The sequence below is a fragment of the Bidens hawaiensis genome, unplaced genomic scaffold, assembly GCF_021521415.1.
Source record: "Bidens hawaiensis isolate Kalapana, Puna unplaced genomic scaffold, B.hawaiensis_p1.1 tig00000780_1, whole genome shotgun sequence".
Taxonomy (NCBI): domain Eukaryota; kingdom Viridiplantae; phylum Streptophyta; class Magnoliopsida; order Asterales; family Asteraceae; genus Bidens; species Bidens hawaiensis.
Genome location: NW_027491045.1, coordinates 3373370 through 3445458, shown reverse-complemented (window position 1 = coordinate 3445458; position 72089 = coordinate 3373370). Strand labels below are relative to the sequence as shown.

The 72089-nt window shown below is 36.6% G+C and overlaps 4 protein-coding genes and 1 pseudogene across 9 annotated transcripts in view; 4 read left to right on the top strand and 1 right to left on the bottom strand.

Moving 5' to 3' along the window:
- Positions 1-1578, top strand: part of LOC143538443 (uncharacterized) — a 2835-nt pseudogene extending 1257 nt beyond the window's left edge. Inside the window, exons 2-3 of one of the 3 annotated variants that reach the window (XR_013136248.1) lie at positions 40-111; positions 163-1578. The product of XR_013136248.1 is annotated as an uncharacterized LOC143538443, transcript variant X3 (transcript). The remainder of the gene's footprint in view (positions 1-39; positions 112-162) is intronic. The other 2 variants (XR_013136247.1, XR_013136246.1) reach the window with 2 other exon arrangements.
- A 3909-nt stretch (positions 1579-5487) lies between these two features.
- LOC143538427 (transmembrane 9 superfamily member 7-like) lies at positions 5488-10504 on the top strand. Its single transcript, XM_077031995.1, has 7 exons — positions 5488-5647; positions 7525-7689; positions 7775-7884; positions 7989-8097; positions 8183-8295; positions 8376-8526; positions 9114-10504. Exons 1-7 carry the CDS (start codon positions 5537-5539, stop codon positions 10269-10271), a joined length of 1917 nt encoding a protein of 638 aa, XP_076888110.1. The 5' UTR covers positions 5488-5536; the 3' UTR covers positions 10272-10504.
- Positions 10505-11323: 819 nt separating this feature from the next.
- Positions 11324-19688, bottom strand: LOC143538436 (beta-galactosidase 1-like). The gene is made up of 19 exons (XM_077032003.1): positions 19323-19688; positions 18667-18762; positions 18262-18374; positions 18092-18158; positions 17434-17526; positions 17216-17359; positions 16862-16950; positions 16656-16761; positions 16492-16579; positions 15658-15776; positions 15383-15547; positions 15131-15303; positions 14738-14847; positions 14458-14567; positions 13660-13770; positions 13349-13459; positions 13001-13206; positions 11878-12214; positions 11324-11790 (listed from the first exon to the last, which is right to left on the bottom strand). The coding sequence occupies exons 1-19, from the start codon at positions 19518-19520 to the stop codon at positions 11680-11682; spliced, it is 2547 nt and encodes an 848-aa protein (XP_076888118.1). The 5' UTR covers positions 19521-19688; the 3' UTR covers positions 11324-11679.
- Positions 19689-53849: 34161 nt separating this feature from the next.
- LOC143538390 (3-epi-6-deoxocathasterone 23-monooxygenase CYP90D1-like) lies at positions 53850-59409 on the top strand. The gene is made up of 7 exons (XM_077031965.1): positions 53850-54328; positions 54527-54851; positions 56227-56628; positions 57217-57306; positions 57400-57585; positions 58177-58307; positions 58961-59409. The coding sequence occupies exons 1-7, from the start codon at positions 54078-54080 to the stop codon at positions 59046-59048; spliced, it is 1473 nt and encodes a 490-aa protein (XP_076888080.1). The 5' UTR covers positions 53850-54077; the 3' UTR covers positions 59049-59409.
- Positions 59410-70100: 10691 nt separating this feature from the next.
- The window catches only part of LOC143538401 (protein FLX-like 3), a 9188-nt gene continuing 7199 nt past the window's right edge, over positions 70101-72089 (top strand). For 2 of the 3 annotated variants that reach the window (XR_013136241.1, XM_077031977.1), the window contains exons 1-3: positions 70101-70255; positions 71331-71871; positions 71964-72089. The exon at positions 71964-72089 is cut by the window's right edge and continues 20 nt beyond it. Coding sequence is in view for 1 of the 3 variants with exons in the window: in XM_077031977.1 (XP_076888092.1) it covers positions 71342-71871; positions 71964-72089 (656 nt within the window). In the remaining 2 variants the exon portion in view is untranslated. The remainder of the gene's footprint in view (positions 70256-71330; positions 71872-71963) is intronic. The other variant, XR_013136242.1, reaches the window with a different exon arrangement.

The following is a 72089-nucleotide window of genomic DNA, read 5'->3' as shown; positions in this document are numbered from 1 at the left end:
AACTTTTTTAGCTAGAATATTAGTTTGATTTGAATTTAGTTTGTTTTTAATTTTAGGGAATTTGGATTATCTTTCATGCGATCGGTGAAAAACCGATTTCCCTTTAATAACGTGAGTTTGTGTAACGTTGAAGATTGACAATAATTTATTACTCTTTTGCAGATTTGACCGGTCAATTTTTGTTCTTTGCAAACACAATGAAGGAAGAAGAAGTAAACAGATGCCAAATTCAAGAATGGTACCCAAAGTGCAAATCCACATCCATTAAAACCGTGATTCACGAGCTTCCGGAACCCTTCATTAACTACCTTCTCGACGATTCTGGTCCGTTCGTACTTCCACTTTCTATATCTGACACCGACGCGTTACCCAACCGAATCCACCGACCCGAAGAAGAAGACTACACAATATTATCATCCGATGACGAATCCGAACTACAACCCCCACCCCCACCGCCGTCTTTCCCAGACCTCGAGTCAAAAGTCAACGAGTCAATCCAAACCCTAGGCGGGGCGGTATTCCCAAAACTCAACTGGAGCTCACCTAAAGACTCCGCGTGGATCAGCCCGAACGCGAGCCTCAAATGCACCTCGTTTAGTGAAATCACACTTTTGCTTAAATCATCCGACTCGTTAGTTCACGACCTCTGTCATGCGTATGATTCGTGTACCGATTGTGATACCCGCCGACCCGCTCGTTTCTTCCTCGCCCTTCGGAAATGGTACCCGACCCTACACCCAGAAATGGAGTTTCGTGTCTTTATACGTAACCGTGTTTTAGTCGGGATATCGCAACGAGAAGTCACCGGGTTTTACCCGGTATTGATGGAGAAAAAGCCCGTTCTTGAACTGTTAATCAAAGGTTTTTATACTAAAAAGGTGAGTGATGCATTCGAGTCAGAGAGTTATACGTTCGATGTTTATGTGAGGACGGACGATGAAGTGAAGCTTATTGATTTTAATCCGTGGTGTGAGGTTACATTACCGTTGTTGTTTACATGGGCGGAACTGGAATCCGAGGAGTTGGGCGAACCGGAGTTGAGGATTGTGGAGAGTCAGTGTGGGGTTAGACCGGGTTTGAAAACTGCGGTTCCTTATGATTATTTGGATACGAGTGAAGGAAGCGGGTGGGATCAGTTTTTGAGAAATGCTGATGAGGAGTTGAGGCGGCAGACACGCTCAGCCGGTGCTTGACCACTCGACCATCGTGTTTGTTTTTACTAAACTAAGGTATGCTTTGATTTGTTATTTTCATGTCGGTAATGGTTGCATTGGGAGCGGTTGTTAGTTACTTGAATATTTGTTTCAGTTGAATTGTTAAAAATAATGGGATTATTGTAATACATGATTTAAATGTTACACGCATTGAATACATAACTTGTTTAAAATTGTTAGGTGCAGCTTAAACTATTCTGTGGTTTTCTATCTGTTAAAACGGACCGGTTTATTTGTGAGTTGTAGCTCATAAACGAATCGATTTCGATTCTCGATTTAAGAGAACATTGTGTTATTATTTATCCTGCTTGAACACCTTACTAGTAAGTAGTATTTAAGGATGTTTTTATCTGCATAATTATTGTTTCGAGTATTTCACTATTGACAACAACAGCAAACTGAAAGTATGAAATTTTTAACTAGGGGTGCAAACGAGGCTAGCCGCTTGCGAGCTACTAGAGTTTGGATCGTAAAAAGCTCGAAACGAGCCGAGTTTTTTCAAGCTCAAGCCGAGCTCGAGTCTCAAATAAAGCCCATTTAGTTATCGAGCTCGAACTTTGTATGGGAAGCTCGTTTAGGCCCGTTGAGCCTAACAAGTCTTGTGTGTTTTTAACCTTTACCTCTTTTGGACTTCATGCATTAATCTCACATTGCACAACCGAACTTGAGCATAGCTTTGGCTAATTTAAGGTACTACACGAGGTCGAGTCGAGCTTAGACTCGTTTTAGTTTTTACTCCATATATATAAAAAACATGTATAGAAATTAAAAATAAACGAGTTGAGCGCAAGCTTGAAAAAACTACGAGCCCTTGTAAGTCAAAACGAGCAAGGTGTCTTTAAGTGACAGTAATCACTGTATTATGACTACTTAGAAAACTATGTTGTTTTTAAAGCTTCAAATAATATGAAAATGTTTTATTTTTTAATTTTTAATTTTTAATATAAAGAGGGAATTTTCAAATGTAGAGTGGAATAGTGGATGGTTTATTGTAAAGTTGGATTTATCGTTGGTTTTATTTTTTAGTTTTTTCTTGTGGAAATTTGATTACAAGATAATAATTTACAGGATATAATATTGATATTGGTTGGAGAAGATTACACACTATGGAGACCCCTTATCTGTGCTCCAAAAAAAATAAAAATAAATGGAGACCCCTTATCTAACTCGACAGGCTAACGGTTAACCACTAGAATAAAACAATTTTTTTATTTAGGATGCGTTTGATATCCAACTACTTTAAATTATAAAATTATAGTGAGCAATTGTGCGTTGTGCATGAAAGATAATTACTTATAGTTGTTGAGAGAAAAACGGTAAAAAAAACCTTTTAAAGATTGTGTTTAGAACAGTGTATGTTGACTAACTGACGATTGTGTTCTTTAAAATGTTGATGGTCAAGATGATAACGGTAAGTGTAGCGATCCAGTTATCGATGACGGTGAAAATGACAATGATATTAATGGTGAAGTTGATAGGATTGAAGAACAATCATGTTATTTTGAAATCATTTCTTTTTGTGATTTGTCATCTATCTTTGATAGTACTATAGAGTGAGATAACCACACACATAAATCAATATTGAATGGACTTTCATAGCTCTAAAAAACAATGAGTAATGATGTAACAGGCAAAATATCCCGTCACTTGACGTACATCATCTAGCAAACAACTCTATAACATTGAATAAGTATGCATTCACTACCAAAATAATCTCGTCCCAAAATGTTGAAACTTAACACCCAATATTAACAATGATATGATTACGATTATGCTACGGACATTTAATAACTATCATGCACGAGTAAAAACTTTTTAACGGAAAATATCCAATACAATAATGCCTTAACGCACATTACGTACGCAAATCCATTATTTCATGAATCGATCCATGAAATCACATCCAAACATCTCGGAATCGTCAATACACACCCAATCAATCATTGGTTCAACGAAAAAACAGTTTTGGATGGTGAATCGATCAATTTTTCACTTTTTTCACGAAGACCGTTTTTGAGCGTTTAATGAGCATTTAAGTTTTGTGAGCGTTTTCTGAACGTTTTAGGTTTTTGCCTTTGAGCGTCTCGCGTACCTACCGTATGTTAAGGCATTAGTGTATAGTAACTGCACCTAACTCTTTAATATATAAATTGTCAACCCGACTAATTATAAAACTACTCGTCCACCCCATTTTGAAAAGAGAAAACACGTCGTTACATTACGTCTGGATCCTTACATATTTTTACAATTCTATTTGATTCACTCATAATACCCATAATGTGATGTGATGCAATCTAATACAGTATAATATAATAGTGCAAATCATCATACTGTTTACAATGTAATTAACACATTTTCAGCTTCATACATGACCTATCCAATCGATTTACAAGTTGATCATAATTCACTTACAACTCCCAACTCATGTTTACTAGTTAACCTTTGTACCTTAGATTTATTAGTTATATAACTTAACGGTGTTATATATTTTGACTTTGATTCAACCCTGACTATATACCTCGAGATGGTAACTCCATGTCGGTGTTCTAAATAGGCAGATAGCAAAAAGAGTATTGACAAATGTCCCTCTCTCTGGGAGATTCGAACCCGGGTCCTTTGGGTGTTAGTAGGAGTGCATTGCCAGCGAGCCAAACTGTTCAAAAAAAAATAAAGAGTATTGACAAATGGATAAGTTTCAAAAGTGATCCTTCAACTATTTATGAACATGTAATATTAGTCAAATTTTGTTAAATCTTCAGTTTTCCTTTATCGTTTACGTCTTATCTCGTCCTTATTTATATACAAACCGAAACAAAAAAAATAAACTTCTAAGCATTTTAGGATGCTGAAAATGACGCGTTCGAAAAAGATGATTTATATTCATATGCATATACGACAATATGATGGGTCAAAGATGGTATTTTAGTAAAGGTGAACTGACAGCGATGTTGAATGATGAGGTTTTAAGAGGCATGATGTCAAATACATTAAATCAAGTCGGTTTAGCCCGTGGTATCCTGTCCATATGGTGCATGATTGTGTCTGGTTTATCCCACGGTCTTTCACCTACGTGAGACCACCCATTACTTTTCTAACTATTACCGTAATCATGATGAATTAACGGTTATACCTATAATCATGAACCACATAGTATTCCATTGCACTATGACAAAACAAATATTGCAAAGTCCGGTATAAAACTTGACAACGATAGAAATATATTATAATTTCAATTCTTTCTAACATATACTTATCTCGTGTCAAGGGTGGTCACATAAAGAAATCCCTTTTCACTAACGAATGATGATGTTATAAGTGGTTTGTATGTAGTGATTCGGCTTGTTAACAGTCCCCATAGTATATACTTGTGAAATATCTACCATGATTTAACTCGTGATGAAAACTTTAATAACTCACCAACCCGATATACAACTTCAATTCCACATGTCAATCCAACAATCCACTTGGCATGTTTAGACAACCAAGTTAAACAATCATATCCATGCTACACACCTTTAAGTTTGTTATAGGTTAGGGTTGATATTTTTACATAAATAAAAATACGAGTCATTTCGTGTAGAATAAATCAACCCGCGAACCTAAAACCCGCCAACCTGACACGAAAACACAATAAAACAAACCAGGTGGCAAATGTGACCCACTGGGTTGAATGAGTTGTATTAAAATGTATATAATGGGTCAGAATGAGTCAAACTAAAAAAAAATGATTGAAACGGGTCAAAACGAGTTGTCATTTCTTGAAGGTTTTTTTTAATGGAACGAGAAAACGGAGGAAACTTTTTAGTACTTTTACTTTTTTACTTTATATTTCGAGTTATAGTTTTTTAATTATTTTTTTTGAATTTTTTAACAAGGGGTTTTTGAAATGAGTCTCATTGAGATTTCAGAAACCTCTCACTAAAAAATAAAAAAATTATTAAAAAATTATAACTGGAAATATAAAGCAAAAAATAAAAAAGAAAAATACTAAAAAGTTTCCTCCGTTTTTCTTGTTCCATAAAAAAATAATAAAAAAAACTCAAGAAATGCCAACCTGTTTTAACCTGTTTCAATCATTTTATTTTTCTAGTTTAACTCATTCTGATCTATTATATACATTTACCACCCCTAAAACAAATTATTGAACCAAAATCGCAAATTATAAATACTCCAAGCTCAATTATCACAACTTACTAAAACTGGCCATAGCAAAAAAACGAGTGAAGTTAGAATAATAATCACCTCTATAATAATATTATTCACAACACACGAAACACGAACTCGTTCTGCCTCTCATCACTCGATCCATCGAGATCTCAAAAATGGAACAACAGAGGTCCAATTGGTTACTGACGGTTATCACAATCGTCTTCTTCATCGCATCAGCTGAATCATTCTATCTTCCCGGTGTTGCTCCGCGTGATTTTTCACGAGTACGTACATTATTATTTAGATCTAGCAGTAAGCGTTTGCTTAATGATTTAGTACGGATTAATATTGTTCAAATTGGAGGTTATTTGTGTGTTTAGTGTGTAGGATTTGTTGATTTAAGTTTAGTGTTTGATTAGTATAAATTGAGCTTGAATCTAGGGTTTTAGGTTTAAATTGAAGTGCATATGTAGTTTCGAAGTTGTTTAGATTGTGGATCTGTAGTGTACAGTGAGTTTGTGCCTGTAGATCTAATTAGTTGACTCTAGTTTGTGTAATGTAAGACCGTGCTAGATTTATGTTATTGTTAGAATAATTAAGAACTTGTAGATGTTACTGTATATTTTGTAACATGTTTATTTTATAATCAGTAGAGTGTTTATTATTATTATTATTATTAGCATTATTATTTGGGATTTATTATGGTTCATGTTGCTCAAATCGGTGGTTATTTGTGTGTAGGATTTGTTGATATAAGTTTAGTGTTAGATTTGTACAAACTGAGCTTGAATCTAGGGTTTTAGGTTTAAATTGAAGTTCTTACGCGATTTGGAAGTTGCTTACGTTATGGATCTGTAGTGTACGGTGAGTTTGTACCTTTTCTAATTATTTGACTTTAGTTTGTGTAATGTTGAAGAATGATTAGATTTATGTTATTGATAGATGAGTTAAAGACTTGAAGATGTTTATTATGTAGCAGTAGCGTTTGTTTTCTGATTTATTATGGATTATGTAGCTCAAATCGGCGGTTATTTATGTGTTTAATGTGTATGATTCGTTGATTTTAGTTTAGTTTTTGATTTGTACTAATTGAGCTTGAATCTAGGGTTTTAGGTTTAAATTGAAGTTCATGTATGGTTTGTGAATTGTTTACATTTCGGATCTGTAGCGTACGATGAGTTTGTGCTTGTAGATCTGATTTGCTGACTCTAGTTTGTGTAAAATGTGAGCATGTGCTAGTCGCTTGCATGATGCCAGATTTATGTTATTGACAGAAGAATTAAGAACTAGTAGACGTTTATTATATATAATATGTAACATGTTGATTATATAGTAGTGGCGTTTGTTCCTGATGTAGTATGGTTTATGTATGCGTTTAACCCCTACCGTTTGATGATTTACTTCAGAATCTCATTTTACATATGATTTGTTCAAATCGAGCTTAAATATAGGGTTTTAGGTTTAAATTGAAGTGCGTAATCAGTTGTAAATTGTTTACATTGTGGATCTGTATCGTACGGTGAGTTTCTGCCTTTAGATCTGATTAGTTGACTCTAGTCTGCGTAATGTTGAATAATGATTTTGTTAATGTGCTAGTTGCATGCCTGATGCCATATTCATGTTATTGATGGAAGAATTAAGAACTTGTAGATGTTCATTATATAGTTTGTAACATGCTTGAAGTGATACTTTTGTTTTTTAGGATTGTAGGGTCGTTGCATTTGTACTGTGGCTTGTTTTAGTCACTTATAGTGAAGCACAGATCAGTGAACTGGTAATTGATGGCGTTTAGTGAGTCCTGGTATAGTCAACACAGATTTTTAATTCACCATCTCATTTCCAGATTTGATTGGAACTTGATGGCGTTAGGGATTACAAATAGGGGTAAATATATTAGGTTGTTAACAGTCTAGCATGTTTTTTGTTTGCATTGTATAAACGATCATAACTTTTGATTCTAAGCTCCAGTTATCTTGGTTACCTGCATTGGAACTTTTGTGACCTGGCGTTTAACCAGCTAGGTGCTTGAATTATATGCATTTTAGTATTTCTAAACTTGTTTTTCTATTATCTTAACTGTCATTTGTCTTGTTTTTTTTTCTCCAGTAAGATTGATAATCTGTGGCTACTAATTAAACAAAATTGCTAATCTTTTGACTAGGGTGATCCTCTTCAAGTCAAAGTCAACAAGCTCTCTTCCACAAAAACACAACTTCCTTATGAGTTCTATTACTTGAACTATTGTAAGCCTAAGCAGATTCAAAATAGTGCTGAAAATTTGGGGGAGGTGCTAAGAGGTGACCGCATTGAGAATTCAGTCTACACGGTGAGATCAAAGTGACCACTGTTATTATCCAACATTACTCTTACTCGTTTATGTTATTATTATAAGTTTCTGGTATCTGTTTTAGTTCACTATGGGAGAGGAACAACCATGCAAAGCCGGTTGTCGGGTAAAACTTGATGCTGGATCTGCAAAAAAGTTTAAAGAAAGCATTGATGATGAGTATCGAGTTAACATGTATATAACTCTATTATCCCCTGTAAACCTTTTCATCACACAAAAACTCAATGTTTTTCTCTTTGGAGGCCCGGTTAACATTGTTTGATTTAAAATTGATGCAGGATTTTGGATAATCTCCCAGTTGCAGTTCGCAGACAAAGACGAGATGGTGTTCAGTCAACCACTTACGAGCACGGTTTTCGTGTCGGTTTTAAAGGAAATTATGCCGGGGTAAGTTTAATAATAAAAAATATATAATTGTTTTTTTTTGTTTGTTCAGGAGTACCAAGAATTAATATCTCATTAACTTCTTTAGAGCAAAGAGGAAAAATACTTCATCAACAATCATCTCAGCTTTAGAGTCATGTATCATAGGGATCCTGAGACCGATGCTGCTCGAATTGTTGGGTTTGAAGTTACTCCGAACAGGTAATTTTGTAAATTTCTTTTCATTTCTGATTTTTCCTATCTTAAAATGTTAATATTATTTTAACTGTCTTTATAAACAGTATCAATCACGAGTATAAAGACTGGGATGAAAAGAACCCACAACTCACGACTTGCAACCAAAATACCAGAAACATAGTTCAAGGAAGCACTGTACCTCAAGAAGTCGATACAGATAAAGAGGTGGTTTTCTCATATGATGTTACTTTCAAGGTAAATTTCAATAAACTCTCACCACTTGTTCTCACATAGGCCTGTAAACGAACCAAACAAACATGAACAGAGCATGTTCATGTTCGTTCATTTGTTTAACATCAACCGAACGAACGATTGAACACGATTATAAGAACAATTTAGCGAGCGTGGTTTTCTCGTATGAGTTTGTTCTTGAGAATTTGAATGTGTCCGTATTTGTTTATGTTCGTTCCTCTACAGTATAAACAAACAGTCCATGAGCGTAAACGAACGAACGTATACACATAGATGAATGAGTATAACTGAGCTAAAACATTTAAAACAAACGAAATGAATGAACGTAAGCGAATGTTCACAAACATAAATGAATGTACGAGACATGTGTTCATGTTCGTTCGTTTAACTGTATCTATAGGAGAACTTAACCGCCTTGAATGACCGCTTGCTTATTAAATAAATGAACATAAACGAACTTCCTGTTGAAAGGTTCATGAACAATTCACTAGACGATTGGTTCATTTACAGGCCTATACTTAGCTCTACAATTATAACTACAATTTACAAATGCCCGTAACCATATTTCACATCTTTTTAAACTTTTACAGGAGAGTGAAATCAAATGGGCATCACGCTGGGACACCTATCTTCTCATGAACGATGATCAAATCCATTGGTTTTCAATTATAAACTCGTTAATGATAGTCCTATTTCTGTCAGGAATGGTAGCTATGATCATGATGAGAACACTTTACAGAGATATTGCAAACTATAATCAGTTAGACACACAAGATGAAGCTCAAGAAGAAACAGGTTGGAAACTTGTTCATGGAGACGTCTTCCGAGCTCCAGAATATTTCGGATTACTCTCGGTTTATGTCGGGACAGGTGTACAGCTTTTCGGAATGACACTTGTGACCATGATATTCGCATCTCTAGGGTTCTTATCACCATCCAACCGTGGAGGCCTTATGACCGCCATGGTTCTGTTATGGGTGTTCATGGGACTATTCGGCGGTTATGCTTCTGCACGGATATACAAAATGTTCAAAGGCACCGAGTGGAAAAAGAACACGTTGAAAACATCATTTATGTTTCCCGGTATTTTATTTGCAATTTTCTTCGTTTTGAATGCGTTAATTTGGGGAGAAAAGTCATCTGGCGCAGTCCCGTTTGGAACCATGATTGCTCTTGTTTGTTTATGGTTCGGGATATCCGTCCCGTTAGTCTTCGTGGGCAGTTACTTGGGTTTCAAGAAACCCGCAATCGAAGATCCCGTGAAAACCAACAAAATCCCGAGACAAGTACCCGAGCAAGCTTGGTACATGAAACCCGTGTTCTCGATTCTGATCGGTGGAATCCTTCCTTTCGGGGCGGTTTTCATTGAGTTGTTCTTCATCTTAACCTCCATATGGCTGAACCAGTTTTATTACATCTTCGGGTTTCTTTTCATCGTGTTTGTGATCTTGATCATCACGTGCGCAGAGATAACGGTCGTGCTCTGTTACTTCCAGTTATGTAGTGAGGACTACCATTGGTGGTGGCGGGCTTATTTGACAGCTGGCTTATCCGCGCTGTATCTTTTCCTCTACTCGATTTTCTACTATTTCACAAAACTGGAAATCACAAAGTTCGTTTCGGGTGTTCTGTACTTCGGGTACATGTTGATTGCTTCCTATGCTTTCTTTGTGTTGACGGGTACCATCGGGTTCTATGCGTGTTTGTGGTTTGTCCGCAAGATATACTCGTCTGTGAAGATAGACTGATAAAAGAAGATAGAAGGAAACAGTGTAGAGGTGAGTTCGGACAAGTTCGTCGCGTATCTTTCGTTACGAGAATATGAAGAAGACGGTAAAACGACTTTGTATGATTGGCTAGTTTTTTAGAATATGTTTCTTTTTAACTAATATTGAATTTTTGTATGTTATATGAACTGCATTTATATCTCATACCATTATTGTTGTGTTGTTGGTTAATCAAATTCCATTCATATCCAGAATTAGATGTCTTTGATATGTCTTCTGTTATATGAGTCTGATACATTATTCATAAAACTTTTATTACATATTTTTTTCACATGATATACTACAAATTATGTTGTCGAGGTGAGTTTCTGTAACTCCATCTAGTTACTAAGAATTGATCAAAGTTGGTCAACTTCAGTCAGAATTACATCTAGTCGGTGAACTTTGGTCGATTTTGTCCTTAAAAATTGAACATTATTCGTATTTCTATAATATTGAACAAATATCATTGGAATAATTTATTATTTAAAAATGCATTTTTCTTAATTATATTGATATTCACCTATTTTGTTATAAATATTAGTAAACTTTATGATATTCGATAGATATATAATATCCAAAAATTAATTTCGTTATATTTATCATGTCAGAGTACACCCAACTCCACAGTCGACCGCCTAGCGACTTTTGCAACCTTGCTATTTATATAATGCAAGATAAAAGGCTATCTTTTAAAAGAGTTTGATTTGATTGTTTGTACAAGATTATGCTTTTTAGATGGTTATGGTTTGTTTATTTGTACACAACATATGTAGTGTTTAGATGTGCATTTTAGTTAGGTTAGGATTTAATAATTTGATTAGTTGGTTCGTTTATCGTTCTAGTTCGGTTTTTCTGTACAATGTTAAATTAGGGATAAATTTATATCATATTTGAGAAACAAGATCAAATATGAATCATAAACAAGATGAAATGTTACAATCTGTTAAAAGTGTTTTTACAATGACAAAAAAGTAGCAAATTGCCTCTATAGAGAAAACACAGATAACAAAAGCCAGAAACTGAAATAAATCATACAAGGCCCTTCGGCCGACTAAATTTTCTATTAATGAATGTATCCAATGCCGTTATTTTCTTGCAGTCTGACCCTCAAATCGTGGCTCGTGAAGCCAAATTTAGAATAATAATACGTTCGCAGCGTGCGAGCTTTATGTACACCAATCTTCAAATTCTGTATGTATGATGATACTTTTAAACCAAATGAATGTGTTGCATATCTGTACAACTTTACCTTTGGCCAAAGCCCTTCGTATTGCGTCATACTGGTAACCCGAACATCTATAATATACTATAATTATAAAAAAATGAAACTAAATCAAACTATAATACTTTACTTGAAGCTTTCCTTTATTTTGCTTATAAATAATTATCAGCTGCAAATGGCTTCAACCGAAAGTTTCTTCATTACTTTCGGGCAAGGATCACCACCAAAAATCTCGGGTGTTACAGGTACGGTACATGCTTGTTGTCCAATGCAGTACTGCAAAAATATTCAATATCAAGATATTAACATTTTTATTTTTCGTTCCTATTTGTCGGTCACATTAGGATAAATAAAAACTAATACCTTGTTGAATGCATCATATGAGTTATGAGCGTGACAGTTACCCTCACGATAACTACCACAACCGCCTAGCGGGGTGCCAAAACTAGCAAATTTAATCGAAGATATTTTCTGACCCAGGCTGCATGAAAGGTGTGCTTTGGGCCTCAACGGTTTACTCGCTTTACCAGAAGCTTGCATTTGATAATTCATTAATGTAGGCTGCCACTCATATATATCAGCACATACACTGTAAATAGATCTTTTCACCATTGATATTCCGTATGGGATTCCTCCTAGCTCTTCGAAAACAACCAACAAGTTGCCTCTCGGTTTTAACCATGACCGAGGCACGTGGTACCTTAAACAAACCAAACCAAACTCAGTTACCGTCTATTTATGGTTTGAAAGTTTTAACTGTCTAATAATTTGATATTTAAAGAATGAGTAAACTGCGGTTTTCGTCCTTGTGGTTTGTTCAAATCTGCAGTTTTAGTCCAATAATATCAAATTGATGATTTTCGTCCCTGTGTTTTCATTTCACTTGCAATTAAACCCGAATTCATTAACTCCGTTAAGTCTGGTCGTTAAACCCATCAGCGTGCCCCTCACGTGAGGTGCAGTTTTGTCCTTTTTTCCCCAAATAAACCCCAGTTCTAATCCGCAAGCCCCTCACGTGAGGGGCTAGGGTGTATTTGGGGGGGAAAAAGGACAAAATCGCCCCTCACGTGAAGGGCACGCTGATGGGTTTAATGACCAGACTTATCGGGATTAGTGAATTCGGGTTTAATTGCAAGTGAAATTAAACCACAGGGACGAAAATCACAAATTTAAAACTGTTGGACTAAAACCGCAAATTTGGATAAACCATAAGGACGCAAACCGCAGTTTACTCTTAAAGAATTGTTGGAAAAACTTGCTAAAAAGGATATTATTGTGAAACAATGTGATGTTATTTGAAATGTGAGTATAAGTCTTTCAAATTAGATTCGAAGAAAGGGTAAAAAGGTAATTTTGACCCTTGCATAATCTGGTTATCAGAAGCTTACAAGTTGTGATAATCAGTTAAAAACATATATCAAATTAGAAGAGTGTGATTGTCTAAGAAAGCTTCAAGAGTTTACGAAAAAGATAGAATCTTTATTACCATTTTTGGGAAGATTCACCACATTTACTTAAGCATTTATTCTCATCAAAATAGCCAGCATAACTGCAACTGCTACAAGATCCATGCGCCTTGTATGCAGGCCAATAACGTCCGATGCTTTGACCATTTATCCATATTTGACCTTTGCCCATACTGCTCATGTCTAAAGCCAAAGGTTCATTCCCACCCGGAGCATTGAAAATAGTCTTCAAAAGTAAAAAAAAGAAGTATATAAATAAATCCGAGTTAATTTCTTATTTTCACTCTAATCATGCAAAAATGTCAAACATTGACTATTTCAAGAAAGTATATAACATAATATAGGAATTTCCTGTTTAGTCATTATACCTTGTACCATGTTAATGGTTGTCTTTGAGCTACAAGTGAACCTTGAATCCACTCAACAGACGAACTACCCCTGACTGAATGAAGACTTAGAGTTTCGCCTCTAAGACCGACCTGGTCAAAAAGTCAAAATTAAGTCAAAACTCAAGTTAAAAAACATCTGGTCTATTCATCTTTGCCAATTTGGCATTCAACATCTTTATGTTGTTTTATAATGTTAAATGAAGATGCGAATGTGGGTCCCGGTTTATACGATTCGACAACTAGGATGACTGGATGAGGCCTGGTGAACAGAAAGTTTGTAAAAGTCAAACCTTGTAAGACCACTTTTTCCAAGTCAAATCTCTTTTTCCTTCATTAAGACCGTAGAGTATGACCGGACCAAGAGCACCTGCATTCCATGTCTCGAAATGTGGACCGATATTCTACAAAATCAAATAAGAGAAACATAAGATTAACGTACAAATGAAATTAACGTACAAATTATAGATACAAGTAGAAATGAAATTAACGTACAAATGAAATTAACGTGCTAAATGTGAGAATCAAGTAGAGTAATTATAGATACAAGTAGAGTAATTATGTAATTATATCATAGAGTAATTATCATAGAGTAATTACATAATTACTCTACTTGTATTTATAATTACTCTACTTGATTCTCACGTTTAGCACGTTAATTTCATTTATATTTGATCCAAACCCTATATATATATATATATACATATACATGGTGATTGGTGAGATTACAAAAGACTAGATTATTGTGAGAACAAAAAGAACATACCGAAATCATGTATGTTTTTATTTTTTTTGTTAATGATTCATATTTCTTATAATTTTTCTTATTATACACAAATGCATATTTGATGTACAAATAAACAAACAAAATCATATAGTTTTTTTTTGAATTTCAGGAAAGTTGAATATACCAATATTGCATTTCAACCATTTTCTTATATTTTGAAAAATTTTAAGATTAAATAAATGAATTACTTATTTTGTTTTTCCTGTTCTCGCAAAAAACTCTACGCTGTTTAGAATACTTATACGCCTATATGGGTATATGTATGCATATATATATGAGAGACAGAGTGAGGGAGAAAGCATACCGGAAGACCAACAGCAATGCTAAGTAGAGAAATCTTGTTTACACCAGGTCTAAGATTTACTGGTTTATTAAAACTCAACTTATGATTATCTTTACTTCCATAGACAGTTCCTGTAATAAACAAAGTGTGTCATAATATGAACTATGCATATTTTCATATATAAATCATGTTGTACAACAATTGTTACCTGTTTTAAAAAACTAAACTCATAATACCTATATGAAACTAATGACCAAAGTGAATAAATAAAACATCTTGCTACTTGTTTTAATCTCGTTACCTGATAACTGACCGTTGATGAAAACATGCAAAGCATGACCCGCAGATGAGACTACAAGCGTGGGCCACTTTCCGCTTCTCAAGAACCCCTCATTGGAGCCAACCCTGACACTGAGAATCAAACCTTGTCATTTTCTAGTATGGGTCGGGTCAGGTTGTTTAACGGGTTAAAATGAACTCATGTTGAAACGGGCCATTTTTAATATTCCCGAGTCAGTTGGGTTGACCCACAAGCATTTTCTTTGTCCGTTTACATGTTTAACAAATTAATGTCATAACTATGATTACAAAAACAATATTATAATTTACAGTTCAAATTTCTAACGGTTTTATAAGAAAACGCTACATTTTAGTATCTAATGCGAAATGATACATAAAAAAAAGTTGCACTTACTCTGTCATATACCACAAATAATCCGAAGAATCTCTAGTGACATTAAGTTGCTCTAACAATCCAACGTTTGTAAATGAGTTGTCATTATACGATTCGGTTACATCATTGTATGACTGCCAAGTAAACCCTCCACCCGCAGAAGTCATCTGCATCAATGCCGTTTGCGCACCTACCTATTAATCACATTCACACTTTCAGCCATAAATTTTTTTTTACTAAAATAAGAAATAATAAAAATTTATAAACTCTCACTCTTGCTGTATTATAAACAGTGTTCTTGCAGTCCGGTAAGATACTTATAGACCAAGGCGGGATATTATACCGCTGGTTTCTAAAGTTTACGGTTGCATACGTGTTTCTGTCGTTATTTGAAAGGAAAGCAGCACATCCTCCGGTCTTGTAGTTGTAAACATATGCCTGCAGTTATAAAGATTAACCGAATGTAAGAGGCGGGGTCCACTGCTGATGTGGATATTAATATATTAATAATATTATGATTATGAATAAAAAGAACATAAAAATGCAACCTTTTGATTGTTTCCAAGACTGATAATAGAAGGATCACCATTTACTAACGCGGGCTCGCATAGTTTTATGGCTCTATGCAGATCTTTCAGATGTCCCCACTTAGCTTCGCGTTTTAGTCCTATAATAAAAATCCAATGAACCTCAAGTTTTTTAAATTTAGTAACAAAGATTCAAATATTAAAATTTTTAGTCTTGGAAACATAATTATCTTAAATATCTTATAGCTTTATGCTAAGAAAGTTTGTAAGGATTAAATGTTTGATTGCTTGTCAAATAACAGTATAATACCATCAAACTTACCAATTCCAAATTACAAGTTTACCCTTAGGATGAAATAAGCTGTTTTCAGTATGTTGATTATATGTTTCTACTTATAGGGTAGAGATACTGTACAATAATGCCTTAACGTACGATAGGTACACGAGACGCTCAAAGGCAAAAATACTAAAACACTCAACCAAAAACCTAAAACGCTCAGAAAACGCTCAAAAACGGATTTTGTGAAAAAAAATATAAAAATGATCAATTAACGATCCAAAACTGTTTTTTTCCGTGAACCAATGATTAATTGGATATGTATTGACGATTCCGAGATGTTGGGATGTGATTTCGTGGATTGATTCGTGAAAAAAAGGGATTCGCATATTGGATCTTTTGCCTCTACTTATAAGCATAAGTTTTTTAAACAAGTGATCCCAAGCACCCCTTAATTTTATTAATATTTTTTATTTTTTTTGTAAGTTGTGATCAGGTTGATGGTATTATTGTTTGTAAAATGCCCAAAATACCCTTTTTATCAAGAGTAACAGAAAGAATCTTAGCCAATAACATACCATATTCATCAAGTGGAGCATCATAATCATAGCTTGTAGCAATAAACGGGCCACCCGCGGTCCGCCCAAAATTAGTTCCTCCATGATACTGTCAAAATACAAAACAAGATTAACTTTCATGCAACATTATCATATATTATATAAACATAAAATGTTTAACTTACCATATAGTAGTTCACAAAAGATCCACCACTCTGAATAAACTTAGAGATTGAATATGCCAAGTCTTCAGCCGGTCTATATGGAACCGCACCACCAAACTCAGTGAACCTAATTCATTAATGATTTTTTTTAACATAAATCAACCAAATGAAACAAAGAAAAACAAAAGAGTATCGTGCATTCGGGCTCATGAATTAAATAAAATTACCATCCTGTCCATGCTTCGGTCCACATCTTCGGTTTGTAATTTTTATTGGGAGAGAAATAGTCACAGTAAAAACCATTGCAGGTATTAATCTATCAAACAAAAAACCAGCATCTAATTATTATTACAATTATAAATTATCAAGATTTGATCTTTCTTAATAGTATGCATTATATATTATGTAATATTATTCTTAATAATAATTTCATGTATGCATAAAGAAAAACTGCCCATGTGCACTTCATAAAGGATCCCACTTGAAACATATAACATGCAAAAACAGCCATGTGGGAAATTGATTGACAAGAATAAAGTCAACATATTCATAAAACTTGCATAACTAAATGGTGAACTTACAACAGGATCAGGGGCATCATCTTGTTTGCACATGACCCACGGTACACCGGTTCCTAGACCGACAGCCATTTTAGCTGCCCAGTTTGTATAAGCCCGACCAGGCGCTCCAAGTAAATACTCCACCGGGCCATATTCGTTTTCAATCTGTCACATTAACTTTTGTTAAAAATTCATTTATACAAATTTTGGTAATTTTTTTAAAAATGATTTTTGACTACCTGAGATAATATTATTGGACCACCATGACTTTCATATAATCTTTCTGCTTTCATCATATTCACTATGTGCCTTGTGAATTTTTCCATTGCTGCCTATACATATATAATAAGCAAAACATGCTAAATTTAACATACCCAAAAAATATTTTTTTTTAAATAATTTTTTTTGACAAAATGGCAAAAGACGTCATTTATGTTTAATCATTTTTTCAGTGGACGTCCTTTAGCAAAAGAAATGACATAAAACATTCTTTACATTTAAAAACTCTATCACATTATATCCTTTGACCCTAACCCAGTTAACTTTTTCCGTTAAATATGGTCATGTGCCCTGCACATGGGGGTATTTTGGTCATTTTACTATTGCAAATTAAAAAAAATATTAACTCTGAATCATTCACTGACATAAAGATGATTAATTTTCAAGAGTAAAATGACCAAAATACCCTCATGTGTCTGCACATGACCAGATTTAACGAGAAAAGTTAACTGGGTTAGGATCAAAGGACATAATGTGATAGAATTTCTAAATGTAAATGATGTTTTCTGCCATTTCTTTTGCTAAAGGACGTCCACTGAAAAAACGATTAAACATAAAGGACGTCTTTTGCCATTTTGTCTTAATTTTTTATAAGTTTTAAAAGAAAGTGAAGCAGACCTTGAAAGGACCATTATCTGTTCTGAAACTAATTCCTGGAACATATTTCAACCAAACAGGAAACCCCCTGAAATTAAAACAAGTATAATTTAAAAAAATATATTTATAAACTTGTCAAATTACATGAATATTAATATATTATTACTATTTATGGAATTAAAAATATTTACCCAAAGTTCCATTCAGCACAAGCATAAGGTCCAACTCTGAGATGAACATAGAGTCCAGCTTGCTTAATTAGCTTAATGAACTTCACCAAATCATACCTGTCTTGAAAATAATACTGAAAGAAATAAAAAAAAAATCATCAATATTTTTTGCACAACCGGTTGGACCGGATTTATAAAAAAAAAATATTTATCTTGCAAAATTTCACATTTTGATTCTTCAGACTTCATATTTTGTTAACATTATATGAACACGACTCTTTTATAATTTTTAAAACATTAGATAATTCATAAATAGTTTTTATTTATTTTTTACTTCTCAAACAAGGTAACATGCAAAAGGTGCAACTATTTTAAAAACCGGGCCCACCAATAAGACGACCGATTCGATAAAAACACTGCACTTACTTGACCAGGTTGCGGTTCATGCCCATTCCAAAAAACATAAGTTTGAATCACATCCAACCCTCCTTCTTTCGCCTTCTGAATAAGATCCGGCCACATCTAATACATCAAAATAAATTCCCATAAATTAGTTCTTGATTGCCAAAAAAAAACAAGAATGAACTGCGGTTTTCTTCTCTGTGGTTTGTCCAAATCTGCGGTTTCAGTCCAGTAGTTTCAAATTTGCGATTTTAGTCCCTGTGGTTTCATTTCACTTGCAATGAAATCCAAATTCATTAACCGCGTTAAGTCTGGTCGTTAAACCCATCAACGTGGCCCTCACATGAGGGACATTTTTGTCCTTTTTCTCCCCAAATAAACACCAGTCGTAATTCGCAAGCCCCCTCACGTGAGGGGCTGGGGTGTATTTGGGAAAAAAAGAGACAAAACTGCCTCTCACGTGAAGGGTACGCTGATGAGTTTAACGACCAGACTTAACGAGGTTAATGAATTCGTGTTTCATTGCAGGTGAACTGAAGCCACATGGACGAAAATCGCAAATTTGAAACTATTGGACTAAAACCACGGATTTGAACAAAACACAGGGATGAAAACCGCAGTTTACCAAAAAACAAAAACAAGAAAATTTGAATGAGCATATTGACATATGACAAGTTTACCTCAGGAGTGCTTCTTGGGTAATGAATGGATCCAGAAATAAGAATCTTTTTTTGACCATTAATGGAAATTGCCTTATGATCATATGAAACAGAAGCAGCACATAAAGAAACACATGAACATAACAAAGCCACCAATATTAATATTGTATCAAGCTTCTGCATTATGATAAGCCCATGTTTCTTGATCACAAAATCCATCACAAACAGAGCAAAAATCTTTATTATTCTTTGATCTTTCTTGTTTTTTGTAACTTAAGTTAAAGAAAGATATAAATATGGTAACTTTTGGTTTTATATTATCAATATGAGAATGTTGAGTGTTATGAAGCTGCATTTAAGCAAGGAAGATTGGGTGTGTATGCAGTGTGAGGGTCCTACATATATAAATACCATTCAGCTTCTTTACATTTTTCATTTAAGTATAAAATATATATGTATAAATATTATTAAATAAGAATTAATAATTAGAGTGAACTGCGGTTTTCTGTTTTCGTCCTTATGGTTTGTCGAAATATGCGGTTTTAGTCCATTAGTTTTAAATTTCCGATTTTCGTCTATGTGGTTTCATTTCATTTGCAATTAAACCCGACTCCACTAACCCCGTTAAGTCTGGTCGTTAAACCTGTCAGCGTGCCCCTCACGTGAAGGGGCAGTTTTGTCCTTTTTTCAAATACACCCCAACCGTAGGGTTGGGGTATATGGGGGTGAAAAAGGACAAAATTGCCCCTCACGTGAGGGGCACGCTGATGGGTTTTAACGACCAGACTTAACGGGGTTAGTGGAGTCGGGTTTAATTGCAAATGAAATGAAAGCACATGAACGAAAATTATAAATTTAAAACTATTTGACTAAAACCGCAGAGTTAAGCAAATAACATGGACAAAACCGTAATTAATAATATGTAAGAATGTAGACTATATACATGGGCACATGCATAAGTTCCCAATATTAAATTACAAAAACTCATATTTTTTTTGTAATATATTAACTACATTAAATTTGTTATTTTTTATAAAAATACAAGTGTGATATGGGACTATTTTGTGTAGACAACGATGTGTCACGTCCTATTTTAATTATTATTAAATTATGGTTTATATGATAAGGATCCAATACACCATCTTTACTTATCACATATTCACATTATAAATTTATATGTTATTTGAGCATATCAATTTAAAATACAAACGTATAGACCTGGTATTTGAGCGTATGATTTTTAAATATCAATGGTATACGGGCTTGTATAACATTTTTCTCACATCATCATACGTGACGTGTAAGGTTGCACATACCATATGATATGTGAAAAATCTTATACAAGCAATATGATTTGTCAATAAGGTTATACGTGTCGTACAATGTATCAGTAATCTTCTTATAAAATTACAAATGTGACATGTTACTAGTTTATTAGAGCTACGTGTCATGTCCTGTTTTAACTATAAATAATACAACAATAAGTGTTTTTAGAGGCAATGACAAAAGGGTGAAGTTATAAATTTTTTGACTAATAAATCTTAATTATGACATTAATAATTGACTTTGTTTTTATTGATCTCATAATAAGTTGGAATTAATATTATTTTTTTTTTCAAAATATAATTCTTTGAAATTTTGAATATGTCTAAAATCAATTATATAAGCTATTTCTAATATTAAGTAGATCTGGGATATTTTTGAATTTTTAATATTTCGATTTAATTAACAATGTAATTAAATTTAATTTAATTTAAAATAATATTAATATATTTTATCATGCTTGACGTACCTTATTTTTAAATGCTCATTACTTGAATTTTAAATTGTGTTTATTACCATTATTAAATAGATCAATAAAATAATCACGAGAACCACGAGAACAAAAACCCATCAATATCGAATTGTGTTTTACAAATATTTAGTATATTGTTTCCTTACACATAAATTACGAGCCTGAATTTATTTAACCCTACTTAGGATATTTGTTGTGTCTTTGGACGATTGTTAGTCTGTTACGAACGTTGGTCTTAGGTGAGGATTTTCTCCGGATCGGAATGCGAGTGTATTCCGATGTAGTAAATTTAACCAATAGCCCATTTGAAGGATTTGTTGATTGATAAAAAAAAAGAGGATATTTGTTGTTGGGCTTCAACAGGGGTGGCTAAATCTGGCATGGTAATGGGACCTAAACATTGTGCCCGAGCATTAATGCCCATGCGGTAAACAACGAAATAGTAACGTGATAACGAGGCTTTAACAAGGAAATGGTGGGGCTCTAATGCTTTAACAGGGAAATAGTGGGGCTTTAACGTGTTATCGGAGCTTTAAACCACAACGCGGTGTTAAAGAGATGTGTTAATTAAAGCCTCATGTCTATGTGGCAGTAACGTATCGCTTTAACTTGACGTTTAAAGCCCACCGCAACAAGTGATTTATACATTAGTTGAACTTTTGTATGTTAGAAATTTTGTAAACTAATAAGAATAGAAAATTATGTGTCTAAATCAGTGTTGTAAAACTCGGATTCTAAGGTCCTCGGACATCGACCTTGCTGCATTTTCCCAACTCGCTCATCATTACTCGCGCAAGGCCCAACTCGGTCAAAAGTCAGAGTACTCGGGATTACTCGGCCACCATTTTTTTTAGTAAAAGTTAAAATACAACAAAACATGAATTTTTTTAATTATGTTTTTTTTTTTTCGTATGAATTATACTTATTTTGACATGAATTATGTTTGTCTTAACGTATATATAATATCCAATAATTATTTTATGTTATAACTATCATGTTCGAGTACAAGCCGAGTACTCCCTTCCCTACAAGGGTGTCAGCCGCCTAGGAACCACCTAGCAAGTTTTACAACACTGGTCTAAATGATAGTAACCATTTGGCGTTCAAGGTTAGATTGTAAGGCTATATGTAATGTGGCGAGAGTTTGGGCGACAATGGGCTAGAAGGGGCGCGACCCCCCCCCCCCCCCCCCCGGCGATATGTGGGTGAAATGGGGCCGGGGCGGGGTTCTTTTGTCGCCGGATTGTTTGAAGAATAATATTATTATATTAAATTTGACCGTTGCAACGGTCAAATATATAAAAAAAATTAATTAATTAAAACAATATATAAATATCTATATAAACATACACCTTCTTCTCCATTTCATACACAATTCATATCTAAATTTTTCAAAAAATCTAGCAAAATGAATCCTACAAACAACTCAAACGAACCGAAACCGTGGAACTCACCGCTATCATGACAGAAATGATCAAAAAATACGATAAGTTTGTCGAGGAACTCAACGATACCATGAGAGACACCAACAAACAACACGAAAAGATTGCCGCTATGATGGAGTTGCGGGAAATGAGTAAAGAATACAAATCCCTCAAAGCGGCCGGGTCACACGAAGAGGCCACATTGTTGCAACGACGATGAGTCAAAAAAATGCGCGAATATTATGGATATTAGTATTTTTTTTAGTTATGTATTTTTCGGTACTTTTTTTGTATTTCTTTTTAATTTTAATGCATTTTTATTTAATTATTTAAATAAATTGGTTTTTATTTGTTTAGTTTAATTATAATAAGAAAATAATAAAAAAAATACTGTGTGCCCAATTTGTAGCCCCTACGCCATTACACCCCAAACACAAATTCTCACTCCTTGTTGACTGAGCGTCACGTGTCATAATTCGCCCCCATTTATAGCCCCTACAGTACAAGCTCATTGGATCCTTTAAAATTATAACTGAAAAATATAATTTATAACTTTCATCCATATATATGGCCATTTAAACGTGTATCATTGGAACGTGTTCATGCTACAATATCTTAAATGTGTATATGTTAGTATTGAATTTTTGACATAAAAAGTCATAAGTGTTGCATTCGATAATTATTAATTTCAACGTAAACGTATACAAAATATACGTATTTAAGTAAACAAGACTTTCAATATTAAAGTCATCGGTCACATAAAGTAAACTACTTGTCAAGCACGATAACCATGATTTGTGCTCCTAAATAGATATTTTTACAAATTTTTATTTTCTTTTTTTAAAAGCGTAAATCGAATAATTAATTTTATTAACATGTTATAAATATAATTAAAATTTTGACTACATATATGAAAAGTAAATAGCCAAACCTTTAACATTTAAAGATAAGAGTAAACCGTTAAAATTGTGTCGGATGTTTGGTCATTATTGTCACCTTCATTTAAAAAGATTTTTTTTCTTCAATTTGATCTCTTAGATTTTACAAATTATAACCAATTTCATTCAAATTGTTAACCCCATATATTTTTAACGTTAATTATCGATCCTATCTATTGACCATTATGATTCTTTGTAGTTTTTATAAATAATATTAAAACCAAAAAGACCGACAAAATGTATAATTTGTTCATCGAAAAACATACATAGGGAGATATGGTTTTTATTGGTAAAAAATTATCGATGGATGCAATATAAACATACGGAATATCTTTAGAATCAAGAGATTGTCCGTTGCTTGTGTAGCATGTCCGTCTAAATTATCAAAAGACTAGAGCATGACTATGTTGTGGTACCATGTAACATTCAAGCTATGATGTGCAAATTTTTTTGGTTAAAATCGGTCGTTAAATTAATGAGGTCGAAAAACTTATAGACGTTATAAACTTAACATAAAACGATTATGTCTGGTTGTTGACAACATCACAACATGTTCTGTGTATATCTACTAGAGTTTGCTTAGAAATGTATATATAGTTATACCCTAATTAAGTGTGTAATCATAACAAAAGGTAAACTTCGATAGATATATCATTATATTAAGCCCCATGCCCAGCCAAACACAAGAACATCCGCAGGACGCAGGGTAGATCTTCCCTCACACGGATCAGTCAAAAAGTTAACAGGTGCCTCTTTCTTGGCTGAGATCCCGGCACGTCTAAGCACATCCCATAACACATCCCTAACCCAGTCATGACGATACTTGAACCCGGGCAATTCCTTACAGTGGAGGGCATGCTCACCGAATCTATCCAAACAAGTTTTTTTACAAATGGGGCATAATTCATCTGGAGGGAAAAGGGGAATCATAAGCCGGTATTTAAGGATGGCTCTGTATTCAACTGCCGACATCCGTTGCCAAGACCTTCAATGGACACAACAGTCAAAAAATCCTTGGCATGAGCCCCCTTGAGACAAGCTAAAACTGCCTTTTGTCTCGGGGTCATATCGAATCGCTCCTCCAAATCATGTACGTGTTTAACATAAAGAGCACTCGCCAAGGTTTGTTGAGGTTTCTTGGGGGCGGTCTCCTTATCAGTAAAACCGCCTATATCAAGGTTCGGGAGAGTTGTTCCAATATTACCAAGTGCAAAAGAGTAGTCAGGATCTACCCCCGTAACACCATCGTTTCGCAGGACGTGGTCCTGCAATTTCCACGACTGAGACCTGGAAGCCACAAATGCATGAGGGAAGATCTACCCTGCGTCCTGCGGATGTTCTTGTGTTTGGCTGGGCAGGGGGTAAGCATGCGTGTGTTGACCTCACTGGGGTGTCCCCGTTGGTGGGGCTGAGAGACAGTGGCTTCGTACTGGGACAGGCGGTTTTGAGAGCGGAGTCTAGGAAGGTTGCTAAGCATGAGACATCGTGTTTGGAGAATCAGCACGTGTTCATTCCATTTGCCTTCGACACTTTTGGATCCCTAGCTCCCGAGGCGGTTCGCTTCTTGGAGCGGGTGCAGAAGGTGGTCCACAGTGACTCGCAGAGCCCGAGGAACCAAGGATTTATATTTAGTAGAATAGGCTTTGCGATTCAAAAGGGGATAACGACGCAGCTTGTTGCTCGCTTACCCATTATCCAGATGTAGTTCGGTTTGTGTTATATATAAATGATCAATATTTATATTAAGTATATTATGTTTTTCATCTAAATTTCGCTACTATAAATCATATTTGTCTCAACTCCGAAACTTTTTATTATTTAAGTTTAATCTGCGTATGAGACAAAAACGTATATAAATATTAATGAGAAAAGATTATTTTACACGAAACAAAGTATATATGAACAAAGATACATGTTTCGTATACATAAATGTTAACGTGCATGAGTATAACACATCAATTAAAAGTAATATTCATTTTCGGCTAGGTTGATAAAAAACAATAAATTAGTTTAATTGGAATACAATAATTACAAAATAATTGTTATATATTTTAAAATATTTTTTTACAGCGGCCTTTCACACTCCTGTCTCTGTCCACCTTTATAAGCAAAAAAAATGTCATATAATATAATATAATAAACTCACATGTTATGTTAATTAACTAGGTTAGACACGAAAATATTGGAATATCTTTGGTTAAAAGGAAAAGAAACGGTCTCACGATTAGTTGGCATAATTGGTGTAACTTTCATTTTCCCGTAGTTTCTTTATAATGTAGTAAGGTGTTCTTGAGTTTCGGTTATTGGCTTTGCTCTTTGTTTATACATATAATAGCCGTCGTTAAAAAGAAAGAAAGAAACTCATGTAAATAATTGACAGGTTGAACATATCCAATACTTAGTTAACCAGTTGTGTATGAATATTTGTATATCGAATGCCATCAGACATCAGCCCATGATGAAATATGACACAAGAAATAACAAAAATATAAAAAATTATAAAGAAAACAAATAATTCAAATTTAAAAATTATATTTCAAAATAAAAAATAAAATTAAAATCTTCTTATTGTTTATGATTCAATAAATTTCAGTAAAATATTGGAATAAATTTTAGATATCAACTATTTAACTTAATTATTTAATGTCATTATTATTTAATAAACAATATTACAGAAATTCATCCTTAACGTTTATCAGTACTTTCATGTTACATTTTTAACATTTAAAAATCACACTAAATATCCTTTTTAGCGGCGAAGCTTGGATAAAAAATTCATAAACGAAGAGGGTCGGACTCAAACTTTTAGTCGAAAACGGGTTAATTTACGCTACATATAAAAATTTCTGGACGAAAAATGAGTAAATTTACACCAATGCGTAAAAGAAGGGGGGGGGGGGGTGGGGGGGGGGGGACGCTGACCCGCACTATCCTTCGCCCCTGCATCCTTTACATAATTACGTTTCCTTTACCATGGACTTTGTTAGCTTGTTAGGTTAACTCATCATAATGGTGAACATTGGATTATTAATTTTACTCATGAAACACGATATAATAGATGTACTTAAGTTTTGTGCATTGCCAGATATTCTCCTCGTGCATGCCACGGCTTGTGTGACTAATAAGTATCTTGTTACTTCTTAGGCTGAGGGGTGTGGAGCGCGAGAGGGGGCGCGTGAGCCCATCCGCTCGCGCCCCCGGGGCGCGAGCACCACACCACCGAGGCGCGAGAGGGGCGCGAGAGGGGCGCGAGCACGGCTTTCAAGGCAGGCGCAAGAGGCCTCGCGGCTGGGAATAGCGTGAAGAGAGCTTGGGAATGTTAAATATAGCCGTTGGGAATGTTAAAAAAAATCCGCTCGCGCCCCCTGCTCGCAGCCCCTCCACACCAGGCCCCGGGGGGCGCGAGCGGGGGCTCCAACACCCATCTTATCAAGTTTCTCTCTCTGCCACACGTCACAATATTATTGGCTGGAGCCCCCACTCGCGCCCCCCTCTCGCGCCCCCCCACACCCCTCAGCCTTAGAACAAGCCATCCACTTGAATGCTTATTTATTTTTATTGATCTCCCACATATAACGGGTCAAATGTTTCAGAAGAAAACATGTTATGAAGATTTGCTTAATTTGAAATAGTCAACGTGTTCAATAGGTTAAGTGTAAAGAAACTTATAAAATTGAGATGGTAAATAAAACGTGCCAAAGGGTTGTGTCAACAAGTTAGACAATTAAATGTCGCATTTCAATTAGGCTCGACTATTGCTCGCCGCTCGTTTGAAAAATGCTGGGAAACGCTCGTTTGGTTGTAAAAATATTTGGTACCTTTAGAACTTGTATCTTGTTGTAACAGTTTGGACGACCCTAACGCAATCGAGCATCGAGCGAGTATACACACATTAGTTGTCTCTTTTTTCATTTTAAAATTAAGAGTTAAGTGTCATTTTAGTACCTATGGTTTGGTCAACTACGCAACTTTAGTACCTATTCTTTATTTTATGCAAATGGCTACCTCAGTTTCAAAAAACTTGCATTTTTAGTACTTTTTTTCTAAACCCGTTAATTTCCGTTAAGTCAGGAATAATTTGGTAACTTCGTTTTTTTCTTTGTTTTTTTCTTTACTTTTAAACACTTATATCTTGTAAACCCTAAATCCCCTTATCAAACATCATAATCCAAATCCTAAATTCCCAAATATCGTAAAAATTCAAACCCTATGATGATATGGAGAAAGAGTTTAGGGATTTAGGATTTGGATTTTGATGTTATAATTGTGGATTTAAGGTTTACAAGATATAAGTGTTTAAAAGAAAAGAAAAAAACAAAGAAAATAGCGAAGTTACCAAATTATCTTCGACTTAACGAAAAAAATAGACAGGGTTAGAAAAAAAGTACTAAAAATGCAATTTTTTTGAAACTGAGGTAGCCATTTGCATAAAATAAAGAATAGGTACTAAAGTTGCGTAGTTGACAAAACCATAGGTACTAAAATGACACTTAACTCTAAAATTAATATTGTATAAGAAACAAGTTTGAAGTTAGATTTATATATTTCGTCTCAACCACAACACAACCTTATGACATATAGAGATGATCTGTGCTTGCGTGCCCGATACTAATAAACCCGAAATGCTATATTACTATAATAGCCAATAAGATATTGAAACTTGTTTCTTGTTTCTTATAGAAATTTTTTGATAGAAAATAAGGAATAAGTAATGTTCGGCAGTTCGGGTACTCGCTCGATTCTCGACTGAATATGCTAGGAAAATCCTCGTTTGATTTTGACTCGTTTTGTAAACGAGCATAACAATGCTTGTTTGATTTTGGCTCGGTTAGTAAATGAGTCGATTGGCTCGGTTCGGGTTGTAAACGAGCCAAGCATGAGCACACCCTCAATTGGTTCGATTCGGTTCGGCTCCCAAACAACCCTAATTTTAATTGTTCAAATGTGTTAAGAAAACAATATAAAAAGTAAATATCAAATGAATGTTATTTTCTCATCTTTAATAACGTCAACATTACCATCACTATATATATTAAAAAAAACTCCATTTAATTTGATCCAATTATTGTTCATTAATCAATTATTGTTAATGGTTGGCGAAAGAGATGGGTTCATTTGTCTAGTAATATAATATCAATCTCATGCATGAAAGAGATGGGTTCACTTGTTTAGGAACAATATGATTATTAACATGACATGTTAACTAATTTATTTAAATTTGATAATGTAAGGGATATGGACATATTATTAATAAGAGGTCATATAAATTAGGTTTTCAACAATAAATTGAACATGTAAAATTGTTACTTAGGAATCAAATTTATTTGTGTGGGGTTTGTTGATTATGGAACCATGAGTTGAATTATGACTTATTTTTGACACAACACCGGAAATAACATGGGTTTGTTCCATATATGTTAATACCTTCAAGGCTTCTACATGTATTTTATTTTATATTAATTCTTAGCTAAGTAATCTGTTATCAGAAAAACTCACAAGACACCACCAGTATTGTATTAACCAATATAATGAAATACAATGCAACTTACGCATGATGCGACTTTAAAATAGGTAAAAAAACATAAGAATTGTGAAAACTAGAGTTACAGCTATTTTATTTTCATTCACTAATTATACATTTATATCTAAAAATATAAATAAAACATGTTTTGTAACTGATAGGCCTAGCAAAATAAGCCTCGACACTTTGTTTTTGGTTTGTTTTTTTGCTATACGTTGTCATTCATCGAATCTAACTCGAAAGGCCTCTACGAATGGATTATCTGACAAACACCGCAGGCCGTTTGACACATGTTTGTTCGGTTTCATTGAGGAGCACTCTTATGAAATTGGTCATGCAACTCATGGAAACAAGAAGACCTATTAGTGCGTGTAAAGTTATAATTGATATAAACCCACATATTAAGAATGCCCTATGCGAGTTTTGTTAAATATAATTTATATAACCTTTAAATGGTGGCGCAGTGGTGAGTGTGTATGTCTGTTCGAATGCAACTTCTACTGGTTCTTGTAACCTTTTTGTGGTTACATGTCATGAGCAAACTGTGTTTTATATGATCTCATTGATTAGCACGAAACTAAAAGGGTATGATAAGTGTATGGTGATGAATGAGTAAATATATAATACAAATATTAATAGGGTAACAAATAATAATAAGACCCAATAAGCAAAAGAGGAAAGGCAAGTTGATACAACAATATGACCCACAAAAGTACAAAACTGTAGATTGTAGAAGGCACCATTGCATTGGGTCATAAAAAGCCAATCATAAAAGACACCGACACACCGTCCCAATCAAACGGACCAAACCGAGTGTGGTCATACAGAGCTGTAACCAACTTCTTTGATCCATGTTAGATTTGTAAAACTGTTAAGGTAGTGTCTGGTATACATAATTATATACGAAATAGAATGAATTATTGTAAATTATTGAAAAATATGATATTTGATTAATTATATGAAATAGAATTAATCATCGTTCACGAAAAATCCCATTCTCTCTAAGCAACCCAAAATAGTTCATCCACCCCCACCGGCCATCAGCGCCACTGCCACGGACACATCCATCTTCATCGCCACTGCCGGCGCCGACAACACCAACACCACCACCACATTTGTATTCCATTATTTATTCTTTTCTCGGCTACCAAATAAAACAAAATAATGATTCATTTCATTTCATTTTCACGAGGTTACCAAAGTAAGCAATGGAATGGTCATGATTCATTCCATTCATTATGCATTCTATTCCGTAGTCTATTTCATTAATTATGTCAATTCCATGACTTCGTACCAAACTGATACTAAGAAATCATTAGAAGTGTAAGAGACTGGAGTTTCTAGACCAACCTCCAACACATTATGTTGGATTGCCATGAATATGTTATCTTATGCTTTCATGTATAAAAGAATGAATAAGTTTTGCATGTGGTACGGAAGAACAGTTGCTTTTACCAAAAAGGTTAACCTAGAGGTGTCCAAACCGGTTTTAAACTCAAACCAAACCGGTTTATAAATTGAACCGTTTGGTTAACGGCTGGCCAAAACAGGTTTGACTCGAACCGGTTCGGTTTATAAACCGGTTTAGATGCAAGATATGCCAGCCTAGTCCAGATTTATTCGGTCCGGTTTACAACTGGTTTTTAAACCCAAAACGAACCGGTTTATAAACTGAACCGTTTGGTCGGCTCGTCAAAACAGGTTTGACTCAAACCGGTTCGGTTTATAAAACGGTTTAGATGCAAGATATGCCGGCCTGGTCCAAGTCTATTCGGTCCGGTTTACAACCGGTTAACCGGTTTTTCTCGAACCAGTTCGGTTTTAAAACGGGTTTGATAGATCTTAAAGGGAATCGGTCCTGAAACTGGTGGTTTGGAAACCGGTTTAGGTGAAACTGTTTTTTTTACACCTCTATAGCCATAGGTTAATCATATAGTATGTGTTAGGCCCAAAACCGTTGGGTTGAGCCCAATTTAAAGGTATACTCTTCAATATTCAGTGTCGTTTTTTTTCCTAATATAATTTGACCTTCAAAATTGTTGTGTCACTTATGTAAGGAAAAAGGACCCGGGTTCTGGTTAAAAAGTTCTACTTCGATTTATATTCAATTCAAAAGGGGATGGCGACGCAGCTTATTGCCCGCTTACCTGCCTCTTTATTGTAATTGGATTCTTTTTATGATTATCGAAAATTAATTACAAGTTTATTTAAAAGATAAAAATTGCGGTTTCTTTATTTGTGTATATTTTGTAGCAAATTATTATTTCGTATAAACAAAATCTACAGTATAAAAATAGACTTAAGACAATCTGCCTAACAGGCCTAGCCCAGTCAGCATTGATTCCCAATTTCACGTCATTCGGTCCAGTACTCTAGTAGTGTAAATAGTTAAATACTAAACATTGGACAACCGGTGTTTTGAGAATATCGGTTAGTAAGTGTAACTGATTATTGATCAACTCAGTTATAGCCAATAATCGGTTACATTCTAACTAGATTTTCAGTGAAAAAAAAACTAATCTATGTAACTATATTGGTTAATAACCAAACCGGTTAACCGGTAATTGGTTAAAATAACCGTTTTTTCTTAATTAACTAAAAAAACATAAAATAAACCCACTTTGTTAAAATAAAAAAGAAAATAAACGACTATGCATAACATTGTTAAAATGAAAAAGAAAAAACAAAAAAAAAAATAATGGTAGATGGTCATCATAGTCCTTGGCTTCGATTAGTTGTTAATTGCGGCATTCATGGGTTCGGTTGATGTTTGTACTTAAATTTTGAGTTCTTCACTTTTCGCAACGTTTTGCAAAAGAGTTCTTAAAGTGGAGTTGGACGTGACTTTAAGAGTCTCGTTATAATTCTTGCAACGAGTCATTTTAGTATTGTCTAACATCATACATAAACCAAATGACTTCGTATAAATTTTGTGGTTTTTGGTGTTTCTAGTATGAATACCACATTTGCTTCATTTGTCATTTGAGTATTTTTGAGATTTGAGACGTATTTCGTATTATAATCTTACCCTATAAATGTATATAAAATATAGATATAATCTAACTATCAGATAAATTAATTCTTATAAATCATTTTCCTTTTTCTTTCTAAATTTTAATTTTCAAGATTATATATTGTTTATTTATTTCATATAAATTTTTAATATGGATGATCATAATTGCTTCACGAAAAGTATGACGATCTCGCAAATAGCTAGGGCAATTTTTGTAATGTATGTAATCTAAGGATGAAATCTGTAATTTCGGCTAACCACATGACATGGTTGAGGTGAACATTAGTTTTAAAAGTTGATATCGCTATATATATGAGTTAGTTTGTGTTTAATTTAGCAATTGGCATTTTGTTCTAATGGTATACTAGTAATGGTTAAAGCTTAAATTTTTTGAGATCTTAAGTTGAAAACCTGACTCAATGGCCAATGGGTTTTGAGGTTTTCTCACAGTGAGTCTGCCCTAGAGCTTTAAAATCAGTAAGTTGATATTCCGTCTAAAATAAGTTCACTCAAATATTGAAGATAGTTCCAAATATTATTAAAGAAGTGTGCATTTAATCTGGAAGAAAGGAGATAGAGAAGGACCGCCGAATCCATTAAAGACGTGTTGGATGATTGAATGATTAGTCTTCGTGTGTGATGATGAATACATTGTGTTGCCAACTTATATTTGTTTTTCTTTTTTATTACATTTTTTTGAGATTTTTTTGTGATTCTAAGAAAATAAGAATTATGATGTGATGGTCACAAAGAAAGCACAATATCAAACCCCACCACCATCATGCCTTAATATGCCTTTTTGAAATATTTAAACAAAATACCATTTTCACTATTTCCAAGCCTACACTTTTTACCCTTTCACTTTTACACTTTATCTAAGTATTCATTTTAATCAAAACAACATATGTTGATAATCTTACCAATCGAACCGCCTAAATCGAAGCAAGTGAGTCGGTTTGAGATTGAAAAGCTTTGATTCATGGTTTGGCTTTAGTGGTTTTATCATCATAACATGTCAGTTCGGTTTAAAACTTGAATTTGACTGTTTTAACTTTATTATTGGTATATTGTTTTTCTTTTAGAAGACACGCTTATGCTTATGTATAACCAGTGGCAGAGCCACATTCAATTCACCGGGTTCGGCCGAACCCGGTTCATTTTCGGTTTTATATATAACTTATAGGTACGATTTAACGAGCGGGCCCATTCTTTTTCGGCGAACGAACCCAATGTCACAAAATCTCTTGAAACATTTCACAGTTCGCCGGTGAAAAAACAAAAACATAAATTACGATGTCGTTTTCTTAAGCTTTGAGTGCATGCCATTTAATTTTAGGACATTCATAGAGAATAAGATGATATGATGAGAAAGTCTTATCAATTTCTTTGCACTCACAAAATATATTTCCAGACAAATATTGTTTTAATAATAATAATATATATAGCACCGTATTTTGTTTAATGGTCGTCATCATTGATCTATATTTATTTTTGTTATTTTTAACGGCTAACGTGTTATTAAAAAAAACTCCAATGCCTAGCAAGAAGCTTGAAATGGAGGAACGTACAACACCAAACTTCAATTTTTTTAAATGCACAATTGCACAAACTCGACCAATCAATTCCTCTCTGCCCTTTATTTTTATACATAAGAATATACTCCTTTAATTTTAATATCCCCCATCATCATTTTAAAAAAATATCCTAACTAATCGTATGTGTAGCGGTTATATGAACAATGCTTGCATTTTTTATATTGAAAATAATTTTTTCTCATAGTTGCAGTCGGTGATTTTATGATTTGTTTCCAATACATGAAAACACGTATGAAACAATTATAATATGTAAACATTTTTATTTAATTTGACTTTGTGTATTTATTTTAATGATTACAATGTACTTGGGTTATGGTTGTGATATTGCATTTTATTTATTTCGCCGAATGTTGGACTCAGCCCATTTGGGCTTGAAAAATTTGACGGCGGAAAAAAATCGAACACCAAAAAATTCCAAACCCATAAGAAAAAATTTCTGACTCCGTCACTATGTATAACTAGCGTAAACATGAACCATCTTTATAATTTTTAATACAGACTAATGTTTTATAAGATTATTTTAAACCACCCAATCGTCTAACCGACGAAATTGACCTGTTTGGTTTGTTGTTCACTAATAGTTAGCGGTCAGTCTATATTTATGTCAAAACAAGACCGAAAACACCTTTGGTCTCTTAAGATGTCGATGGATGCTCGTATCTTTGTGAAGAGGTAGGTCCCAGCAGAGCCCAGTTGGACCCGCAAGACTCACCTCAAAGAGAGACGTCTGCGCAGTTGAACCCGCAAGACTCACCTGCAACAGGGACGTCTGCGCAAAGGCTAAACTCGCAAAAACTCACCTCGAAGAGAGACGTCTGCGCAGAAACCAACTGGATCCGCAGGACCCACCATGCTCAGAGACGTGACGTCCTTACGCGCAGTACGCAAGCTGTTCCCGCAGGAAAAGCCTCCCAATGGTCGACGTACTCCGCCTGTTCCCGCAGCAACGGATACTAGCCATCAGGGAAGGCTACCCGCGCAGCAAGGCTACACGCACAAGGCACTTAACTCTTAAATAATTCAGTAATGTCACCTGAAGAATGAGTGAGCAAGCCGGGAACACTCCCGTACAAAGCCGGGAAAACTCCCGCCCAAATGAGCCAGTCCGTACGATACTGGAGGATCTTTTGTACTGTACCTGACGAGGTATGGACAAAAGATCTGACCAAAGATACGACAGCTCACTGACAACAGTATGACGAGCAGCACGCTCTTGTACTGTATGTCACTATCAGCCGCTGCCTACTCACCAACCTGTCGGAGGACGTGCATAGCCTGCAGTTGGTGGAACAGGAATAGTACACAGCCGGCTTGGTCACTATCAGCCGCTGCCTACCCACCAACCACCAGCATGGCATGTGCGTAGCCCACAGTTGGCAGAACAGGAATACTATTCAGCCGGCTGTACCTTCTTAGAAACCTACCTTCGGCTATAAATACTCCAACACCTTGGAACGGTATTATCATCTTATCTCATACCATCATATCTGCTCTAGTCATTTCTCTTAATATACACTTATATTCAAGATCAATCTAGTCTGATTCTCACGCCGGAGGGTGGTCACAAGGAGGTACCCCCCCTTCTCATTGACGAGCTCACGGTGTCTATTTTGCTAGTCATCTGAAGAACAACCATCTTTGCCGGACCTAACCCCTCGTGGGAAACATCTATTTAACCCCCAGATTATCCGTAATCTGCCCGGGGTCGATTAGTGTTTCTTCATTGGCGCCATCCGTGCATAAAAGCTAGAACTAATTCTCTCAGTTTTTTCAAAACCTCCGAAAAGATGGTTAACGTTACTCCGGTCCCCAGGCCAGGGAGTAACCAAGAAACCCCGGTAACCACAACCCCAGCTACTGGGGGGAACACCGGCGAATACACACATTTTACGAACACTACCCCGGTTACCCAAGCCGGGGCAAGTGCAGTAAATTTTACGAACACTACCCCGGTTACCCGAGCCGGGGCAAGTGCAGTAAACAATCCTCCCCTGGGATTCATTGATTGTTATTATGTTGAGTTTTGATGCAAACAGTTTCTGGACAGAATGTGTATTTGATGTTTAAGTGACTGTAACGAAGTGTAAACATGAAAATTGGTTGAGATTATTAATACTACAGTAAACTAGGTTGAGTCTAGTTTCTAAAGAATATAAACTTGTAATTTTTGGACAAGTAGAAGTTAACTTTTATGATTTTACAAAAACGTTGTGCAAAGCTGAGCTGTTAGACCTGCTGTTAGGTTGTTTTGTAAATGTTGTATCTCATGAACTACGAGACCAATTGGGTTGGTTCCACTTCTGGAAGTTGACTAATTGAGTTAGGAACCTAACCCAAGTGGCCTTGCATTTATTGGATTTTTCGTTTAACGGGAATTTCAAATAACATTCTGTTGCGCATGAATTTGACTGTTATGAGTTTGCTGTAATGATTTGATGATTGTGAGAAAACTATGTGGAATAAAAATATAATAAAATATGTTCTGGAAACCTAAGACATATATGCTTATGTGATGATTTTTGGTAAATTAATTGAGATGCTATGATCGGTGAAATAGTACAATCTTTCTAGTAGGATTTCTGTCTCGGTGAAACTAGCTGCTGAGTTGTGTGAAAATGCATGAAACATGATACTTGCTATATAATTGTTATGTTTTGACCAAAATACCCTTGCGGGGAATAACTGCTAATTGATTGTCATAATTGGACCAAATTGCCCTTATGGGGAATAGTTGCTAGTTAATTGTTATGTGTTGACCAAATTGCCCTTACGGGAAGTAATTGCTAGTGATGTACTTTATGAATACATGACACGTATATGATTGCTTACACATGTAACGTGTCACAAATACACTTGTTAAAGTCACACACGATTCACAAACGAAACACGAAACATGTTATGTGCATAGATATTATGTGCCGGGTCTAGAGACTCGATAATATTCCGACACTTAGAAAAATCTCTTTGTTGTTTTAGAACGCTAGAGAGAGTTTTTCTGTGACGCGCATCTTGGTGATTTAATTTGGGAAATTCTTCGCAAACAGTGAGTTTCACTTTCCCCTCTTTAAGCTGTTTTCAAACGCTTTTCACTTGGGGGAGATAACATGTAACACCCCGACCAAAGGCGGATTATACATCGGGGCGCCACATATTGTTTCATTACTCGTGACACTATTGGGTGTCAATATTTAATAAATATATTCATTCACGCACGCGCAACGTAAACACAAGATAACATAAATCAACATAAATCAATATATTATAAGACAAAATATTCGAACAATAATAACTTGACTTGTTACATTTTAATCTAGGTCCAAAAGTAAAAACGTCCTACGTGTCCACAAGCTCCAAAAGTAGCTACAGCAAACCTGAACATGTGTTAAAATAAAACGTCAAACACTTGCGTGTTGGTGAGAAATCAAGTTTAATACAATACATAGATAACAATAAATCTGCGCGCAACATGTGTATGTCTGGTTTTCAACAAGGGTGTAATCTGATCGGGACCAACTCTAAGATTCATAGACTGCCAGTGCTCACAATTGAGCTCACAAACAAGAAAGACTGTGCAAGTGTAAACAAAAGAGAAAATCATAAACGATTGTTCTCCCGTGTTCATCTAATGGTACCATGAGAACTGCGGAATAGACCGACAAGACGGTTAATGATCCACACATACAAATAAACAGCCAAGTCTACGTCCTCAACACATGGGATACTGCGCGACTAAAGTTCATAAACAAGTTTAAGACTCTAAGTTTGTATGAACACATGAACATCCCAAAACATTAAAAATAAAAAGGGATTAGGTACGAGATTACTCACTTGACAAACGATGCGGTGTAAGATAAAGCAAGAACCAACTTTAAACAAGCACAAGTTAACCTATAAATAAGATTATTGTTTTAATGATTGGTTTTAAGTCTTGATTATAAGTTAGCATAATTAATAAGTAAATTATTATATATAATATATATTACCGGAAAAGCAGGGCATAACAGGGAGGAAGACGGAGGCAGAGAGGGAGGCGGCATAGAGAGCAAGGAGGATAAAGATAATAAGTGTTTGTGTGTGTAGTGTTAAGAAAATAGCATTATTATTTATAGGGAAACCCTAGGGAACACAATCCCTAGAAAAGGGGAAAAGATCTCCAAAAAGTAAAAGATTCCAAAAGCAAAAGATATCAAAAGATATGGCAGCTGCAGGGGACAAAGGAAAAGCTGACAGGTAACAGTAAAAGCATGGGCGGGTCAGATAAAGGTACTGGTCAAGCATGGAAAAGCAGATCTCAAAAGATAATGTCAGTCACTTTTTCTGCCAACCAATGGGGTTGGTGCGCATGCTGCGCCAAAAGTGGCTTTTCAGACATAAGGCAGGTTAGGTCAACAGCACAGAAGATAAGACATCACAAAAGTAAACGGCTAGATTAAACAGAAGAAAAGACTCAAGACATAGCGCGAGAAAGCTTGAGCGCACGCGCGAGGGCGAAGGCAGACAGAGGACAGTCCACAGCGCGCCGCGGGAAGAACTAAAATCCTTAGCGCGTCGCGGGAAGAACTACAATTCTTAGCGCGTCGCGGGAAGAACTACCGTTCTTAGCGCGCTGCGAGAAGAACTACAATTCTTAGCGCGTCGCGGGAAGAACTACCGTTCTTAGCGCGCTGCGAGAAGAACTACAATTCTTAGCGCGCTGCGAGAACAGTTCGCCTCGCGTATCGCAGGAACAACTGGTCTTCGCGCAGGCTTCCTTGTAAGGAGTCTGGCGCGTGGAGCTGCGCAGACAACCTTAGGCGGGAAGGAACAAAGGACAGTTAGGGGTTCAAGGCTTAAGGGCGGAACAACGACAAGAGAGAGAAAGAGGCGGGATGGCAACAAGAGGGAAAAGAAGGCGGAAAGAGAGAAGAAGAGGGACGGAACGGCGGGAGGGAAAAGAGAGAAGAAAAAGGAAGGAAAATATATTATTATTATTAAAAGTAAAGTATAAGTATAAATAAATATTAAATCATAAAAGAAAGAGATCGGATCGGAGAAACGGGTACCTGGGTCGGGTCGGATCGGGTCAGATGTCACATAACATACTCCACAACGCATTTAAGATTTTGTTATAAATTATATATCACTTGTAAAGGCTAAGTGGCAAACGAAACATTTGAAGTCCTACACATCGAACCGGTTAATATTTAGAATAGCGAGTCACTGTTGAGTAGTACTACTGGGTTTGACAAACCCCACCCAACGCTAAACTCGACTGGAGGTCGAGCGGGTGTAATTTTGGCTAACACGTACCATGGTCTGGATGACCTGGTGACAAGGCACTTAATAAACGAGTCAGCTTCGGTGTCGAACACTTAGTAATACTTGCTTTATTGGCTAGCTACCTATAGATATATAATTGACATAACACTATCTGGTAACGCAAAACGCTGTGACGCAAAACGCTGTAACGCAAAACGCTGTAACGCAAAACGCTGAACGCAAACGCTAAAAGATTTATTTTTATATAACTTGTGAACTCACCAACCTTGTGTTGACACTTTTAGTATGTTATTCTCAGGTAGCCGAGGCGGGCGCGCGGTTTAGGAACATGCATTGCTTGACACATTCTAATTATGCAAAACTTATTTTTAACGGTTATCGTTGGTTTTAAGTCGTCCTGCGTGACGCAACTTTTGATTAAAAGTTTTTACGCTTCCGCATTTATTTACTCGTAAACGTTTTCATGGTTTTGAAACTTTATTTTATGGTTTGATTATAACTGATGATTCAGATCCTGTTAGTTCACACCCTCTGACGGTAAAACTCCGTTAGTGGATTTTGAGGGTGTGACAGATTGGTATCAGAGCCATTGGTTATAGCGAACTAGAAGCTGCATGCATACTAGACTATAACCGCGACGACCCATTAGTTATAATGATACGCACTGCATAGATTTGTGTAGTCTTTGTTATCCTACCTCTTTACCTCTTTCACTCATACACGCGCGCATACACGGCTTACCTGTAGGAATGTCGACGCCACCCTCATCATCATCCGATCCGATGACTCACGCTCACGGGAAGGAACCGCAATTACCTACCGCATCGCCACCCCGAGTAGTCCCGGAACTCGAAACTCCCGCACCGAAGTGGTACCGCTTATCCGGAGGCATATACGAAAACGACGTTAGCTGGGATTGGTACCCTAAAATGATCAGACGTATGGTCGATCGCGAACAAGTTCCCCCGTTACCTCACCCGAACCACCCTGCTTATCCCAACACCCTACCACCCATGACCGAACCTGTAGAGCGAGTTCTCGCAGCTGTTGTTTCATGCTTGGAGCTTGACGTGGGTTACATGCGCTATACGAGAGCGAATGTTTCCGGACTGTTAAAAGACGGAACCGAGACTAAGGAGGAAATTGTCCGCATGGCAGCGGCAATGAAGGAAATGCAAGAAGCTAGTGATCAACAGATGAAGATTATGAGGAAGATGCAAGCCGAGATGATAGACTTGCAAGAGCAACTCCAAGTAGCAAGGACCCGAACCGAGATAGCTTTAGAGCGTTGCGATGTCTTACAGATGCAACTTGCTCAGAACGCAGCCGAGCCTGAGGCCGAGCCTGAGGCGGAGCTTGAGGCCGAACCTGAAGAAGATCCCGAAGAGGAGCCTGAAGAAGATCCCGAGGAAGATCCCGAGGAGGAACCCGAAGAAGAACCGGAGGAAGAACCGGCTGAGGAGGAGGCACACTCGGAGGTGTCCTCAGATGATGACATCTAGTGATGATGACACCTAGATGGAGGGGTTGTCTCCATCCGAACTATTATTTTTCTATGATTTTAAGGATTGATTGGAAATACTTTGTAGCGAATACAATGGTTTTAATCATGAATTATTAATTAGATTAATATGTGGTTGTGATGTGATGTTGTTTCTTATTTCTTTCTTACCTATCTTTTTATTACATGTATGGTGTGTTGTATATGAAAGAAAAATTCATGTTTAACATGTTATACTGTGATTCTAGGAAATGGCTGGAAGAAACGTTGGACGTGGACGTGGTAGCATCAACTTGACTGCAGCTGAACTCCAAACTCTGCTGAACGACCATGCAGCGGCCGCTTTAGCCGCACACGTTCAGAATCAAGCTGGAGGTCTAAGTGGAACGTGTACCTTCAAGAACTACCTTGACTGCAAGCCCAGTACGTTTAAGGGCACTGAGGGAGCTATAGGCTTCCTGCGTTGGGCTGAGAAGGCTGAGTCGGCATTTGAGATGTGCAATTGTCCCCCTGCCAGTAGGGTCAAATTTGCTGCTGGAACACTTGAGGATTCTGCCCTCACTTGGTGGAATTCAAACGTGCAGATCCTTGGATTGGAACTGGCTAATGCTATGAACTGGGAGGAGTTCAAAAACATGATGCGAGAGGAGTACTGTCCGAGAGAAGAGATTTCGAAGTTAGAGTCAGAATTCTGGTCACTGAAGATGGTGGGCTCGGAAATTGAAGCCTACACTACTCGTTCTCACGAGTTGGCTGTGATGTGTCCGCGGATGGTGGATCCGCCGAGTAAGAGGATTGAAATGTACATCGATGGGTTAGCACCGCAGATTCAGGGCATGGTGACGTCTTCCAGACCAGCCACGATACAACAAGCGATCCGTCTAGCTCACAAACTGACGGATCAGGCTGTGACCCAAGGTGCGTTACCACCTAGGGGTTCAACTACTAACGCCCGTGACAACCCGAATAATGACAACCACAGCAACAACAACCCGAGCAGCGGAAAGAGGAAGTTTGACAACACCAGATCCTCATCCTCGAACCTCCCACTGCAACAACACTACCGTAAGCCCGAATTCACTCGGAGCTTTAACAATCAAAGTCACAACAACAATAATAACGGTAGCGGGCAGGGTTCGAGCGGATATGCTGGGAAATATCCGAAGTGCAATAGGTGCAATTATCATCATGTTGGCCCGTGTAACCGTGTCAAGTGTCAGAGATGCGGAAAGATGGGTCACCAGGCGAAGGAGTGTAGAGGAGACCTTGCGGCAACGGGTGCTCCTAAACCACCTATGACGACGAAAGGATGTTACGAATGTGGGCAGGAAGGTCATTTCAGGAAAGATTGTCCCAAACTGAAACAGAACGACAACAATGGGGGTAATGGAAGTGGCAGTAATGGTGGAAGTAATGGCAAAGGAAGAGCGTTTGTAATTGGGTCGGGTCAAGCCCGCAATGATCCGCACGTGGTGACTGGTAAGTTCTCTGTGAACGATTGTTTTGCTTCTGTATTGTTTGACACTGGAGCTGATAGGAGTTTTGTGTCGAAAGCCTTTAGCCAACTCTTAGACTTAACTCCAACTCCGTTAGATGCTAAGTTTCCAGTTGAATTAGCTGACGGTAAGACTATAGTAACGACTCATGTACTTGCGGGATGTAAGTTAAAACTGTCAGGTCATGTTTTTGATATTGACCTTATTGCTTTTACGCTTAGTAGTTTCGATGTCGTTGTCGGCATGGACTGGTTATCCGAGAACCGAGCGGAGATTATATGTCACGACAAGATAGTCCACATTACTACCCCTTCCGGCGAGATCATTTCGGTCCGAGGTGAGAGAAGCGGCATGACCACCAGCGTCATTACCCTCATGAAGGCGCAGAAGTACCTACGAAAGGGTCATCCGGCAATTTTGGCGCAGATTGTTGAGAAACCCGCGGAGGAGAAGCGAATTGAAGATATACCGGTTGTGCGAGATTTTCCGGAAGTTTTCCCGGAGGATTTGCCCGGACTCCCTCCTATTCGTTAAGTCGAATTCCAAATCGAGTTGACACCCGGTGCAGCACCCATAGCACGAGCCCCGTATCGGCTCGCACCGGCGGAACTTCAGGAACTGTCCACTCAGTTGCAAGATTTGTTGGATAAGGGTTTTATCCAACCTAGCTCATCGCCGTGGGGAGCCCCTGTCTTGTTTGTCCGAAAGAAAGACGGGACTTTCCGCATGTGTATCGACTACCGGGAGTTGAACAAAGTGACGGTCAAGAACCGTTATCCTTTACCCCGAATCGATGATTTGTTTGACCAGCTTCAAGGATCGAGTTACTACTCGAAGATCGATCTGCGATCCGGTTACCATCAGCTAAGAGTGCGCGAAGAAGATATCTCTAAGACGGCTTTCAGAACGCGGTATGGTCACTACGAGTTTTCGGTTATGCCTTTTGACTTAACCAACGCACCAGCCGTATTTATGGATCTCATGAACCGAGTATGCAAGGCGTACCTCGACAAGTTTGTGATTGTTTTCATTGATGATATTCTCGTCTACTCCAAGAACGAAGCTGACCACGAAGAACACTTAAGGGAAATTCTGGAATTGTTGAAGAAGGAACAACTGTATGCTAAACTCTCGAAATGTGAATTTTGGCTTCGCGAAGTTCACTTTTTAGGACATGTGATCAACGAGAATGGTATCCATGTCGATCTCGGTAAGGTAGAGGCCATCAAAAACTGGGAAGCACCTAAAACTCCGACTGAGGTGCGACAATTCCTAGGACTGGCCGGCTACTACCGGCGTTTCATCGAGGGATTTTCAAAGATTGCTCAACCCCTCACCGCTTTGATTCACAAAGGTACTAAGTACAATTGGGGTGATGCGCAAGGATCCGCTTTTCAACTGTTGAAAACCAAACTTTGTAGCGCCCCTATTCTAGCCCTCCCCGGGGGAACGGAAAATTTTGAGGTACACTGTGACGCATCTATACAAGGTCTCGGTTGTGTGCTGATGCAACTCGAGAAGGTTATAGCCTACGCCTCTCGACAACTACGGGTTCACGAGAAGAACTACACGACCCACGATTTGGAACTCGGAGCTGTGGTGTTCGCTCTTAAGATATGGAGGCATTACTTGTACGGTACCAAGTTTACCATTTACACCGACCACAAGAGTCTCCAACATATCTACGATCAGAAGGAGCTGAACATGCGACAACGTCGTTGGGTCGAGCTGCTCAAGGATTATGATTGTGCCATCAAGTACCACCCTGGCAAGGCCAATGTAGTGGCCGACGCCCTCAGCAGAAAATAAACAGATAAACCCAGACGATTGCGAGCATTGCAACTCACGATTCATGCCAGCTTACCCGATCAGATTCGCGATGCGCAACTTGAAGCTTTGAAAGATGACAATCTTCCATCGGAACTCATGCGGGGCATGGACAAGCAACTTGAAACCAGATCGGACGGGGTCCGATATTTTGATAACCGGATTTGGGTTCCACGATACGGAGAGTTGAGAACTCTAGTAATGGACGAAGCTCACAAGTCCCGATATTCTATCCACTCTGGCTCAGATAAAATATATCATGATTTAAAGGCACTTTACTGGTGGCCGAACATGAAAGCCGACATTGCCACCTACGTGAGCAAATGCTTGACTTGTGCCAGAGTCAAGATAGAATACCAGAAACCATCTGGTCTACTGCAACAACCGGAACTCCCAATGTGGAAATGGGAACACATCTCAATGGATTTAATCACGGGTTTACCTAAGACACCGACGGGATGCGATACCATCTGGGTGATCGTTGACCGGTTGACTAAGTTTGCACACTTCTTAGCGATTAAGGAATCGGAAAAAATGGAAAGACTGACTCGCGTTTACATGAAAGAAGTGGTGTCTAGGCACGGAGTGCCTGTCTCGATCATTTCCGATCGAGATTCTCGTTTCACTTCGCATTTTTGGAAGTCGCTGCAAAGCGCACTAGGCACACGTCTTGATATGAGCACAGCATACCATCCTCAGACGGATGGGCAAAGTGAACGAACTATTCAGACCCTGGAGGATATGTTGCGTGCATGCGTATTGGATTTCGGAAAAAGTTGGGAACCTCACTTACCTTTGGTAGAGTTTTCGTATAATAACAGCTACCACGCAAGTATTAAGGCAGCGCCGTTTGAAGCGCTGTACGGACGGAAGTGTCGATCACCACTCTGCTGGGCAGAGGTGGGTGACAGCCAAATCACTGGTCCAGAACTGGTACTCAAAACCTCGGAAAAGATAGTTCAAATCCGAAATCGCATGGCAGCAGCACGAGATCGCCAAAAGAGTTACGCCGACAAGCGCCGAAAACCTCTCGAATTTCAAGTGAACGATCGAGTGTTACTCAAAGTCTCACCTTGGAAAGGTGTGGTTCGCTTTGGTAAGCGAAACAAACTCAACCCACGGTATGTTGGTCCGTACCGGATAACTGAGCGCATTGGTCCGGTGGCGTACCGACTGGACCTACCAACGGAACTCGGTGGCGTACACAATGTATTCCACGTGTCCAATTTGAAGAAATGCCTATCTGATGAAACCCAAGTAGTCCCTTTGGAGGAACTGCAAGTTGATGAACAGTTACGTTTCATTGAGGAACCAGTCGAGGTTTTGGATTGGGAAACCAAGACGCTCAAGCACAGCAAAATTCCAATCGTTAAGGTTCGTTGGAACTCGAGACGTGGACCGGAGTTCACGTGGGAACGCGAGGATAAAATGATGAAAAAGTATCCTCACCTTTTTGAAGGGCTAACCAAACACAGAAAAGCGCGAAACCCGGCAAACCGTCAGACATCACCGGAGGTATGAATTAAATTTCGGGACGAAATTTCTTTCTACTAGGGGAGGATATGACAAACTGAAAATTTTTCTTACTTTTTCAGACACTCATCACGACTTGACTCAAATTTTCGGGACGAAAATTCTTTAACATGGGAATGATGTGACAATCGTCAATTTCAGGTTAACTCCGTTAACTCAACTCCGTCAATTCAAACTTAAGATCACTGAATCTATAACGCACACTTCATTACATTTAAACTAGGGTTTAAATGACGCTTAACACTTACTACATGTGTAGTCTTTCGGGATTTGCACCGAAACGCAAACGAGTTGACGCAAACGATTGATGAATAAACGAAAAACGTCAAAACAGTAATTATGTGATAATTATGTGTTAGACTTATGTGTTATGTGATAACATGATTATAAACGTTAACTCAAGATGTAAACTAGTTAGTTAAGTTAGAAAAACAACAATTGATAGTGGAGGGACTTGAGTGTAACTTATTATTATTATAAATATATCCTTAATAACTTAACCCTAACTTATTATCATAACCCACAAGTTCCGATCGGCCTCTCCCCTTGGCTTCACTTGGCTGCCGTCCACTATACACACACATACAATCAAGAAATCAAGTGTTTGATTGAGGAACTAGGTGCTAGGAAGGTATAATTGATTATCCTATACATTCTTATTACTTGATTTTGATGTTTGTTGGGTTAATTGTAAACCCTAAGCTGCCGATTTCATATATACATGTAATCAATATGATTGTTGTTGATTGAGTAATGATTTGATGAGTAGAATTGATATTGTAACATGTTGATTGTTGTGTCTTGGATTTGAGTTCAAACAAAAACCCTAATCTTGTGTATAATGTGTAATTGATGTGCATGGATGGTGTTTATGGAGTCTAGAGGGTTATATGAATGCATGATAGTTCATAGATTGTTATTATGTTGAGTTTGGATGCAAACAGTTTCTGGACAGAATGTGTATTTGATGTTTAAGTGACTGTAACGAAGTGTAAACATGAAAATTGGTTGAGATTATTAATACTACAGTAAACTAGGTTGAGTCTAGTTTCTAAAGAATATAAACTTGTAATTTTTGGACAAGTAGAAGTTAACTTTTATGATTTTACAAAAACGTTGTGCAAAGCTGAGCTGTTAGACCTGCTGTTAGGTTGTTTTGTAAATGTTGTATCTCATGAACTACGAGACCAATTGGGTTGGTTCCACTTCTGGAAGTTGACTCATTGAGTTAGGAACCTAACCCAAGTGGCCTTGCATTTATTGGATTTTTCGTTTAACGGGAATTTCAAATAAAATTCTGTTGCGCATGAATTTGACTGTTATGAGTTTGCTGTAATGATTTGATGATTGTGAGAAAACTATGTGGAATAAAAATATAATAAAATATGTTCTGGAAACCTAAGACATATATGCTTCTGTGATGATTTTTGGTAAATTAATTGAGATGCTATGATCGGTGAAATAGTACAATCTTTCTAGTAGGATTTCTGTCTCGGTGAAACTAGCTGCTGAGTTGTGTGAAAATGCATGAAACATGATACTTGCTATATAATTGTTATGTTTTGACCAAAATACCCTTGCGGGGAATAACTGCTAATTGATTGTCATAATTGGAACAAATTACCCTTATGGGGAATAGTTGCTAGTTAATTGTTATGTGTTGACCAAATTGCCCTTACGGGAAGTAATTGCTAGTGATGTACTTTATGAATACATGACACGTATATGATTGCTTACACATGTAACGTGTCACAAATACACTTGTTAAAGTCACACACGATTCACAAACGAAACACGAAACATGTTATGTGCATAGGTATTATGTGCCGGGTCTAGAGACTCGATAATATTCCGACACTTAGAAAAATCTCTTTGTTGTTTTAGAACGCTAGAGAGAGTTTTATAGTGACGCGCATCTTGTTGATTTAATTTGGGAAATTCTTCGCAAACAGTGAGTTTCACTTTCCCCTCTTTAAGCTGTTTTCAAACGCTTTTCACTTGGGGGAGATAACATACTCCACAACGCATTTAAGATTTTGTTATAAATTATATATCACTTGTAAAGGCTAAGTGGCAAACGAAACATTTGAAGTCCTACACATCGAACCGGTTAATATTTAGAATAGCGAGTCACTGTTGAGTAGTACTACTGGGTTTGACAAACCCCACCCAACGCTAAACTCGACTGGAGGTCGAGCGGGTGTAATTTTGGCTAACACGTACCATGGTCTGGATGACCTGGTGACAAGGCACTTAATAAACGAGTCAGCTTCGGTGTCGAACACTTAGTAATACTTGCTTTATAGGCTAGCTACCTATAGATATATAATTGACATAACACTATCTGGTAACGCAAAACGCTGTAACGCAAAACGCTGTGACGCAAAACGCTGTAACGCAAAACGCTGTAACGCAAAACGCTGAACGCAAACGCTAAACGATTTATTTTTATATAACTTGTGAACTCACCAACCTTGTGTTGACACTTTTAGTATGTTATTCTCAGGTAGCCGAGGCGGGCGCGCGGTTTAGGAACATGCATTGCTTGACACATTCTAATTATGCAAAACTTATTTTTAACGGTTATCGTTGGTTTTAAGTCGTCCTGCGTGACGCAACTTTTGATTAAAGGTTTTTACGCTTCCGCATTTATTTACTCGTAAACGTTTTCATGGTTTTGAAACTTTATTTTATTGTTTGATTATAACTGATGATTCCGATCCTGTTAGTTCACACCCTCTGACGGTAAAACTCCGTTAGTGGATTTTGAGGGTGTGACATACACGCAGGTCCACGCGCAGTTGTAGCTAAGCTAAACAACGCGGGATACTTTTGGCCGGGGATGCATACAGATGCACTGGCATACATCAGAAAGTGTAGGTCTTGCCAACTCTACGCACCTAACACGCATCGCCCGAAGAACGAAATTGTTCCAGTCACCTCTTCATGGCCATTTCAGAAGTGGGCCATTGATGTGACAGGCCCATTTCCCACAGCAGCAGGGAACGTTCAATATCTAGTGGTCGCCATCGACTACTTCACCAAGTGGATAGAAGCAAAACCCTTAGCCCAAACAACCGCAAAACATATCAAGAAATTTATTTGGGAATTTATTATTTGTCATTTCGGGCTTCCACAGAATTTGGTGAGCGATAACGGCACCAACTTTGCTGACAAGAAGCTACAACTGTGGCGGAAAGAACTTCAAATCACCCACACCTTTACCTCAGTGGCGCACCCGCAGGGTAATGGTGAGGTGGAAAGAGCGAATAGGAGCATCGTCGATGGCATAAAGAAAAGACTATTGTAACACAGATCCGGCTGGGTGGACGAACTTCCACACGTCCTTTGGGCACACAGAACGATGAAAATGGCAAGTACGGGAGAAACCCCGTTCAGCCTCACTTATGGCACTGAAGCCATGGTCCCGGTTGAAATTGGTTTACCCTCACTAAGGGTCTTGATTCAACCAGAGGACAATGATGCGGAAAGACGGTTAGACCTTATGCTAACCGAGGAACGCAGAGACTTAGCCGCAGCGCGTGAAGAGAACTACAAACGACAAATGCAAAAGTACTATAACACGCGGGTAAAACTCTGCAGCTACAATGTTGGAGACTACATACTGCGTAACAACGAGGCTTCGAACCAAGAACGCCCAGGAAAGCTGGCCCCCGTCTGGGAAGGGCCATACATTATCAAAGAAGTTTTGGGAAAGGGCGCATACCGGCTCGAAAGGCTCGATGGCACCCCCATCCCAAGAACATGGAATGGAGCTCAATTACGCAAATGTTACATGTAGATCAATTCCAAACTTATAAAGAAACGGCCTGGGGCCACTTCTAATGGAAATGATTCTCCTTTATCACATTGTGTTGATCGCTTTACATTTACACTTATAAACTTTCCGGACGGTATGCCGGTATTCACCGCATAAATATGGAAAGAAGTCGTTGCGTGTGGACGGCGGCAAAACCCGCATAAACACAAAAAATGGCAAACCTTCACGCAGGTCAGTTATAGGTGAAGATTGGTCATCCCACTAAATGAAAGTGACGGTCCTACCCGCACAATCATGATAGAGGAAACTGCACTAACCTATTGACAACCGCGCGTCGAACGGTTAACTTATTCAAAACAATTGGAAAATTGCTAAATTAAACTAAAGTATGCGTGAGCAGGTCATACAACGTTTACAACGCAAGTCAAAAAGATTCAAAAGTAAGCGGGACTATACCCCTTACCTTGGCAACCAAGTAACTATAAGACAGGTGCGAGTACAGTGTTAAGGCAAAACCCTTCACATACTTAGCACCTGCAGGGAATTGAAGCCAAGAATACCTCGGCAACCAAGTAACTATAAGACGAGTGCGGGTATAGTGTCAAGGCAAAACCCTTCACATACTTAGCACCCGCAGGGAATTGAAGCCAGGAATACCTTGGAAGTAAAGTAACTATAAGACGAGTGCGGGTACAGTGTCAAGGCAAAACCCTTCACATACCTAGCACTCCGCAGGGAATTGAAACCAAGAAGGATCTTCTGGGCCATGCTTGCGGAAACGGGAATAACATCCCCGCATAGCGGGAGCGTCGAGAACTAGATTGTTTGAAGCTCCAAGATGGAATTGGTTGTTTAACATAATTGATCACTATGTTCAAAACTACCAAAACCTCATGGAGAATCTATACAAGTGGAACTCAACGCTCCTGACTTGCGAGGAGGTTACAGACCTACCCGCATCATACCCAAAGATCAAGCAGAAAAGTCGGGAATTACTGCACGTGACATTAGGACTTCCGCGGGAAGAATCCCCATGGAAAACCTTAAAACTAAACCCTTTTCAAAACCCTTTGCTTAAGTCCAAAAGTTCACCTCACTTATTAACAATTCATGAGAAGAACATTGGACTGGGGGGACTTGAAGAGGTAGGTCCCAGCAGAGCCCAGTTGGACCCGCAAGACTCACCTCAAAGAGAGACGTCTGCGCAGTTGAACCCGCAAGACTCACCTGCAACAGGGACGTCTGCGCAAAGGCTAAACTCGCAAAGACTCACCTCGAAGAGAGACGTCTGCGCAGAAACCAACTGGATCCGCAGGACCCACCATGCTCAGAGACGTGACGTCCTTACGCGCAGTACGCAAGCTGTTCCCGCAGGAAAAGCCTCCCAATGGTCGACGTACTCCGCCTGTTCCCGCAGCAACGGATACTAGCCATCAGGAAAGGCTACCCGCGCAGCAAGGCTACACGCACAAGGCACTTAACTCTTAAATAATTCAGTAATGTCACCTGAAGAAGGAGTGAGCAAGCCGGGAACACTCCCGCACAAAGCCGGGAACACTCCCGCACAAAGCCGGGAAAACTCCCGCCCAAATGAGTCAGTCCGTACGATACTGGAGGATCTTTTGTACTGTACCTGACGAGGTATGGACAAAAGATCTGACCAAAGATACGACAGCTCACTGACAACAGTATGACGAGCAGCACGCTCTTGTACTGTATGTCACTATCAGCCGCTGCCTACTCACCAACCTGTCGGATGACGTGCATAGCCTGCAGTTGGTGGAACAGGAATAGTACACAGCCGGCCTGGTCACTATCAGCCGCTGCCTACCCACCAACCACCAGCATGGCATGTGCGTAGCCCACAGTTGGCAGAACAGGAATACTATTCAGCCGGCTGTACCTTCTTAGAAACCTACCTTCGGCTATAAATACTCCAACACCTTGGAACGGTATTATCATCTTATCTCATACCATCATATCTGCTCTAGTCATTTCTCTTAATATACACTTATATTCAAGAGCAATCTAGTCTGATTCTCACGCCGGAGGGTGGTCACAAGGAGGTACCCCCCCTTCTCAGTGACGAGCTCACGGTGTCTGTTTTGCAGGTCATATGAAGAACAACCATCTTTGCCGGACCTAACCCCTCGTGGGAAACATCTATTTAACCCCCAGATTATCCGTAATCTGCCCGGAGTCGATTAGTGTTTCTTCACTTTGTGTGCATGTAATTGTAGTATAAAAGTATATCATATTCAATAAGAAAAGACACATACCATCTTTCATTCGATTGAATCAAAAAGACATTTAGGTAAAAGAAATCATTGTCTTATGTCTTGTGAACTTGTCCCTTTTATGCTTTGATGATTAAGTTGTTGTTTGACTTGGAATGCCGTCTATGTTACGTTCTATAGGTTGGGTCTATTTAGACTAGTCTTAAAGTAGATGCGTCCTTTATAGAAAGTTTAATATAATGCAACTTGATGATGGACAATTGGACCATCCAAAACCCTAGTAAAACCTTTGGACTTCACTTTTCATATCAATACACTTGCTATGAATATGAATGATGAATCTTCACAAATATATATTCAAATTATGGTTCACTAAGAAATATTATTGTTAAATCACATTTTAGATTGATTCAAAATTATAGGTTCTTTGCGAGACGTTAACTTTAATTAACTTAACTGTCTTTCGTAATATGGTAGCAGACGAAATGCAAAGATCAGATAAAGTCTATGATCGACAAAACGATAAGAGAAGCATCAACGAAAACAATGATGATGAGGGTTCAAGCAAAGATAAAGGAGATACTAATATACATATGGCTCAGTTGAGTAAATAAACTTTAACTTTATTTAGTTAGTCACTTAGTTGGATTGGTTAAAACATTATTAGGATTAAAATAATTGAATAGCTCACACTAAATTAAAAAGGAAAAGTTTTGTCCCCTTTAATTCAGGCTCAGTAACATGTCTTTTCATAGCCCAAGTGGGTCGATACCTTATACGAGATTTTAACCGTCCATAATTAATTTGACGTTTGAGAATGGCGCTAACCTATTCTAAACGAAAACCGACAACTTGTAAAACCCATTGACTTGCCTGTGCCGAGGGCTCAGTGAAATCCTTGTTAAAGACAACAAGATTTTTTGTACTGAAAGTAAGATTCGAACTTGTGACCACAAGGGTTACAAAGTCTTTTCCACCGGTGGACCAAATGGTCACGGACTTAAAAGCAAAACTAAACATCAAATAAGCCTCTTGAGAATGAAAAAAAAAAGGTAAAGATCATAACTGAACGGAGTTAGTTATAAATTTAAATAAATGTATCGAAAGTAAACCCAGAAACTTAAAATAAGACCCGGCCATATGAAAAATAAGAACATGATAAAGTCATAAAACTATACTCTATAAATAATATAAACCCATAATCATGGATTCATGGCCATGCGGCGTTCTTCATCCTCTTCAACTCAAATTTAAGTACTTTTAACTATTTTATGATTACCAACTTTATTTAATATATAATTAACGAAATAAAATAACTAGAATGCAAATCATTGACGTGACCGAAGAGTTTATTTATTCGTTTGTGTGATTACATTGAATCTTGACACAGATAGATTCTTGGCATTTATTTTATGTCTATTGGAAAATGTTATTCAAATTGCCTGCTTTATAAATAATAATACATATGGTAATTTGAGGTCTATCTATGTTCGTCACAAATATGTAGCAAACAATGGTTTACTACGCATATGTGACAAAACAATGTGTCGCAAATTGCATAGCTTATTAGTAAGATTTAGTTATCAATATCTTATGTAGAGTTGATTAGTATTATATTAATAAATGAATCAAGTAGAATACAGTTTTTTTTAAAGACTTTTTTATGTTAATCATAAGAATTAGTTACCGAGAAACTTATGTAGAGCTTATTAGCTAGTATTATACAAACAATTGACAGAAATACCAATTTTGTCCTTTAAACACACATGATTTACGAATCATGTCCTTTAAAATGTTTATTTTCAGGCGGTGTTCTTTATATGCTATGCTTATTTGATTTCCGTCCTTTAAGTTAGCTATCATTCAATTCCTCTGTTAAGTTAGTGCACGTGAGTAGCATGTTAGGTTTTTTGGTCTTTTAACATGTCAATTATCCCTCCTTTTTCTCTTAAACATGGATAAAACACCAGATCATTTACACCCAAATATCTTTAAGATGTATGCATAATGCATAAACTTAACGGAAGAATTGGATGACAGTTAGCTTAAAGAACGAAAAATCAAATAAACATAGCATGAAAAGGACACTGCCTGAAAGTAAACATTTTAAAGGACCTGATTCGTTAATCAGGAATGAAACTCTTATAAAGTATTTTGGTTGTTATAGAGCTTTATTTATTTTTCAACAAAACTTTAACGCTCTACTAGAAAACTGATGGAAATTGTTATGAAAATTTGTGGCACACTATAACTCGTCATAAATTGTCACACAACACAGTTGTTACGAAAAAAGGACCTAAATGTGAGTCAAATTTGCTACAAATTAACGATGACTATGATTAAGAAAATGGCGTGAGAAAAGTGTACTAATTTGAGACGTACTAGTAAATGATTTTTGACAAGCAAATCTGAGGTCTTTTTATATTTGTCACAAATGCATAGCAAACAACATGTTACTAAGCATTTTCTTTCTATATACACTTCTTATTATGTTTTGCTTTTATAATTAACTTGTTGATTAACTTAACCAAAATAAAAATTATACCCAAAACTAATTAAATTAATATTGAGTATAAACAATTCCTCCACTAAACAGAAACCAATATTGCAATTTCTAACAAACATTTATATTATCATTTTATCAATATCATACTAAAAAATAAGCAAAAACTTAGATGTTGCTTTTGCTTTTGTTCACCAAGACTTTATCAAGGTATTATGTGATGACTCATCAACTAAAGCACGCGTGTACACACGTACGTCCACATTTTCATTTCACCACCACCACCAATAATATTATTACTTACACTCACAACTACAAGTGTATCACTCACATGCCACCCTAAACCACCATTCATGGACTCCATATTCACCTCCTTCCTCCTCTCAACCACCACCACCACCACCATCTTCTATGCGGTCGTGGCCGCTTTCATCTCATTCGTATTCATTAACAAACGTCGTCGTCGTCCATGCAAATTATCATCACCAAGTAAGAGAATTCTCTTGGGAACCATGGGTTGGCCTTTCATCGGCGAAACCCTAGATTTCATCGCATGTGGTTACACTGATCGTCCTCAATCGTTCATGGATAAACGCCGTCTCTTGTTAGTATTTGATTATTTTTTTCCTAACATAATTACATCTAAACTAGGAGTGCTTACTATATCTACGTCTGAATGAAAACAGACAGCAAGCTGCGCTACTACTTTGCTAGCTAGCCCTTTTTGGATAGTGGTTTAAATTTGAAAACTTGGTTTATTATTATTATTATTATTATTATTATTATTATTGTTTTTGGATAGGTATGGGAAGGTGTTCAAGTCACATTTATTTGGTAGTCCAACGATTGTATCAACTGATGCAGAAGTGAGTAAAATGATATTACAAAGCGATGCCAACAGTTTCGTGCCGTCGTATCCAAAATCGTTGACGGAGTTGATGGGAGAGTCGTCGATATTGCGAATAAACGGAAGTTTACACCGGAGAATTCATGGACTTATTGGTTCTTTCTTCAAGTCTCCATATCTTAAAGCTCAAGTTACTTGTAATATGAGAAAACTACTTTTGCAATCTATGGATAATTGGAAAGAAGGTCGTGTTATTTACATTCAAGATGAAACCAAACATGTATGCCCTCTTTCTCTCTAATAATATTATTATAAATTAAGATAGTTAATTAGCTTCACAACAATATTATCTATTCTACCCAACTAACATATTTGTTATTCTCTCTTATTTCTTCTTATTATGTTTTGATTATATTTTTATTAATTCTATAAGTGTATCATTGGTAATCGATCTAAACATGTTTTTATAATTTTTTTATATTTTTATTTGCAAATTTAATTGGTTTTTCTTACATAAAATATCTCTATTTATCTCTTATTATACTTCTTATAATTATTTTTTATTATATTTTAATTATATGCATATTATTCTCTTAATATATTTTTGTTTTTAAAAGAAAGTGTTTATGTATATTAATTGTTTTTCTTACATCAAATATGATGATTTAAATCAATGATGACTTCATTTAGTTCTCAAAACACATATTACATAAAATATTTGATTAATTTTAACAATTATTACTAATATTATGATCACCCCGCAATTTATGTCTTTATGCCTATATATAATATACAAAACCTAATTATAATAAAAGGTTGCCGAACTCCTTCCAGGTTTTTCTTTTCATATATGCATATAACTTTTGTATATAATAAACCTAAAGCAAGTTGCTTCATTTGACCATGTTTAATTATTATGATCTTTTGCTTTGAAAAAACATATTATATTAATTCCATTGATGTTCATGCTTATTTATAATTAACATTTTTTTTTGGATTTAATAGAATCCGTTTGTAATCACCCTTTCTACTACTTACTTTTCTACTAGAATACTAGTGATATATTTTTAAGAGAGAATTGGTTCAAATTAATTTTACTGAAAACATGTTTGGTTGATTAGATATAGAACTAGAACTTAAATTAATTCTTTATATTTATTCCCAAGCAAATTTCAAATTTAAGTTCTCTTCATTTACAATATTGTAAACTAAAGGTGTTGATTGTAAACTATTTTGGCCATTTGCAAGAAGAAGAAAACAAAATCACAAAACCAAAAAGTAGTTTGTTTGGGTGTCTTAAGTGTGGGGAAAAGGGGTTAAGCAAATAGCAAGTTACAAAAGTAAATGTAACTTTTGATTTTTCTCCACTTTTATGGTATAAAGCAATTACAACCCTAGTTATTGGTTACATAATCATTATAATTTAATTATTTTGTCTACAAATATCACCAACATATGGTTCATGTTATTAATCATATGTTCCCTACCTATTTTACATGTCGCTATTAGAATTTTTCGAGTTTCTACTGTTGTTATATTCATAATATGCATGCACTAAAACGTAAATATTTGTACGATATAACAGATAGCTATAAAGTACTATTAAAAGTTCACGTATATCGACTTATTTGTGTGATTCTCTTGATTATTCTTAGATTGCATTTCAAGTACTGGCCAAAGCTTTGATCGGTTTAGATCCAGGTGAAGAAATGGAGTTTTTAAAGATTCAATTTCAAAAATTCATTGCGGGACTCATGTCATTACCCATAAAATTACCTGGAACACAACTTCATCGCTCATTAGAAGCTAAGAAAAAGATGGTGAAATTAATCCTTCAAATTATTCGGGAGAAAAGAATAAATGGTGATTCTATTTCACAAGATTCAAAGGATGTGGTCGATGTGTTACTCAACGATAAGAGCGAAAAGCTAACGGATGAATTAATATCTGATAATATGATTGATTTGATGATTCCTGGAGAGGACTCTGTCCCGTTACTTATAACGTTAGCCATCAAATATTTATCGGATTGTCCAAAAGCTCTCCATCAACTTAAGGTACTTAATTGAATACATATTATATATATACTATGTCATTTCAAATATATCTATACACATATAACTGTTGAAAATTTAAAATTATAAAAACCGACAGATGTGTGGGAAAGTTACCTAGATACAGAAACAAGTTATATTTGTGTTGAAATAAGCTAGAAGTCAAACTTTGTAATATAACTATATAAGCACTTGGCACTTTTAAGTGTGAAACTTTTTACAATCTTTATTGACACATAATTTATGCAAACTTTATGTTGTTAAACACTTACAAGTACAGAATGTCTTATTATTTTCATAGAACTATAAAGTTAAGCTACTTTAACACACTTACAAGTGTGATACAAATTTAGTATATTTAAGTGTTGATATAAATCATAATTCATAAAGAGCAAAAGAGATCACATATACTTTGTTATAAAGTAATCAAAATTCTTTAGTTTGGTTCATGATGCATGGCCTTAGCAATGAAGGTGACATGCACGATTAATAGTTGCATATATAGTAGTTTATCCACCTTTAATACCTGTAATGATTCACTCTTATAATCATTTTTCCCACTATAATTCACTGTTTGATGATGATCATTAGGAGGAAAATTTGGAGTTGAAAAGACGTAAAAAAGACCTCGAAGATCCGTTGTGTTGGGATGATTACCTATCGTTACCGTTCACACAAAATGTACGTTACACTTGACTCGCTCCATGTCTACAGTTTACTTAAATCGACAATGTACGCTAATTACTTATAATTACACTAAAATTAACTAAACAGGTGATCACAGAAACTCTAAGACTAGGAAATATAATAATGGGAGTGATTAGAAAGGCTATGAAGGATGTGGAGATCAAAGGATACCTTATACCAAAAGGATGGTGTGTGTTGACTCATTTTAGATCAGTCCATCTTGATGATAATCACCATGAGTCACCTTTGCAGTTTAACCCTTGGAGGTGGCAGGTAACTAGCTAATTATTAATAGAGTGAACTGTTGTTTTTGTTCATGTGGTTTGTCCAAATCTGCGGTTTTAGTCCGATAGTTTCAAATTTGCGATTTTCGTCCTGGTGGTTTCATTTCCACTTGCGATTAAATCCGAATTCATTAACCCCGTTAAGTCTGGTCGTTAAAACTATCAGTGTGCCCCTCACGTGAGGGGCATTTTTGTCCTTTTTCTCCCCAAATAAACACCAGTCGTAATTCGCAAGCCCTCCTCACGTGAGGGGTTGGGTGTATTTGGGGGAAAAAGACAAAACTACCCCTTGCGTGAAGGGTACGCTGATGGGTTTAACGACCATACTTAACGAGTTAACGGGGTTAATGAATTCGGGTTTAATTCCAAGTGAAATAAAACCACAATGACGAAAATCGTAAATTTGAAACTATTGGACTAAAACCGCATATTTGGACAAACCGCAGGGACGAAAACCACAGTTTACTCTTATTAATATTATAAACATGCATTTGGAGTTATAATACAATATTGTGTTGTTTAAGTTGTACTATATTAGTATAAAAACCTTATGAAAATTTAAATCTTTTGTGATGAACAGGATAGTGATATGAGTAGTGGTAGCAACACTTGCTTCACTCCATTTGGAGGAGGACTAAGGCTATGTCCTGGCCATGATTTGGCTAGACTTGAAGCTTCCATATTCCTTCACCATTTTGTTACTGAGTTCAGGTAATCATGAACAAATATATAGGGTAAAATGGTAATTCACCACTAAATACAAACTATGATAAAAGAATGTACTAAGCGTGTCAGGCCAGTTTCAGGTCAAACCTGCGAACACACTTAGCTAAACAGACCGTGTTAGTGTCAACCAACATGTTCACAAGTTGACATGTTTAACCCATTTATAACTTTCGTATTTTTCAAAATAGGTTTTATTTACTAATATAAACTATTTGGGTACTTATATACCAAAGTTTAAAAATAAATTATTATAGTTTATATATAATTGCTTCAAAAAAAAATAATATGTAAATCTTGCATTCTAAAGCATTACCATTTTTTTTGGGTTATATTAACGTGCCGTGTGGGTTCATGTGTAGTCGACACGATTTTCAAATTCGTATTGTGTTTAGGCTGGTGTAAAATTTTTGGGTATTTTTTATGCCAAACTAAATGAGTTTAAAAATAAGTTATTATAGTTTAAATATAATTGCTTTAAAAAAATAATATGTTAGTTTAGAATTCTAAAGTGTTAACATTTTATTTGGGTTAAACATGTCATGTGAGTTCATATGTATGACACGATTTTCAGATTCACGTCTTGTTTAGGACTTTAGGTTCATGTAAAACTTTCGTGTTTACATTGGGTTCAAATGCAGGTGGGTAGCTGAGGATGACACCATTATCAACTTCCCAACAGTAAGAATGAAGAACAGAATGCCAATTTGGGTCAAAAGAGAAAATTAAAGAAGAGTAATTATGATTTTATGGGCCTTCTATATCTGTCAAAAGGAAAAGACAAGCTGGATGAAGAACAAGAACCACACGTGTGAGGGGACATGGAATGTTTGTCTCGTTGATTCTTTGAACTTACACACGTGCAAGTTAAAATGGACATAAGTGGAGAAAATAGGAATTGAACCTTTTTATGTGGACTTGATTAGGGTTGATTAATTTTGCATCGTTTGGTTTTAAGTTTGAAAGTAAATTAGGGATTAAATGTGGCAATTAAGTAGTAATGTATACATTATTAATCATGTTATACCTAAGTGTATAAAAGTGTAGGAATTCTATTTGTTATAAAGATTCATTAAACCGGCAAAGTGTATTATAAAAATCGACTCGAGATGGTCAGCCTTTGTAACAACGTGAAAATTTCGAGTTCAAAAGTATCAACTTTCAAAGTCTAGGGACTAAAATTGCCAAAATCCAAACTTGAGGGTTAAAAATGAAATTTAGTTTTCCTGACTCATCGATACGCGATGAGTCAGAAGAGACTCCCATCGCGTACCGCGATTGGGTGTCTGACAATGTTTGACACGTGTGCCACGTGGCACACGGTGGCACTATGTGCTGCCACGTGTCACCACGTGGAGCGCGCCTGCCATGTGTCAACACGTGGCAGGTCTACGCTGTGCGTCAGCAGACCTATATCGCGGTATGCGATAGGTGTGCTCAGGGACCCATCGCGTACCGCGATGGGAACCAAATTTTCGTCTATAAATAGCAGCCATGGGGTGTTCATATTTTCCATCCCAAACACAGATCTCACTTCTCTCTAGTCTCTCTCTAAAATCCCGACGAAACATATAAACGATTTCCTCGTAAAACGTGCCCCGATCCCTCGTTTGTGAATAACGTTTCCTCGAAGTGCGTGCCACCCTCCACCCACATACCAAGACGGTGTTTGTTGAAATGGCAATGAATCTCGATAAGCGTGTCGCTGAGTGTTGAAGTTTGGCGTTATCGTTTGACGACCAAAGAAATCAAGCGGCGTTGGAGTGCTGCTCAAGTCCCTAGGATTTCTATACGCCACTAAGGTTAGGCGTAATAATGAATACAATATAATTCAATATTATATTCAAGGCTTAATCCTTAAGTCGAGGTTATACTCGATACCTCGATAAAAGAAAAGAAAACATAACAAAGAAACGAATGAAAGTTTGATTATTGAATATTGTGATACATATATATGTGTGTAAGTATATATGATTATATTATTTGTTATGAAAATATTATTTAATGAATAAAGAGTATTCTTAAATAATAAAAGAAAAGATTACGTTTCTTAGAGAAGAAGAAACGTCGGGTTTTCATATAAACTAAAGGTTTATAAATTTACTTTTAAACTAAAGGTTTTCAAGTAAATAAGAATTGAACTAAAGGTTCAATCGAGGATTGAGATAAGACTAAAGGTCTTAAGCCGGATCGTGTATCCGACTAACAAATATTTATACTATAACTATAAGTTCGAGATAAAGAAAGGGAAAGACCCTTGGACGGTGAGTGAAGCCGATCCTAAAGAGACAAGGTGAATGCGCCCCCAAACTTTTATACTTGTTTTTCAAATGAGTCAAACTTGTTATATGAAATTGTTTACAAGGAACTATGTGTTCCTAAAAACCGTTATAACTATGGGTATAAACCTAGCCCTCAGGCTGTGGTATACATTTGTCTGGATCCTTACATAGGTGGTACTATGCGATGTATGGGCATGATCGCACCACCCTTGGTCGTAGGACGCTCTCCTGCAGGGAGTACGACCTTATGTGTATATTTACGGGTACTTAACTAAGTCGAACACTGCGATGTTTGCTGAGGTGACCTAGCGTAGAAGCTCTAGTTTATAATGTGTTATTTGACTTTGTTATTCCTAAGCCACGTTGGGCCGAGACAGGCGTAGTCTCGAGGGGTAATAAAGTAAAAGAAGTTATTTTGCGTCAGCGTGTTCACCAGCATTCGTTGCTGGCGTATTTTCTTACATTTTGCAGGTGAACAAGTTTAGCGCTTGGAGTGTCGAAGTGCTATTGATATATCCGATGGCTCGGATTCATTTTGTAAACTTAATATGGTGGTTTGTAAATATTAAACAAGTAAATGTTTTGTAACAACTTAAACGGGTGTTTATAATCCCGTCTTTTATATAAGTTACATTTTCGATCCTTAAAGTTTTATAAGTCTTCCGCAAATCAACGCAACTCTGATTTATTTACAATTATGGTACCAACTGTTGGGTCACGCTCCTAGGCCTAGGATGGGGGTGTGACAGTCTTCTAATAGGTAAACCTATTGCGTTGGTTAGACTAAAAGAACGAGAAGAAATTTAGACAAATTTTGTTAGTTTTCTTAATGCAAAACCATGATCATTACATGTATGATAATAAACGTGAACATGCTTGTTAAACTAACGCAACTAATTAACCGTTATTGGGGTAAAATTGCATAAATGGGAAACTACTAATTTTCCTAATAACATGCATGAATCAAACGTGCAAATGAAACGGTCATGCGAAGGTTCGTGTCAGTGTAAAACTTTTGTTGCTTCTTATTTGCAGACCTTTTGTATGCATGTAACTCAAGGTGATTATTTTGTATTAGTATTTTTGTAAGACCACGTTGTGGGCTAACTAGAAGTTAAAAGCATTACATTAACACAATGTAGACTGGAATCTATTAACTAGCCAACTCTTTAACACTGCGTTGTGAGCTAAGTAGAAGTTAAAAAAGGTTTGATTGGTGCATCGTAGTTTAGGTTATCGTATTTGTGGCATGTTATTGTAGTGTGTTTATTTTGTTAAACCGATTATATTGGATTTTTTTCTACATATTTTATGAATATTTTCTGCATAGTTCAGAATATATTTTTAATTTTCCTGCATATTTCAGATTTTTTAAATATATTTTGAATTTATTTTTTGTTTAAAATTTATTTTTTGTTGGAACTTTGTTGCAAATTATAACCTATAATTTGTTGGAACTTTGTTGGAAGTTTTTGTATGAAAGTCGTAGGAAGTTTGCAACAGTATAATTTTGCAGGAATTTTGTAAGAAAAGTTGTTGGGAAACTGTTGCAAACAAGTTTCAAGCATGTGTTTTTCCTACATAACTTTTTTGTTGGAAAATTGTTAGAAAGTAGGTTTTCCAACAAATTTCATACGAAATCAGTTGTAGAAAAATGTCTCATTTTCTAGTAGTGTCTTATTGTTTGGAACACCCCTTTTTTATTAACAACTTAACAAGGTGTGTGGAGTGGCCATTCGTTTGCAACACCCGGCCTAAGGTATGGCATTTGGATTGTAATATATATAAGCTCTTTCTTAAGTTTCAAATATAAAGCTATTCCTTTTTATACATACACCTTATGCAAGTTACATATAAACCATATTAATTCGCAGATTTGAAAGAAGTACTCTTTTTATACATGCATCTAATGCAAAGCTGTAAGCCTATAAGAATGCCTTTATTTTTTATACACATCAGTCATATTTATTAGGTTCACGGATTTGAACTCAAAATTATGGTCCTTAAATGAAAGGAGTATCACCATTACAACGGTTAGTTATTCACTTATTTGTTGATAATCCATCATTGGATGTCACTTACATGTTATCGTCATTATCCGGCCTAATAAGTTGTTACACACACACATCACATGTGTATGCATGTGTGTACATACTGCATACATGTGTATTCAAATGAAATCGTTTAATATTCCACACACACACACACACACACACACACACACACACATATATATAGAAAATGGTTCAAATAAAAAGAAGAAGTTTCATAGGAATGGTAAGAACCAATAGAATTCTGACATTTGGCATTAAAACCTATGGTGAAAGAATAATTCTAGGAAACTATGTCGGTTATAATGCTGAAAGGGTATTTCTAGGAAACTATGACAGTTTTTGGTAATTTTAAATCTCAACCATTGATTGATATGATCCAATGGCTATGATTTATTCCTAGTCTTCCTAAGAAACTACTTGTTTTTAGAATAACTCTCCCCGATATATATATATATATATTCTAAAAACCATATTATGATTTTGAACTTCATATTTTCTTAATACATAAAAACTAGTCTCATACACTACAAAGAAAATAAAGAAGTATCATCAATGGCCAAATCCATACAGGTTTGATATAACTTGACCCCTATAAAACCAAATCACATCAAGCTACAAACTCCCTTTTCATATAACTTAACTAGCTTTTAAACCCGTGTATTACACAGGATTTGTCAAATAATAAAAATAAAAAGATTCATTATTTGAAAGAAATGAACAAAATTAAAGGTGAAAATAAAATATATAGTACAAACAATAAAAAGTTTAGAATCTCAAATTTACAAAATCGATTATTTTATATATAATATTTGCATAAATTGTTTTGACCAATTACCCGTGAATAACTATGATGAATGAGATGAGAGATTAGAGAATTATAATTAAAATTATAACCCATTTCTCAAAATTGTTTTGTCTCATGACCCATGAATTGTTAGAATAAATAATATGAGAAATTAGAATATTATAAATGAAATTATAACTCATTTGCCAAAATTATCTTGACCCATGACCCATAGATTGTTAGGATGAATTAAATGAGAGATTATAGAATTAGAAAGGAATTTATAACCCATTTGTCAATATGGTTTTGTTCCATAACCCATGGATAAGTAGGATGAATGAGAAGAGAGATTAGGCTAAGAATGAATGTGAGATTACCACATCATCCTCATTATTTTCTTTTATTAGTATAGTTAGATAGCTAGATCTATCCGGTTTAGTTTTCTTTAGTTTGATTTTTTAAGAATCTTAAACGTTTTTTTGTTAACGGTGTAAATGAGTCGAGTTGAGCACGCCTAACCTAACTTGAGCTTGAATATTTTATCATTTATTTAATTACTTTCATAAATAATTATAATTTTATACATAACATAAAATACCCGTTAGTTATTTTTTATCATAATTACATACACAACAATATTTATCATGCAATATATAGTTTCATCTTAATAACTATTATATTTATACAAATAAAAGGTCTGTTTATGCTCACGAGCCTAAACGAACTACATATACCAAGCTCAGGGTGAACTCATATATTAAAGGACTTCAATTTTAACTCAATCTTTTTAAAACTCAGCTCAATTCAAACGCCTACGCTTGAGCTTGACTTGTTTCAAGTTCTATTTCCTAAGTTTGAGCTTTGCTCGTCTATTATTTATTTTATTATTATCAAATATATTTATAATTATAATTTTATACACAACCTGAAATATTCATCAATAGTTATTATTATATCATTACATAAAACAAAATAAAAGGTCCGTATAAGTTCACAAGCCTAAACTATATATGAAGCTTGGCCTGAGCTTGTTTAATAAATGACTTCAATTTTAACTCGATCCTCGTAAAACTCAGCTCATTTCAAACTTTTAACACTACAGTCTCAGATATCACACGAATAAATCGGCTCGTTTACACCATTTTCCCCGCAACCCGAAATTATTATTATTATTATTATTATTATTATTGTTATTATTATTATTATTACATAAAACAAAATAAAAGGTGAAGTTTGGTAACCAGAATCGAAAACACAAAACGAATTTAGATCATAAGCTTGATCCTTGTAACTTTCATTAGCTCGAAAAATTACAATACATAATGATATAACCCACAAGCTCGGGTATATATACTAATTTAGATTTCAAAACCCAACTAGACTAGAATACAAATACCATAATCATATTCAAATACTAATTGGTAAAAACAAATCTAAATAATAATTAATAAATAACTTGTAGCCCAAATCATGTGCTCGACTTGGTCTCCAAGATACCGATCCACCATAGGCTCGATGGACCGGACCAAACCAAATTATGGCTAACAATCACCCCTCTAATTTCGGTTTGGCCTTCGAGAGATCATCCACTCCAAGTAGCTTTTGCATCTCCGCAAACTTTATACGAGCTAGAGCCTTTGTCAACGTGTCAGCTCGTTGTTCACTTTCGGGAATATGTTCCACTTTAACATCCCCGTTCTTGATACAATCTCGTATGAAGTGATACTTTGTTTTTATATGTTTACTTCGACCATGCCACACCGGGTTCTTCATAAGTGCAATGGAAGATGTATTATCAACATATAATACTACGGTTTCCATCGGCCATCCCGTTACTTCACTAAGTAATTCTTGGAGCCAAACAGCTTGACCCGCAGCCGCGGTTGCTGCCATAAACTCCGCCTCGCACGAAGATAAAGCTACCGTTGGCTGTTTTTGAGTACACCAAGTAACCAGCATCATTAAAGTAAAAAAACATACCCGGTAGTACTTTTGCCATCGTCATCATCAACTCCGTGGCTACTATCGGAATACCCGTAAAGGGGACGACTTCCACCCCTCGAATACTTTAAACCGTAAGACATGGTTCTTTTAACATACCGAAGAATATGCTTAATCGCATCCATGTGAGATTCCTTTGGCTCTTGCATATACCGACTCGCTATTCCAACAGAAAAACTCAAATCCGGTCTCGTATGTAACAAATACCTTAAACACCCTATTATTCTTCGGTACACGGTAGCTCAACGGGTTTTCCCTTCTCGTCTTTTGAAAACCTCATGCTCGGTTCAAGTAGACACTTGGTAGGATTACAAATCTCCATATTTGTTTCTTTCAAGATCTTCTTGGCATAGGCTTCTTGCTTGATCTCGATCCCGGTTTCGGATTGTGAGACTTCTATTCCGAGATAGAATGACAATAAACCCAAATTGCTCATCTCGAATTGTTCCTCCATTTGGTTCTTGAACTTAAGAATTTCATCCTTACTTGAACCTGTGACAAGTAAATCGTCAACATACACACATATTATTAATATGTCATTCTCTATATATTTTTGATACACCGCCGTTTCTCGTTGACATTGGTAAAAACCAAGTGATTGCAACACTTTGTCGAGCTTCACATTCCAAGCCCGCGGTGCTTGCTTTAACCCATAAAGGGCCTTCTTTAATAAATAAACTTTATTTTCACTTCCTTTCTTCTCGAAACCTTCCGATTGACTAACATACACGATCTCGTCAAGCTCACCATGTAAGAACGCCGACTTCACATCCAAGTGATGTACTTCCCACCCCTCTCGGGCGACTAAGGCGAGTAATAATCTAACCATTTCAATTCGAGCAACAGGAGCAAAAACTTCATTAAAATCCACGCCAAATTTCTGAACATAACCCTTCGCCACAAGCCGTGCTTTGTATTTTACTATTCTACCCATAGCATCCTTTTTAATTTTATAAACCCACTTCAACCCGATCGCTTTAAACCCGTTTGGCTTGTCAACAAGTACCCATGTCTTGTTTCGTTCAATAGACGCAATCTCCTCGTTCATTGCATTATCCCATTCTTTTACTCCGGATGCCTCGGCATAACTCGTCGGTTCACCATCTTGAGTCAAAAATAATTCTTCATCTTCAAACCCTTCATCCCTTTCTTCCCCGTGTGGAAACTCAACATTTAACACATAATCATTCAACTTTTTAGGTAAAATTGAGGTTCGGTTCGACCGTCTTGGGGTAGATGGACCTGGGTCAGCATGTAAATTAGTTGAAACGGGCTGCTGATGCGCGCAGTTTGCTGAAACTGCTGAAACGGGCTGCTGATCTGAACAGTTTGCTAAACTGGTGCTGTTCAGGCTGCTTTCGCTGTTGTTCGGGCTGCTTTCGGTGTTGTTTTGGGTGTTTTGAGTGCTGTTTGGGCTGAAATCAGTGCCGTTTGGGCTGTTTTGGCTGAAATCGGTGTTGTTCGGGCTGTTTTGGCTAGGGGTATTTTGGTCAAACAAGTTTATAACGTTACCAACTTGTTCCATATTAACTACCAAATTTTCAGCCGAGTTTTCACCACTTTTAGACCAATTCCAACCTTGTTTCTCATTAAAAATAACATCTCGAGAAACATGAATTTGATGTCTAACCGGATCGTACATCCGGTATGCCTTTGTCCCGGGTTCGGTATCGAGATAAACCATTGGGGTACTTCGGTCATCAAGTTTTTTAACCGAAGTAGTTGGAGGTGTTTTCACATAACCGACACACCCGAAAACCCGTAAATGATCAAGATTCGGTTTTACACCTTTATAAGCTTCATAGGGAGTCTTCTCCGGTAGTGATTTCGTTGGTACTCGGTTTATGATATAAATAGCATGTCTCACCGCTTCTCCCCAAAACCGTTTTGGAACTTTCGTGACATGAAGCATGCTTCTAATTGTGTCAATCACGGTTCGATTTCTCCGTTCCACCACACCATTTTGTTGGGGTGTGTATGGGGCGGAATAATGTCGTGTGATTCCTTCACTTGTGCAAAATTTTGAGAACTCACAAGACGTGAATTCTCCTCCGTTGTCGGTTCGAAAAATTCCAATTTTGTACCCACTTTCACCATCCACCAAACTTTTATATTTTTTGAAATAATCAAAAGCTTCGTCTTTTGATTTTAACAAAAATCCCCACATGAACCTCGTGTGATCATCACCAATAAGAAAAATAAATTTCTTACTCGACGGTGTACTCGGTGAAATTGGACCACATAAATCGCCATGAATCAAATCAAGTGGTTTCTTGGCTCGAAAACGTGTTTGATCGGGAAACGGTTTTCGGGTTTGCTTACCTACTAAACAACTCTCACACGGATTAGTATAAGCAATAAACGAAGGAACACCACGTACCATATCCTTGGTTGTTAGAAGTTTCATTGACTCGAAATTCAAATGGCCTAAACGCGCGTGCCATAACCAACCCGAAGTCGCACCTTATACAACCGATTCCTTGATCTAACCGACTTCATTATTACCTTTCTCGATTTATCAAGCACTAAAAGTTGGTCATCTTCCATAATCACCTTGCACCCGTTTTCGGTTGCTTGTCCCAAGCTTAAAATATTGCTCGTTAAACTTGGGATAAAAAAAACGTTAGTGATTACCCTCTCAACACCATCATCACAAATAGTAGTTATCGACCCTTTTCCCTTTATGTATGCACACGAACTATCACCGAAACGAACCTGCCCAGCAACCGTTTCATCTAAATCAGAAAAGTAAGATTTTGTACCCGTCATATGATTGCTCGCCCCATTATCGAGGTACCAAACGCCATCCTCCTTCGGTTCCGACTCGTACCGCTTCGGATGCACGTTTTCTTCGTTCAAGAAAACTTCTTCATTAATACTTATCTTCATCAAAACTTCCTTAGTTGCTTGTCTGTTTGCTTCGGTAAGGTTTAATTCGGGTCGTTTTCCTCCGACTCGTTTTCCTCTTCGTTCCGGGCATGCCGAAGCGAAGTGACCCATCTCGTCACACCGAAAACATTGAACGCCCGAATAATCTTTTTTCATACCCGAATCACCTTCTTTATTTCGGTTGTATTTTCCTTTCGATTTGTCTCGGGATTGCTCTTGATGTCGTTTTCCTTTCCCTTTTTTTCCCACTCTTGGAGTTGCTCGGAGAGGAAGATTTATTAAACAAGAGCTTACCATGATTATCATCCATATCCTCGACACTTTTCACACGGTCCTCGTAGGCTTTTAGTCTACCTACCGCTTCTTCATACTTTATGGTTTTTAAGTCAATAACTTGTTTAATGAGGCAACAACGCTTATAAAACGCTTAGGCATGCTTGTAAAAAACTTTCTTACTAGCCTTTGTTCATCGAGTGCCGAACCAAGCGAGGTGAACTTTAAGGCTATACCAGATAGTCTCCCGGAAAAGTCATCAATAGTATCGGTGTCTTTCATCCTCATGGTTTCAAATTCAGTAATTAAGGTATTTAGATGAGCCTCCTTAACCCTCTCTTGGGTCTTGATTGCATTCCAAATTTCCTAAGCGAACTCGTATTGGCCAACTTGTTGGATTTGTTCTTCCGGTATGGATTGAAACAAATATGCAATCGCAGCACTGTTCTTTTCATCTACTGCTGCTACCGATCTCGGCTCAACAACATCCCACAATTCATGGCTTCGAAACACGGCTTTGATTCAAAGCGCCCATGTGGTGTAGTTGTTCTTCGTGAGCATCAGACATAGTAAAGGAATTGAAGAACCACCCGTTCGGTTTGGAGTATCACCCATAGCTCCTCTTCTTCTCTGGCGGCTATAGGTTTTTAGGGTTCTTGAGTCGATCATGAAACAGAAAAATAATCGACGAAGGAACTTGAAGGAGGCGCTGGTTTTCAACAGAAACAATAATTATTGTTTTCACTGATCTTTTTACAAACAAAAGAATATTTGTTTGTTTTATTAGAATGTCTCAACCAATTGGAAGTCTTCCACCGTCTGTGTCTTCAACAACTCAAAGTTGACTTCTTTTGTTTTATTAAAATAACTCTTTAATAAAACAATGATTTCCAACGACAAAGAAACTCAACAAACGAACTCGTGTTTTTATAAACCGAGCTCTGATACCAATTGAAGTTTGGTAACCAGAATCGAAAACACAAAACGAATTTAGATCATAAGCTCGATCCTTGTAACTTTTATTAGCTCGAAAAATTACAATACATAATGATATAACCCACAAGCTCGGGTATATATACTAATTTAGATTTCAAAACCCAACTAGACTAGAATACAAATACCATAATCATATTCAAATACTAATTGATAAAAACAAATCTAAATAATAATTAATAAATAACTTGTAGCCCAAATCATGTGCTTGATTTGGTCTCCAAGATACCGATCCACCATAGGCTCGATGGACAGGACCAAACCAAATTATGGCTAACAAAAGGTCCGTACAAATTCACGAGCCTAAACAATATATGAAGCTCGGGCTTGAGCTTATTTAATAAAATGACTTCAATTTTAACTCGATCTTCATAAAGCTTAGCTCAATTCAAACTTTTAACACTACAGTCTCAAATAATAACTCACGGACAACTCAGCTCGTTTACACCGTATCCCCCGCAACCAGAAAACTGATTCATTGGATCTAGCCCATAAATCACCTGCACCCAAACAGTACCTTTTTGCCCGATACTCGTTCTCTCATAATAAACCAAAACACAGGCGTCCAGCTTTCAACTCAACAACCGAATTACACAATAATAATAATCAATCAATCAACATCGCGTAATTCAGTACAATCCAATTCCTTCACAATTCAAGGTTCGCGTTGCATAATTTTGTTAAATTGATTCGCAATTAGGTTTCTACATAACTATCCCGTTGTTTTTCACGCAATTATTGTTAATTTTGTTAAACCTAGGGTTTTGCATTCTGTTTGTTCGTGTCATTTTTTGTGCGTTGATGTGTTGTGATTAAATGATTGATTGGAGATGATTGATTACTGATTAGATGATCTGGTGCTGGATTAATATATTATATAGGTGTACTGTTTTTTTTGTAGCTGGAATGAATGAGTTATGGTTTGGTTCGTGATTCAACCGGTTTAGGTTAAGCGCGTAGTGATCGAGGTAGAAAATTGTAGCTGTACGTTGGTGTTGTAGAACTCATTAGAGGATAGTTGGCTCGGTGAGGTACTGGCTAGAGATTAATCGGATTTGAATTTTTATATGTATTTTTCAGTTTTATACACACTGACACACACACACACAACACACACGCACACATTTTTATATGTTACCGATGGATTTGGTTGTGTAATTATTTAACATTTTTTATGTATTCAACTCGTGTAACAAGTTTTTGATCTAGTATTTTAATAAACAGCTATTAAAAAATCTTAATATTCCCACCTTACAAGTAATGTTGTATATACACACATTTTTATATGTAATTTCAGTTATACACACACACAATGTTTATATGTAATTTTCAGTTATATATTTGCACACACACACACACACACATTTATATATGTAAGCTTTTGAAGCAGAGAGGTTTTAATTCCTCCGTGTGCAGATTAAGGTTGATTGGGACTGATTAGCGATTAGTGTCACTGATTACCAAAAGTTAATTAGTAGATCACTGATTAGCGACTAGTGGCCGATTAATACCGATTTTCCAACACTGCTGTAATTGTAAGCTTCCTGAGGATGCTAAGATCAACAATGTCTTTAATGCATCTCACCACATAGCTACATTTAATTATTGACACACTATCTTTTAGTTACTCTTACTAAATTAGTGCCATAAATTATTTTATCTATTTGTATGTTTCTTGTTATACATAATGGTTTTACTTGATGAATGATGAGATGTTTATTTTTTATTCTCTTAGGGTGTTATTAGATGGCAGGAAGGAACCGTTATCCTCGTGAGGCATATGACAACCGGCACAGGTATCATCAAGGAGGGCCTCCATCACGGGCCCCTATTGCTCGACCTATGCCGCCTCATCCTGCCATGCTGGAGGAAGAACTTGAAATCCAACATCACGAAATTCGCAGACTTTTGGGTGAAAATAGGAGGTTAGTTGAAGACAGAGTTTCTCTACAACGAGATTTGGCAGCTTCCAAAGAGGAACTTAGGCGAATGAATATTGCAGTTGCTGATATTCAAGAACAAAATGAAATACATTCGAGAAAGCTTATTGATAATGTTTTGAAACTAGAAGCTGATCTCCGTGCCATTGAACCTTTGAAACATGAGGCTGCTCAACTTCACGCCGAAGTTGAGCGGCTAAATTCTATTAGGCATGATTTATCTGGTCAGCTTCAGATTCTCAAGAAGGACTTCGCAAAACTGCAAACTGATAATAAGCAACTTCCAGCTTTGAGAGCAGAGCATGAGAGAATTCTTCAGGAGCTTTTGCATACTAGGTTTTTATATCCTCTTTATATTTGAAGCATAAATGCCTAAACATTTAACTAAAATAAATTGATGAACTTAACATTATTTTTGTATCTTGTAGAGCTGCTATTGATTACGAGAAGAAAGGAGGTATAGAGTTGATGGAACAAAGACAAGCAATGGAGAAGAACTTGGTTTCTATGGCACGCGAAGTTGAAAAGCTTCGTGTGGAACTTACAAATACTGA

Bases quoted from the DNA above. Each gene is read 5' to 3' on its own strand.
- LOC143538390 (XM_077031965.1), top strand. From the start codon at position 54,078: ATGGACTCCATATTCACCTCCTTCCTCCTCTCAACCACCACCACCACC. The intron at 57,586-58,176 runs GTAACTAGCTAA...TGTGATGAACAG, and splicing joins TTAACCCTTGGAGGTGGCAG to GATAGTGATATGAGTAGTGG. The intron at 58,308-58,960 runs GTAATCATGAAC...GTTCAAATGCAG, and splicing joins CATTTTGTTACTGAGTTCAG to GTGGGTAGCTGAGGATGACA.
- LOC143538436 (XM_077032003.1), bottom strand. From the start codon at position 19,520: ATGGATTTTGTGATCAAGAAACATGGGCTTATCATAATGCAGAAGCTT. The intron at 18,375-18,666 runs GTAAGTGCAGTG...TATTTCTTTCAG, and splicing joins ATGAACCGCAACCTGGTCAA to TATTATTTTCAAGACAGGTA. The intron at 13,207-13,348 runs GTATAATGACTA...TTACTTTTGAAG, and splicing joins AACCATTAACATGGTACAAG to ACTATTTTCAATGCTCCGGG.
- LOC143538427 (XM_077031995.1), top strand. From the start codon at position 5,537: ATGGAACAACAGAGGTCCAATTGGTTACTGACGGTTATCACAATCGTC. The intron at 7,885-7,988 runs GTATATAACTCT...AAATTGATGCAG, and splicing joins GATGAGTATCGAGTTAACAT to GATTTTGGATAATCTCCCAG. The intron at 8,527-9,113 runs GTAAATTTCAAT...AAACTTTTACAG, and splicing joins CATATGATGTTACTTTCAAG to GAGAGTGAAATCAAATGGGC.